At 42.0% G+C, this 72,089-nt stretch overlaps 1 protein-coding gene across 1 annotated transcript; it reads right to left on the bottom strand.

The window, feature by feature from the left end:
* Positions 1-20,499: 20,499 nt before the first annotated feature.
* LHFPL1 (LHFPL tetraspan subfamily member 1) lies at positions 20,500-57,676 on the bottom strand. The gene is made up of 3 exons (XM_028092288.2): positions 57,226-57,676; positions 47,997-48,095; positions 20,500-20,681 (listed from the first exon to the last, which is right to left on the bottom strand). Exons 1-3 carry the CDS (start codon positions 57,674-57,676, stop codon positions 20,500-20,502), a joined length of 732 nt encoding a protein of 243 aa, XP_027948089.2.
* Positions 57,677-72,089: the final 14,413 nt, after the last annotated feature.

Below are 72,089 nucleotides of genomic sequence, written 5' to 3'. Positions count from 1 at the left end.
CAAAGCAGGGAAGAATGTCCAATGGAAAAAAGACAGTCTCTTCAACAAATGGTGTTGGGAAAATTGGACAGCCACATGCAGAAGAATGAAACTGGACCATTTCCTTACACCACACACAAAAATAGACTCAAAATGGGTGAAAGACCTAAATGTGAGACAGGAATCCATCAAATCCTAAAGGAGATCACAGGCAGGAACCTCTTCGACCTCAGCTGCAGCAACTTCTTCCTAGAAACATCGCCAAAGGCAAGGGAAACAAGGGCAAAAATGAACTATTGGGACTTCATCATTATCTTTTGCACAGCAAAAGAAACAGTCAGCAAAACCAGAAGACAACTGACAGAATGGGAGAAGATATTTGCAAATGACACATCAGATAAAGGGGTAGTATCCAAAATCTATAAAGAACCTCTTAAACTCAACACCCAAAGAACAAATGATCCAATCAAGAAATGGGCAGAAGACATGAACAGACATTTTTCCAAAGAAGACATCCAAATGGCCAACAGACACATGAGAAAGTGCTCAACATCACTCGGCATCAGGGAAATCCAAATCAGAACCTCAGTGAGATACCACCTCACACCAGTCAGAGTGGCTAAAATTAACAAGTCAGGAAACGACAGATGTTGGCGGGGATGCAGAGAAAGGGGAACCCTCCTGTACTGTTGGTGGGATTGCAAGCTGGTGCAGCCACTCTGGAAAACAGTATGGAGGTTCCTCAAAGAGTTGAAAATAAAGCTACCATATGATCCAGCAATTGCATTACTGGGTATTTACCCCAAAGATACAAGTGTAGGGATCCGAAGGGGTATGTGCACCCCGATGTTTATAGCAGCAATGTCCACAATAGCCAAACTATGGAAAGAGCCAAGATGTCCATCGACAGATGAGTGGATAAAAAAGAAGTGTGGATTAAATGGATAAAAAAAAGGATGGATAAAAAAAGAAGTGTACACACACACACACACACACACACACACACACACACACACACACAATGGAATACTATGCAGCCATCAAAAAGAATGAAATCTTGCCTTTTGCAACGACGTGGATGGAACTGGAGGGTATTATGCTGAGCAAAATAAGTCAATCAGAGAATGACATGTATCATATGATCTCACTGATATGAGGAGTTCTTAATCTCAGGAAACAAACTGAGGGTTGCTGGAGTGGTGGGGGGTGGGAGGGATGGGGTGGCTGGGTGATAAACATTGGGGAGGGTATGTGCTATGGTGAGCGCTGTGAAGTGTGCAAGACTGTTGAATCACAGATCTGTACCTCTGAAGCAAATAATACATTATATGTTAAAAGAAAAAGAAGACGAAGATAGCAGGAAGGGTAAAATGAAGGCGGGAAATCGGAGGGGGAGACGAACCATGAGAGACGATGGACTCTGAGAAACAAACTGAGGGTTCTAGAGGGGAGGGGGGCGGGAGGATGGGTTAGCCTGGTGATGGGTATTAAAGAGGGCACGTTCTGCATGGAGCACTGGGTGTTATATGCAAACAATGAATCATGGAATACTACATCAAAAACTCATGATGTAATGTATGGTGATTAACATAACATAATAAAAGAAGAACTAATGTGAATGTAATGTTTACAAAACAGACATTTAATACAAAGGAATTACTTAATAATCTAATAGGAAATCTGAGATTTAATAAATCACAGTCTAAAGAGATACAGAGAAATTTCATTATTCAAAATTCATATAGTGATTTCCTCAAGTAGAGGAAAGAAGTGAACCAATTGTCCTGAGAGGGAACATGTATTACTTGGTTTGTTTTGAAACTCATGAATGCTTCCCCAAGACATAGAATTTAAGTTGAATGAAAAGTACCGTGGACCTGGAAAAGGATTTTTTTCTCTCAGTGAAGGTAAAATTACCCTGTAAGAAGGTGAGCTGAAACCCTGAAATTTCCATACCCCACCCTGCCAGCAAAGGAAAACAGCAGAAGTAATTTCACATATATGATTCTGGAACTGGTATCCACTGAGTTAATCCTTTCCAGGCTCCTCAGTTTCTTCCCTTCCTTTACCTGGATTAATGCAGTAACTTCTTACTCAGACTTGGGGACTCTCATCATTTCCGTGTGTGTGTTCTCTAGGTCACAGCATATCGGCTCCTAAATTCTTCTGGCAGACTATAAAGACCACCATCATCTGACTCCAACTTGCTGCTTTGTAAATGCCACCCCTCCCAACACTCGCGTGTCCATGTGTGCGTGTGCGCGCACACACACACACACACACACACACACACACGCCCTCTTCTACTTACATAGGCTTCTCCACTACCACTCCCCTTCTTCCATGCTGGTGCCAACTGCTATGCTCATTTCCACTCCTGTGCTTTTGCTTACGCTGTAGCCTCAATCTGGAGCACTTTCCACTCTTTCCGTAAACTGAAATCTTGCATTTATTTTAAGACCTAGCTTAAAGCCAAACTTTCCTGTGAAATCCAGCTCATTGTGATATTTTCTTTCCTCACGGTTCCCTGGTTCTCTCATGTATATTTAATGCATACATTTTATTGTCCATCTTAAACTCTGTCTTCTCCATGATAAAGCTTTCTACTCCTTTGAAACCCTTCAGAATGCATATGGGGGTGGGCAAACCATAGATACTTAATGAAGCCTTGCTGAGGGAATCTTAACATTCTTGACTCTTTCCCATAGGATATAGTGAAGGAGGGCTGAGAGACATAGCTCTGCTACTCCCATCCCCCTCAACACCAGTATAATCAGAGTGGTTTTCCTTCTATCTATTTAGAGTAAGATTATATTTGCAAGAAAGTGTTATGATTTTTTAAAGTATGAAAGCCATCAATATGGACCATTAATTCAACACTTAATAAATACTTATAATGTGGCCAGCACTGGGCTAAACGTTCCTATGGGAAGCTAGAAAAGGGTTAGAGTTATAAAGAATTCTACACACCAAGGATTTGAAAGTGTAGAGACAATGGGGAAGGGTTTTCTGGAACTCAGAGTAACTATTCCCCTAGTGTGTGACCCACTGAAGATGCAGGTGTTGGCTCTCCTTTGCTGTTCTCTGAGGGAGGGGCACAAAGAGGAAGGCATCCCTTCCCTAATGCATTTTGCCAGCCCCTCTCTCATTGCCCAGTCCTTTGCCAGTCTTGTCACATCAGAATGATAGAGACCTTAGTTTCTCAGAACTCTAAATCAGACCAGACATATTATGGTTTGGGGTTGATTGTTTTTTGTTTTAAGTACCAGGCTCCCCTGTGGGCACTGGCATCTGCATCTGCTTACATAGCAGGCTGCCTACCTGAAATCTTCCTCCTGACCCTCTAGGTCTACTGGGAGACTGAGCTGGCATCAGGAAACCTCTTCTCCCATAATTCATTTCTGCAATACTGAATGCTAAGCACCTGAAGCAAAGTGTCCTGCTGCTACCACCACCAGGCAAAACTGAATCATGTGCAGACACCAACGCCCCAGGCTGCTGGCTAAGAATAAGATAAGCTCAAAATAACCATCACTATCCCCAGTGGACCTTGTTGCCTGCCAGCCCTCTCTTTACCAGTGCCTATGATTGGCTGAAGAACCAGGTAGACAACTACTTCTCGAGCCCTAAAATAACACTGACAACAGAAATAAATCTCCTGCCTGGGTTAGAGGCTCATCAAAGCCAAAGGAAGAGATGTTCAGTCATTCTGCCACTTACTCAGATGTACTCAGAATTTCTAGTATGGGCTTCAGGGGCTTCTTGACCTCCTCAGTTCAGGTGGGTTAGTGTGTGTATTTGCATAGTGGAAGTTGGGAGCAGGTTAGGAGAAGGAACTAGACTTAGCATCAGGGGAGAACCAGGAAGTCGGTGTCTGTGAGCTCAAAATTCCATTCTTGTACCCAGGCCCCTGGTCTCTATGAGCAGATCTGTGTTGAAGCTATCTGAATGGACAGTTATAGCCAAGATATGCCTAGTAAATGAAAAGCAAAGGGAGCTAAAGATGGGAACTCCTCTCTGACAATGAGAAATCAGACTACTCCACACACCTCCTCCAGAGCTGGGGACACCTTTTCTAAGAGTGAACACAAAGCAGGAGGAGAAGGCACTAGTGTTTCCTAAACTGAGACTCACCTGTTGAGCAATCTGATAGCCAAGAGATTCAGGAGCCCCTACTCATCACTCTCATGGTTCACCTCAACTTTGACCTCAGAAGAGGCATTTTCCTCTCACCTAGCACTTAATGGTGGTACCATAGGATGAATTATGTTCTTGACTCTATCCAGCCAAAAGGCAGAAGGTGCTGATTCTTTAGGGACTAGAAGTCTTATCAAGAGCAAGAAGTGGGTTCATAAGACTGCAGACCTTAATGATCTGAAATGACCTGTAATATCAAAACTGGGGACTCTTAATAGGAACAGGAAGCAAAGCAGTGGAGCATTAGTGTTTTGAAAAATATGCCAAGGTTATTATGAGCCTCACCTTGAGCTTTATATCCATGCATTAGCAAGTTATTCTTATTAATTTCCTAATTCACTGAAGAGACAAAAATGCCCCAGATAAGTAACGTGGCCTACAAAAGGTCATCTAGCTGAAAATGATGCCAGAACCTGCCTGTATTCTCCAGTGCTGATACACCCACCACTGTTAGCCCATGTAAACCTTTCAGGATGAGAGTAAGTGACTTTAGGGCAATCCTCATCCAGCATTGAGAACCAGAGCTTGAGGCTTAAGAACAATCTTCCTTCACATGTGTGTTAATCTGCTAGGGTTACCATCACAAAATACCACAAACTAGGTGGCTTAAACAATAAAAATTTATTTTTTTATACTTCTGGAGGCTGGAAGTCCAAGATCAAGGTGTCAGCAGAATTGGTTTCTTCTGATGCCTCTCTCTTTAGCAGGCAGATGACCACCATCTTTTCATGTCCTTACATGGCCTTTTCCTCTATGCACACACCTCCTGGTGTCTCTTCTTGTTATTATAAGGTCACTAGTCCTTTTGGGTTCGCTCCCCACCCTTATGACCTCATTTATCCTTAATTACATCTCTAAAGGCCCTTCTCCAAGTATAGTCACATTGGGAGTCAAGGCTTCAACAGATGAATTTTAGGGGGACACAATTCGGTTCCTAACAATATGAAAACTCTGTGACAACTGGGCATAAGAATGTTCATCTGTACCTCATCCTGCATCCATGAAATTATATTTCAATCATCCTTCCTAACCACATGCTGCAAAGAAACTTTCTCTGCACCTTGGAAACCATGACTGTTGCTTTTACTAAGTCACATTACTTCCACTCTTCCCCTCTAGCCCCATAACATCCTGTCCCCTCAGTTTTTCTGCATGATCCTGGGACTGCCTGTCTTTTTCATATATGGGTTCTCTGCTCTATGGCAACCTTATTAAGTTCTTAAGGGCAGGGACCAAATCCTCTGTTTCCTTTGAAGACCTAGAACAGACAGCAAATATCTGGGCACACAGTGGGCACTTGTACTACAACCACTTTGTACCCTGTTTAGTGACATGACATGAAATGACAGTAAATGTCATTGCACTCCAGAAATGTTGACTGTGTGACTGCCGAGGGACAGGAACAGGGTCACCTCATCCTCCTTTCTGCCCCCTATTTTAGTCTTTTCCAAACACCATGGAAAAGGTCTTGCTCTCCACTTCTGTTAGACTGTTCTATTTTCTACCCTTACACTCTAGGCAGTGAGAAACTCAAATAAGAATAAAGGGCATTTATCTCACTCTGAGAGGCTGAGGTTTTTTCTGCCACTTCTCTGAGGCTCTCACTCTCCCAGCCAAACAGCTCAATAGGAAGAAAATGAAATTAGAAATTGGGCCCAAGGGAAGGGAAGAAAGGAGGAAGAAAAGGAAGAGTTGGAGGCGGGAGGGAAAGTAAGCCAACATTACAGTCGCCACTGCTGCCCTCCCTGCTGAGAACAGGAGGGGAACTTCATTTTGCAAAGCACCTGTAAATATAGGCTTTCTCTGGACAAAGACTCTAATGAGAACCAAAGGAGGAGTGAGCCCGTTTCCATTCTCATGATCATGTTAAAAGTGCAACTTCATCATCTGGCTCATCAGCCCAAGAACCAGGGCAGCAAGTGCCTAGTGGTTTATTTTTATCCCTGATATCATCTCCCTGGTCCCAGAGGAAGCCCAGCCTGGCTTATTTAAGACCACACGATGTTGCTGTTAAGCTCGTGTGTGCCTGAGGGACCCTTCCTATCTGTTGTACAGGAAGAGAGAACCTAAGCTGAACCCCTTGGCTCTCTCGCCCTTGTTTTCCAACCAGCAATTTAATAGTAGCAGTGAGCCAAAGAAGCAGCTCAATGACACTCCAAGTGCAATGAACACATTGAGCAATTGCACCTGGCCCAGTGAGCTTACTTGTCACCAGCTAACAGTTCTGGAGTATGCACTGGATGGAAGACTGCATTACGGATAGTGTGCCTTTTCCATAGAGATGACATGATCCACACTTCAGGAGTCCCACAGTCCTGGGACAAGATGAATTCAGTAATATATTAGTTTTTTATTGCTGCCTAATGAATTACTATGAACTTTTGTGGCTTAAAATAACACCCATTTATTAGTTCATAGTTCTGTAGGCCAAAAGTACAGCATGATGTGACTGGAATCTCTGTTTAGGGTCTTACAAGCCTGAAAATAAGTTGTCAGCTGAGCTGCATTCACATCTGAAAGCCTAGGACTCTCTTCCAAGCTCATGTGGTTATGGCAGAATTCAACTTCTTGCAGTTATAGGACTAAGGTCTGGGGACCTCTTCTTGCTGACTATCATCAGGCACACACTCTGCTCCCAGTGGCCACTTGTATTCTTTCTGACATGGTCCCCTCCATATTTTAATCTGCAATAGGACTTCACATCGTTCTCATGCTTTGAATCTGACTTCCCCGTCTGCCTTTTCTTTCTGCCACCAGCCAGAAAAAGTTTTCTGTCTTGAAGAGCTCATACGGCTAGATTATGCCCACTGAGATAATCTCCCTCTCTAAAGGTCAACTGTGCCATATAGCATAATATAATCATAGCAGTGATCATCATATCAGGGGGCACAACCTGGTCAGGAAGGGGGGATGTATTTTAGAATTCCTCCTACAACAGCAATAAAAGGACACTTGTATATGTGTGTGTACCCGCATATACTCTTTACCCCTCCTTCTTCCCCATGCACAGGTTTGCAGAGCTGTGAGTCTATAAATCAGTACACATCCAAGAGCTAGCAATACTCAGACTTTTCCCCAACCTCTCCTTTTCTTGTCATGATTCTGGAAACAAAACAGAAGCTACTATTCCCATCATTTCAGGTACCTGTGTAATCTTTGGGTTTCTACCACAAAGAGTGACTGAATTTACAGTTGTGGTAGAACACCACTTTGAGAAAGAATTGTCCCTCATGGCTGGCCAGAAGAATGGAAACCAATTTTTGTTGGTTTTATAAAAGTGCTCAATAGTGTATAGCAGTGAAGGGTAGCCATTTACATTTCATAACGGAAACTTAAATGTCTTTGAGTTGCTGATTTTTAAAATACTTAAATTTATCTGAATGTTCATGATTGTTTTATCATTTAGAAATAAAATGGGTTTCTGACTGCTGTCACATCTGATAGTCTAAAATATAAATTAAGAGAGAAGATAGTGCATGAGTGAAGACACGAAAGCAGGATACATTTCAGTTAGTGGTGCAGCTGGGAATCAGGTTCAGTAGAGGTTAATGTCCATGCATTGCTATGATTTACAGAAGGAAAGAGATATGCATTATTCTTCAGAACCCAATAGGGATGAAAAATAGATATGATTATATCTGAACGGTAGTATGCCGGCCATACAAATAATAAAAGTCCTTGAAACTTAAGATGTATGAAGATTCTAGCTTTTTTCTTTCTAAAAGCAACCAGGGAAAGATAAATTATAGAGGATGGTCCCCATATAAACCTCCACTCTGTATCTGAGTTTGCTCCATACCTATAATATAGATATATGCCATTTATATTCATATGGATTCCTTTGAGCTTCCCAGCTACCCTGTACACAGAATGGCTATGCAAAAAAGGGAGAAGAAAAACCGTTCCCTCTCCCAATTTGCTAATTGAAAACAACCTTAGTCTGGCAATAGTTTAGAGTAAGAAAAGACTATTTTTTTGTTAATGAGTTAATGTCCTACACTACCCCTGACTGAGACCTAAAAGTATGGTGTGGAGATGTGCTGGTCCTGGCTGCTAGAGCAGGAGTGTGAAAGAGTCACATCTGATAGTGGAGATGTGTCAGGCGAGCGTGATAACCACTACACTTCAGAAACTAATAGTGGGGGATGTGTAGTGTCAGAGGGAAAGCTTGCATAACAATGAGAAAGGTCATTTTTCCTAGGTTGTATGCCAAAGAGTTTGGAGTTTGGTTCTGGATCCTGGAATGCTACTGAGTCAGAATTTTGTATAAATAATGAGAGCATGTCTGACCTAGAAGAAGAGATGAAGTGTATAAAGTTCAGTCAAAAAGGACTTTGCATTTTGGGGGAGTGAGGGAGCTGAGACCGAGATGTGGCATTATATTAGGGGTATAGAAATATAAGGAATTTTAATGAACCAACAAAAACTTTAAAAACACAATTTATATTTCAATCTATAATAATTGGAGAGAGGCACCACAAAAATTGAGGGAGGGACTGGGACTCCAGGAGCAAGGCTCTCAGAGAAGAAGAAACCCCTAGAACACAAGCAGGGAGAAATAGCTTGCAACAGCAACTACAAGGCTGCTTTTTTGAGGTCACCCTGACCACTCATTTATCATTGGCAAATCTTATGGTATTTTTTTCAGATACGGAAGACAGCTCAGAGTGGTTAAAAGACTCACCCAAAGTCATATAGTTAATTAGTAGCAGGAGCCAGGGCTAGATTCCATGTGTCTTGACCCTTTTGGCAGCTTTCATTTTTAGGCTCCTGACCTTGAGTATGTCATTGTACGATGTTATTGAGCATGACAAGGATTGAGGAAACAGAAATTAGAAAATAGGGAAAGACACCCCTTTGTGACATTTATCATAAGCACTAAATAAGGATAATCAGTGACCAAAATCATTGGTGATTTATTGAGCTAGTTAAGTAATGGATGCAATCTAAAGATTCTTTTTTTTAAAGATTTTATTTATTTATTTGAGAGAGAGAGAATGGGAAAGAGAGAGAGCATGAGGGGGGGCGAGGATCAGAAGGAGAAGCAGACTCCCTGCTGAGCAGGGAGCCCAATGTGGGACTCGATCCTGGGACTCCAGGATCATGACCTGAGCTGAAAGCAGTCGCTTAACTGACTGAGACACCCAGGCACCTGCAATCTAAAGATTCTTAAATACACACACACACACACACACACACACACACACTGGTAATAATGTGAAGTGATGGATATGTTAATTAACTTGATAGTGGTAATAATTTCATAATGTATATGTATATTAAATCACCACATTGTACACCTTAAAATGTTGTATTATCTAAATATATACAATACTTGTTTGTCAATCAAATCTCAATAAAACTGGAAACAAAGATTCATAAAAACATGGATATTTATTGGTACAGATGTATGAATTTTACAAAGAATTAATCTTGCTGAATTGATGAAATAAAACAGTTTGCTGTACAGAACTGACAATCTTAGAGGAGGCTTTTGCAGGCTGAAGACAGGTATGTTCACTTGTGTTACTTCTTGGTGAACATGGTATTGCAATCTAGCTGACTGCACATTTTAAATGACCAAGAGTGCATCTAGTTTCTAGAAGCAAAAAATGTGGACTCAGAAGGTTGTGAGATGTTAGCCATTCTGAGAGCTTAAGGAAGGGGCATAAGGAGGAGAAAAAAAGCACCAAAGGCTTGGCCACTATAGCTTGATCATATAATTATCTAAGTGTTAACCTACTTTCCTAAACTCCCTTGCAGTCAGGTTGGGGCCATGTAGCTAATTCTGACCAATGGACTAAACAGAAGTCATGTGTACCACTTTTAGGCCCAAGGGATTAAGAGCTAGTGTTTCTTCTCCATCTTTCTCTTCTCCTCTTATGATCTCAGAAGCTATATGTTGAGATGGTGATGTCACAAAATGGGTGGAACCTGAATCCTGAGTCACTGTTTGGAGGAAAATCCCCACCAACTTGCATTAGACCTGGTGAAATAAACTTTTGCTGTGTTGAGATACTGGAATTTTTGTCTTCTGAGGCAATTAGTGATTACTAGTCCTAATGCAATCCTGCCCTCATAAGAATATCCAAATCAGTCAGTCTTTTGCGTGATTTCCATATTTCTCCCACACATGTCACTAAATACATTTTTACTTGTATGAGAAGTATAAAGCTTTTGGTCATTTAAAATTGTATTAATTCTACAGAAATTTGTTTTGTGACACTTTGTTGGAAGGGACCTATTCCATAAAACTATGTAGCTAAAGCTTAGATATTTTCTAGGATTCCCATCAAGAATACTAGGTAATGGTACGAGGAATACATTCAGAAGGCAACCATAAATGTTCTAGAACTGTATTATGGTGATGGTTGCAGAACTCTATAAATGTAATAAGAATCGATGAATTGTATAATTAAAACAGGTGAATTTTGTGATGTTTAAATTATACTTTAATAAGGTTGTTTAAAAAAAGAGGTCAAATAAGTATAGGTATTTGCACAAACCATTGCAAGTATTTGCATACCCATTATAATCATTCCAGAATTCACTTCAAAGAGTCCGAAGCACATGTCCAAGAAATAAGATATGAGCAAAACAGTGTAGCCTTATAATCAGAAGAGCTAAGGATAATATTCACAGGCCCAGGAAGAAGTCAGGCCAATAGCACCTGTTTAGTGAGTTTGGGGTTGGTTTCTCTTGGCAGGTCTACAACAGTTAAAGAGATGATAGGACATAAAACAGCTAGCAGTGGTCTTCAGAACATGGAACACTTGGAAACCCTAATAGAAGAAACATGTCTCACAGATTTCCAACCTCTCACCCACATTATAAGTAACCGACCGTAGAGAGTTGGTTCCTGCTGAGAAAGAGAATGATGAACTAGAAGCAGTTTTGAACAAGACCATCCCTAAAATGGAGGAGCAAGTAACCCAAGGTTGCCTTTGGAATTTGTCCCTTTGCTTCTTTTCCCAAGCTTGTACTCAAGGCCCTCATGTTCCCCATCTTCCCAGGAATGGAGGAAAACAAGATATCACATAAAGCTAATGATGCAAAACTGTTGGCAGCATATTTCCAATGAAGTTTATAAGAGGCAGCTGGAATGGACAAGACATAAACCAAAAGAGTAGTTCTATATGGTGAAATTTAAGATATAAATGGCAGGCTGGTGTAGAAGATATTATTTTATTAAAGGAAGCTTCCAAATACTCTTGAACTTATACCACACAAGCAAGTGCCTATTTTGTAGTAGAGGTGGTGGTGGTGGTGGTGGTGGTGGTGGTGGTGGTGGTGGTGGTGGTAGTGATAGGAAAACAGCTAATATTTACTGAACATTTACTATGTGTCATGTCCTGTGTTTAGTGTTTAATGTCTTTATATCACTTAATACCCTCAAACAACCTATAAAGTGAGTATTACTGTCCCCAGTCTAGAGATGAGGAAACTATGACATGGAGTGGTTAACAACTTAGGATTGTACAGCTAAGAAGAAGTGGAACCTACACCTTGAGTGCTACATACATTATTGAGATAGTTCAACAGAGAAACTGCAGATTCAGAATAGAACAAGACAGAAGACTGACATAACCAAGTACCTAGATGATAGGCTCAACACTGTGCTCACAGACCTGCGCTCCTTTAACCCTCAATGTAAGTTCGCAAGGCAAGTAGTATTGTCCCTACTTATGGATGTGTAAACAACTCTATTTTTTCAACAAGTGTTTATTGAGCTCCTATTGTGTGCTAGGCAATATACTGGATGCTTGGGTCACAGCAGTCAACAAGTAAGAAAAGTTAGTTGCTTTTGTGGAATTTACATTTTAGTGGGAGGTAGAGGGGAACAATTAACTAACACAGGCTACGAGGGAAAATGAAGGAGAATATAGGAAAATAAGGATTCCTTGTTCGCTTCCTGAAAAATAACCACTCTTTTAAATTTAGTGCTTATTATTCCTGTTTTTATTACACATACACACATATTACATATATACATAGACTTGGTGATATGTATATGTGCATATGTGTTTATATAATGTATGTGTGTGTATATATATATGTTATGCTATATATATATATGTATGTATATACATAAACAACATTATACGTTTCAGTTTTTGCTGTATATCAAATCTAGTATCATACAACAACAAACTTGCTTCTCTTGCTCCCCTGGTCTGTTGTACCAGCTGGGGCGGCTTTTCTCTGTGCATTTGCACTCTGGAGGCTGATATTGAAGGGGTAGTCTCAGGGTACATGATGTGTTCTCACAAGATGGAGAGAGAGAGAGCAAACTCTCTGGTATCTCTTCTTATAAGGGCACTAATCCTATCATGAGTGCCCTACCCTCATTACCTCATCAAAACCTAATTACTTCCCAAAGGTCCACCTCCAAATACAGTCACATTCTCAGTTAGAGCTTCAGCATATGAATCTGGGGGAGGGGGGACACAGTTCAGTCTATAGCAATCCTCTATTCCTCTATAGCAATTCCTCTATTCTGTTCCATCAGTCTATTTGTTGATCCCTGTGTCAATATTATACTTATCAATCACTATAGCTTTGCATGAAGTCTTGATATCTGAATCCAAATGTGAAAATCAACAAGTAAAGTTACACTAAAAAAAAACAAAACAAAAAACAGATGGAATATTTATTGGAACTGCATGGAATTTACAGATTCATTTAGAAAGAACTGACACACTGAGATATCAAGTTTTTTTTAATTCATGAAACATATTTATCTCTCCTTTTAGTCTTTTCCTGTGCCCTTCAGTAATGTTTTGTAACTTCCTCTGCATCTTTTGTTAGATTTAGTCTTAACTACATTATATTTTTGGTTGCTGTTGTGGACTGAAATATTTTTCATTGACTTTTTACTGACTTAAATTAGAATGTTTCTAAAAATTCATTATTTGGTATGATTTTTGTTGAAGGCTTGATATCTGTTATCAGGTTAGGATATCCTCCTTTTAGTCCCAGTTTGCTAATATCTTTTTATCATTAATGTCTTAGGATGGTACCAGTAAATATAGGAGAAATGAACAGATAGGGAATGTTGTTTGTAGGTATAACTGATAGAACTTGCACCTGGATTGGAGGTAGGCACCAAGGGAAGAAAAGGGCTCAGAGATTACTTCCAAATTTTTGGCAGGAGCAATGGTTAGAGAAGGGATAAAGAAAACTAGGAATTTTCTTTTGCATAGGTTAGATTTGAGCAACCTAATCATGTTTAAGTCATCATCATATAGATAAGACCATCTGGGGAGATTCTGCATCTTGAAAGGAGCAACGTGCCCTAGAGCATTTACAAAGTAAGAGATAGAACAGAGGCAGGAGAGCCAAAAAAGGATGAGAAGGGCCACCAAAGGAGGTGGGGTGGGGGGGGTAACCAAATAAGTATGGTGCCACTTACTAAGATGGTGATAATTACAAAAAGCAGGTTTAAGGAGGAAGATTTGGATCTTGGTTGTGCATATGTATAATTTGCAAAGCCTATTAGACATCCAAGTAGATATGTGGAGTATGTAGTTGGACTTATGAGCCTGGAATTCATGGGAGAAGTTTGGCCTAGAAGATACTAATTGGGGAGCTGTCAATATTTAAGTCAGTTGTTTTCAACCATGGCTGCACATTACAATCACATAGTGGCTTACAAAATTTATGCATGCACAGGCCCTACCCTAGACCACTTAAATTAGAACCTCTGAAAGTGGGCCGGGGCAATAGCAAAGGTTTAACTTTCCACCTGACTCCAGTTTGCAATCAGAGCTGAGGACCACTGGTATAGATCAGAGCCTTTCAAATTTTAATGCACCCGGGAATCTAGTTAAAATGCAGATTATGATTCAGTGGGTCTGGGGTGGGGCCCGAGATTCTAAATTTCTTAGGCACTCCTATGTTTTTGAACGGTAACTCACACTCTGAGTAGCAAGGGTAGGGATATTTAAAGCCATGAGATAGATGAACTCATCAAGGGAGTGGGTGTAGACAGAGAAAAGGTGCAAGAACAGTTACTGTTTTTCTCTCTCAATGGTTGGGTAATTGGTACAAGCACAGACCAGGAAGATTACTAAATTTAAGCAGGATTAAGGCTTTGTGGGACAAATATATGAAAGGCGCAAAAGAATGGAACATTTATTCAAGAGGTGGTTACATTAATGAACTAGGACTCTAGATTGGGTAAGTAAGATGGGATCAAAGAGTTGATAGAGTGGAGATATTAAGAACATAAACTGAAAGGATAAGAGGTGTTGGTCAGGAATGGGAGGCTTAAAATCAAGATTTCGGTGCTGGTGACTTTCTTGCTGATTTCAAGAGTGGGAGCCGCAGAGATTAAGTAAAAGAAAATATACTTGGAGGTAAGGAAGCCAAAGAACTTGGAGGCCAAGAAGTTGACACAGAAGTTCACATGAACGTTGAAATTTCCGAAAGGATGGCAGACAAGAAGTAAGCCACGTGCTGAAGTACTCATTGAATGAAGTACCAAATGAAAATGGGATGGGATAGTCTAGTGGCCCCCAGAGACTGTGACTCAGTTAAACTGGGGTGGGACCTAGGCATCAAACTTTTTTCAAAGTTTCTCAGAGGATTCTAATGTGAGCCAGAATTACAAATCACTGTGTTAGAATAATCAGTGTGAAGTGAAAGGTATGGAGCTGCTGAATGGTACATCCCTACCATAGCTCCTGGGAATGTGAAGGCCAAAGCAAATAGGAGATGCTGTCTTAGAAAGTTCGGTAAACAAAGAGAAGTTAAGTAATTTGCCCAAGGAGACACAGCTTGGAAATGTTTGGGCTGGGATTCAAACCTCCATCTGCCTGACTCCAAAGCCTAGACAGTCTTCATTCTACCATGTTGTCTAGGGGTCAGTATTTTAGCTCAGAAGGTACAAAGAGATGTTTTGGAAAGAAGTGCAAAATTGCAAAATTCCCCAAATGAGATTCTTTTTTTAAGATTTTATCTATTTATTTGACGGGGTGGGGGAGGGAGCGATATTGAGCACAAGCAGGGGGAGCGGCAGGCAGAGGGAGAAAGAGAAGCAGACTCCCCATTGAGCAGGAAGCCAGACGTGGGGCTTGATCCCAGGACTCTGGGATCATGATTTAAGGCGAAGGCAGACGTTTAACTGACTGAGGCACCCAGGCACCCCCACCAAATGAGATTCTAATAGGCCACAGTGGGAAGGGGCAAATATTCCCAACATTCCAATATTTACCTCTTTATCTGTCCCCTTTATTCCCCTTGACCTTCCTACCAGCTTTGTTTCCTTTTCTGTAGTTGCCACCATCTCTCCAGTCAGTGGAGGCACTACATGAAAAGGAGCCAACATTGTGAGCTGCCCTCGTGGATGCCAGCTGGCCTCAATGCCCCCCTTTCCCAAGTACTGTTCTCTGGGGCCTCCTTCCTAGAGAGGGAGGAAGGAACAAGATACAGTGCTGCAGTCAAAACCAAGCATTTTGTCTCCCCCTACTTCTGCCTCCTGACATATCAGCAGCGCTGTATAATGAAAATCTAAATCATTTGTGTGCACACATAGCAACTGTTTATTTTGCTGTTAGCTTTGAGGGCTCAGTGGGGGTTTGATGCATTCAGAGAAGAGATCAACCCTGGGAGAGCCTAATCTCATAAGTAGACAAAATGAAAATTGAAGCTGAAAAGACACATCTCTACATCTGAAAGAGAGGCCAGTAATAAGTATCTCAAGCTCAGGAAATGCTTTTAAACCAAGGTCATGGAGCGGAGATGACTCCTTGAAAGGGTCCTGCTTCCTGTCTGCTAAGAAAGCTTTACTGGGCCCGGTAAGAGATTGATTGTGCGTTCTAGAAATAGCACACCTTTCCCCTCAAACCACCAAGTGGGATGCCTTCCATCTTTTACAAAATGCATTCACTAATTTTCTTGGAACTGCCCCTCCCCCGCCCCCGCCGCCAACAGGCTGCCTTGGGACCAAATACCACCCTGAAGTTTCTCCACATTACTACCTCTACCAAAAGTGAAAGCCAGACTGAAGAAAGTGTCTTTGTCACACTTGAAGGGGCCAGGCTCTCCCTCTCAGTGCACCTTGTTTGACAGTTTATGAAGCCTGTGCCTCTCAGCAGCTGCCCCACCCCCTCCTCTTCCTAGGGTTTCCCCTCATCCAGCAAAACCCCCATATTGCCACTAATTCTTGCAGAAACCGGAAACCTCTTACCCAGAGGTCAGAGCCTTTCCATCTTCGTTTCCTTTCCATCTTGGCAAGGCAGGGTATCAGTGCCTGGCAGTCACGAGTAGCTGCAAGGGAACGGAAGCAGCTACTCCCTTGGGACCAGGGATAATGAGGGACAACATTAGGGAGAGGACATCGTCTAAGACACACCTGAGTGACTTAACACTTGCAGTATACCAAGGGCCACCCCAGGTGTAGAAACTATAACCTTATAGACAAGAAGGCATGTGAATTGGGCAGTTACTGCCAATCTGTCATTCTTTCCTGAAAGAATGTCCTGCTAAATGAGCTCTTATGAAATACCCAGCGGATTGTGAGCTTGTCCAGGTGAATAGCCTCCATCCTGTCACCCCTCCAAGAAGATCTATGTGTTTCCAGGAGTCGTAAAGGACCCATGGTTCGTCACTCCATCTGTGTACACAGGTGGGGAGCATGTCAGCCAGCCAGGCATGGGACAAACCACTGTCTCTAAGGTCCTCACTTGACTCATTTGACCCTCCACTTGAACCATGGGCTCTACTTCCTCTCTGTTCAACAGCAGCCAGAGGAGGCGGGCTTAGCTTTCAAGAGACTACTCCAGGCCATGGAGGGGGGCGGTGCGGGAAACAGGCTAGTCAGACATCTACGCAAAAACATGGCTTAACAGCAAAGAAACCAGACACAGGCAGAAAGGAATTTAAATTCAAATTGAACAAGGGGCTGGACCCCTCTTTTCGTATAAGCCCCTGAAGGCCTGGTTTCCTCACAGGAAAAAAAAAAAAAAATCCTTTTAAATCCTATCTCCTTTCCCTGGAAAAAGAGAGGAAACATTCCAACTAACTAGTACCTTATACAAGGTGACAGTCATTTAAAATGGTTCTTAAAATGGAATTAACTCCTTCCTGCTCAGTCCCCTCTTTAGAGTGTAACTACTTCCCAGTGTGTTCAGGTGTCTGGGCCACGTTGGGCAGCAAATTAAGGCTTCCTGGAGAGCAATGTGTAAGGGAATGACAGTGTCAAGGGCCAAGTACACTCACTGAGCTGTTATTTTCCGTTTGCCCCTCACACCCCCCAAGGTTATTTCTCTGCCCTTCTCTGCCATGCTCTGTGCCAAAGCTCACCTCCGTGGACTGTAGCAACAGGCTTCCTTACCAGCTGGCATCTGGCTGGGTCTGGGTAATGGTGGACACTGGCAGGAGATCAGAGTGGCAAGAGAGTGAGATATGCAGATTTTCTGCCCCTGTCTCCCTCCCGGCTGTGTTGCATTTAAGCAGAGTCCACATTGTGCTACCTAAAGCCATAGCTCTTTAGGCAGCTCCCCCGCTTGCACCCGTATAGCTCTTGCTGGGTTCCAATAACACACTTTCTTCCCCTTGCCCTTTCAGGCTTATAGGTGATAACAGCTCCCCGTTGTTCATAGTATCTGTTTGTCTCACCAGCACTGGCAGGTTCCTTTAATCCTACACATACCACCATAAATGGTCCCTGCATTAAGCTCATCTCAGCTAAGTATACCTTACTGAATGTGCCATCTGTTTCTTGCCAAGACCTTGGCTTAAAGATTCATACCACTCACACAAATTCCATCCCACAGAATTTCAGGAGGTTCCCTATCCTGAGAAGAGAGATCACCTGATCTGTCTTTTCTAAGGAGAGTAGTCTGCCTTTTCTCAAATGCTTGACATACTCTCCATATCTTGGGGTTTCCTAAATTAAAGTTGCATTATTATTTCTACATAATAAAAACGAGGCTTGAGCTGGTTCCATTTTTGTTTTAACTGTTCTTAGTCATCTTTCTTACAATTGCAAACCCAAGTACACTTCTTCCCTTCCAATGAGATGTGTTCAACTTGCCTTACCTTAAACACGTAATCCAGTTCCACGAGGAAGATAATTCTTGACATGAATTCAGTCATCAGTTCCTCACTATGTTATTCCTCTTGTATTCCCCATCTTGGTAATAAGAACCACCCATATCCTAAAGTGGTCATCCCCAAACTTTCACTCACCCTCAACTACACATGTCCATTAGACTAAGTACTGTGGGACCTAACCTAATTCCTAAATAGCTTCTTTCAAATTCATCCATCTGCTCGAGCCCCACAGTTACTACCTTAGTCAGGACTGGATCGTTTTACACTTGGTTTACTGAAATATCTCTCATTTCTCCCTATTCTCTTTCATTCTCCTCACTGTTGTCAAACTGATTTTTGAAAAAACGCAAATATGTTCATGTCACTTCCCTTTCAGTGGTGATCCTTTAGGATAAAATCCAAACTCTTTATCCTGGTGTAGAAAGCCTCATGGAATCTGGGTAGTATCTCCCTTTTCAGCTTCATTTTTACCACCTCCCTTTTTACAACCCTATTCATTGCTTTCATGACGGTGCCATATTCTTTCATGTCTTCATGCTCCTGCTCCTTCTTCTAGTACACTCTTGCCTTTGCTGACTAATTGCCCCTACTCAGTTCTCAGACTTATCTTAGGCATCATCTTTTCTATGAAGTTTTCTCATGCATCCCTTTACCCCAAGTTGGTTTAATAGCCTCTCTGCGTGATCCTTTAGGCCCCTCTTCTTCACTTACTAGCACTTAACACACTGGCAATTATTTATCTACATGTCTGTCAATGCCCACCACTCTCTCTTTGAGGGTAAGCATTTCTTCTTCCTTTTATCCATAGCAGTTAGCACAGAATGTGGCATATAGTAGGATACCCAAGGGATGTGTCCTGAATGAGTGACTAGACGAATGAATGAGCTCATGCAGTGTATGCTTGAATTCACTTACCTACATAAGGTCAATATCAGGACCCTGACCCTTCTTGAAATGGCATGTAACTAATGAGGCCAGTTTTGGCCATTTCTCCCCTTCTAGGTAGGGCTGTACCCAAACCACTCTGGAGTGATTAAGAATAGAAACAGATGAGCTGGCCTTTTGAGTCACAGGCTCTCCCTAATCCCTAAAGCGATAGTTATGGAACAATAGAGCTGGCCTGAATTAATTGGGGTGGGGGAGACAAATTCTGTCCCCGGGAGACACCAAGTTCTTCTATACCATCCATCAGACTTGAGCACAGATGGGATGGAGGCCAGCCCTAAAAATACATCAGCCCTAGGTGACACCAAAGCTGTGTTCTCTCATGTCTAATTCTCCCCAGATGGAGGGGAAAGCATTTGATGAGCAGTCTTTGAAACAGGCAGAGAAACTTGTATCACGCTAGGAATGGCTATAGGGGCAAAAGACCACTGTGAATTTCCTAGTCAATAAAAATGAACTCTACTAGAAATTTTAATAAGGAGCCAGCAGAAACAACCTTGTCATCATCATTGTGAATTCATGTTTATTGAATGTACAAGAAATGCTAGTCTCTGCTCAGAACTTTGGATGAACACCATTTCTGTATCTATAAGGGACTAGGGAATACTTGCCACTATTTTGATGCCAGTCACCCCAGCCAAAACACAAAATGAACTCTTACGACTATTCTAAGGCATAATAAGGAAGGGGTCTTAGACTATATGCAGTCATCCTTGATTAATATTTTCCCCATTGGGAGTCACCCTCCCCACAAGCTTCCACACAACTGGAAAGGAAGAGAAGCAGGAGAAAATAGGAAGAGTCAAGGTATAGTCCCGAGAAAGTCACAAAATTTTGAGCAATGGCACTCCATAGATGTTTGGAGATGGCAATAAATACCAGGGGGAGGGCCATATGCATGGAGTGGTAGGAACCAGCCCTGTCCGTCTCCTGGTCCTTCCTTGCACATGTGCTCTTACACAACATTTAAGTGATGGACAGGAGCTGTAGATCTCTGAAGATCTGCTTGATTGTGAAGTTACGTTTCAGGTGAGGTCTTCTCCTTACTTTGCACAAAGGAACACTTTGGGACTTGAGGGCTAGTGGGTACTCACCAGCTGGGTAAATGTTTGAGAGAATCATTGCTCTTGATGAATTTTGTAAATAGCCACTGACCCAATGGCTTAAGGGAAAGTGAAAATGAATGACTGGTGATTTAAAAAGCATGCAAACATGAGGCTACACTAGTAGCAGGCGGGTAGCAAGTGGCCTAGTCTTAGTGCCTCTTTTCAAGGCCCTCTTCCCTTCTCTTTCCCACCCTCTCCAATCTTCTGCCAAAACTCAAGGTTTGAGGCAGTGGTCAAGCTCCATGGTGTAAGAATTGGTGTTCCTCATGATGCTCTCCGCCAACATGACAGGCTTGGGGTTTCTTCCAGCAAAGCAAGAGAGCCAGGTGCAGATCAACATGGCTGCAGCTGCTCCACCTCCAGCACAGTAATAGGCCCAGCCAAGCCGACAGGTACCTGTAGAAATAGGGACAGAGACATGAGGGTTGGTTTGTCTTCTCACACGTTCTCCTTGGGGTGTTACGCAACATGTAATGTGATACATTACAATCATATTAATGTAATGTGATTACAGTAATCACAGTTAATGTAAATGTGTGAGTGCAACTGGGCTTCCTGTTTCCTCCTTTCCTCTTTTGCTGATGGCTGGTATTTGCTTTAGCAAGAAGTTATAGAATTTTATTCTGTTACAGTAGGAACCTGGGGGTGGTGTGGGTGGTAGCGGTGGTGATGCTGCTAATGAAACTGATGACAAGAACAACTTGATCAAGTGTCAAGAACTATGCTAAACTCCTTACACATACATCCCATTGATCATTACAATAACTATGTGAGATATGCACTCTTATTATCCCTGTTTTATATAAGATGAGGTAACTGAGGCACAGGTTAAATTAATTGTGAAAAATCACACAGCTAGACAGCAATAGAGTCAGGATATAAACCCTGGCTAATCTTGACTCGAAAGCTCTACCTTTTTCTCCACACAGATGTGCTGCCATGCATGGACTATTTCCAAAGAACTGTATTCTGCATCATCAGGAGATTTGACAGGCACAAAAACAAATAAAAATCCCTTGCCCCTTGCTACATGCCTTTATCTTAACCTACCCTTTCAGTATCCAGGGAAGAAATATGCACTGGAATCAAGGCCAAGCTTGTAAGGCGGCAGTTTCAATTTAAAGGGTAATAGGAAAGGTCACCTGCTCAAAAACATCCACTCCACCACCTGCCTTTCTATCAGAGGTAGATTCTGTCCTTTGAAGTATTTATGTTTTCTCGGAGAATTTTCCCTCAGAAAATGTCAATGCCCAAAGAAAGGAGAGCTATTAATTTTTAAGGGAACAGAGTAACAACTAATTGTTAAAATCAAGTGCCTAAGCAAACAAGACTCCAGAAATTGGAGTAGATGTCAGTGGTAGAAAATTGTAGAGAGGCCCCAAGAAAAGAGGTAGGCAGTGACCTTCACCTACCTCACAGTCTTGCAGAAAGCTAGTCTTGACTATAGTTGGTCAGCTGGAGATGTCAAGACTGATCTTGATAATTTACTTTTTAATAACCAATTGTCTTTGTTCACATGGTGCTCAGTGAACCTTAATTTTCCTTCTTTTAGCTGACTATTTGGCATGTCATATAAAGAGTGTAACATGGCCCCAATTTAGGCTGCTTTGCTCCTCCATTCAGGCCAACCTAATTTATCCCAAATTTCTCACCTCAGAAATAGTGTTCCTACCACCACCAAATTATTATTCATACTGTTTCTCCTGCCAGAAACAGCTTCTTCCCTCTTATTCACCAATTCATATCTTCCTCAGAACACTATCCAGAACTTCCAGGAAGCTTTTCCAGATTAATCCCAGTAGGCTCAAGTCATCTCAACCAAGTAGCCCTCCAGGAGTTTGTCTATATATCCCTTACATGAGTGTACCTGTTGGACAAAATTTTGGGAGGAAAATTTGCATATGACATATTTTTATTTGCCCTTTACCCCCTTCCAGACTGTTGGCTCAACAGTGCAGATGTATTTGTTTTTTTCTTGATAATACCTCCCATGCTCTATCAACAGTGGGTGCTCACTATGCATGTTTTAGCCTAACAATACTCCAAATATGGGTATACTTGCATTTTTAATCTTCAACATACAAATCTATGGCTTAAATTTTTTGTTAAAGTTATAAAAGCAGCTGCAGTATTATTCTATTTGTTTCTGGAATGTGCTACAGTCCTTCCCACCGTAAGGCCTATGCATATTCTGTTGCTTAAAATGCTTACTGCATATGCACATGTATACAAATATTTCCCACCACTCTCTTTGCCTAGTCAATATTCAGTCATTCTTCGAAGCTCAGCCCAATCATTAATTCCTTAGCGAAGCCTTCTCTGACCTCCGTAATTCAAATTCCTTCATCAAAGGCCCTTATTAGCACTGTGTATATTTCCTTCTATACTTAAATGAAAGAGTGAATCCCTTATCCCCTGCCATGACAATGTCAAATTTTAGTTCTTCAGCAGAGATAGTACTTTACCAATAGATGGAGGCAGTCATATAACTACTCGAAATCCCATGGCCCCACCAAAAATTATACTGAGAGCCAGACTACAGTAGATATGGAAACAATGCAATCCTTAGATGGAGTGAATTTGAAAGAGAAAATAATTCAACTGTCTATAAAGTGGCCTCAACATGAAAAATAATGGCGGGACTCTAAAAGAGTAAACTGAAGAATACCATATTGAGGCAAGCAGCCAATAAATTTGTAACCTCCCCCCAACTTGTCACACCTCCTTTTAGACATACACACATACTCACTAAAAGTAGGAGGTTTTATATAATGCTTTGGGTTTCACAAGGTGAAAACTCTAGAGATGGGCAAACCTTCAACTTCTGCCATCCTTAGGAGGAAGGTTGAAGGTTTTATTGTACTCAGTTCACAGACAGGAATGTGAGGCTTAGTTGATAGCCCTAGGAACTCTTTCAGAAGCAGAGAGGTAGAGGCAGGGATCTAGACCATCTCTTTACTCTCAGTCTGGTACTCTGTCCTCTCTACTGGTTTCCTCATCCTCCCAAAAGTCATTTTTTTTTTTCTCTCTTACAGGACCCTTGACCTATAAGCCCTAAAGAGGGGGCTCCTAAGTTAATTTGTAATAGATTCACCTGAGCTACTCCCGTAGCCCCTCTAACCAAAATCTCCTGTGCTCACATGGTAGAGTAGACAAGAGCCAGCTCTGGGGTAGACCCACTGTCAGGCAACTTCCTCCTCTCTGGCATGCTCCCAATCTAGTCTAGACAAGGCATCAGAAGTCTTATTCTATTTCTTCAGTTGCTTGTCAGGTCACCTCCCCCCCCCCCGCCATTAGAGTAGCAGGGATATTTTTATTAGATACATGCACCCTGGGACTAGGGAAAGACTTGTTTCTGTAAATGAAAGGAATAAATGCATAGCATGGCATTACCCCAAAGCCCTAGGCAGGAAGAAAGCTGACAGACTGGGCAGCTCCAGAGTGAAGAGCTGGTTAGAAGGGCTTCAATAAACTTTATCGAAGTCATGTCAAAACCAGGTATCACAGGGTTAGGAGCCAGCACCAAAGTGCTCCCATGGCCACACCAAATGCAATCAGAGTTTCCTCTCACAGAGACTCCTATTAGGCCACTGAACAGCACCTAAGCTCCAGGCTGCTGCCATACGGGGAGCCAAGGAGAAATAGAGGAAACATATCTTTTATCCAACCCTTTCCCCACAATCCTACCTGTTATTTGCTTGAGGGAATAGAGAGGTTGCATCAGTAGCATTGCAAAAGGGGAGAAAAAAAGCAAACCTTTCAAGAACTACATCTTCAAGTTGAGAGCTGCTGTCAGTATTCACCTACTCCACAGAAAGCTTGGACACTGGTCTGATGGCCTACAGAGGAATTTGTGTTTTCTATGGAAGGGTGCAAAATAGGGAACAGTAACCACCCTTTATCTCCAATCACGTTTTAGTGAAGTCCCATAGACCATCACCAATCCTTAAATCTTACTCCCTAAAGCACTGTTGATTCTTCTATTCATCTAACAAATATTTATTAAGTACCTTCCATGTGCCACACATTTTGAATATACCATCTCATTTGATTCTCACAACAGCCATGATTATTTTCATAATAATCATATTTTCAGCTGAGAAAACAGAGTCTCAGAAAGAAAAATTACTCTGTCAACGTACAAGTGTCAGAGTTTAGATGTGAGTGCCAAGACTGAAAGTCCATGGTCACCTATTTCAACCATGCCAGGAGAGTGGAGCCAAGGATACAAGTTACTATGGTCCAAGACTTATGGAAAAGTGTGCCTTCAACTAATCACTTCAGCTTTCTGGGTCTCGGTTTCCTTTTCTTTGAGTGAAGGGAATTTTGCTGGACAGATTTTTTTTTTAAGATTTTATTTATTTACTTGAGAGAGAGCAAGAAAGAAAGAGAGAGAACACAGAGGGAGAGGGAGAAGCAGACTCCACACTGAGTGGGGAGCCCAATGCGGGGCTCGATCCCAGGACCCTGAGATCATGACCTGAGCCAAAGGCAGATGCTTAACTGACCTAGCCACCCAGGTGCCCCATTGCTGGACATATTTTTAAAAGCCCCTTCCAACTCAAAATTTCTATTCTACTATGAACATGATAAATGCTTTAAGAGACATATAATGGAAATACTACAGGAACATCTAGGAAAAGAATTATTTGTATCTGGGAGAATTCAGGATCACGTAGTGTTTTACAGAGAAGATAGCATTTCAACTTGACTTTAGCAGTGGGAAGTGGGCATTCTAGGCAGTCGGAGTGGTTGGTGTGAGCAAAGTTATGTAAGTGATAAATTTGACCACATGTTTCAGAAACAGTACTCCATTCAGAGTTGCTTCAGATAAAGAGCTATAGTTGGCAAATAATAAGCTGAATATAGACCAGGAGGACCCATGAAATCTGGCATCTTTCCCACAAGCAATGGGGAACAATGGAAATTTTCTGACTAGAGGATGACATGATAGAAGAAGGTTTCTCAGCCTTGGCACTATAGATATTTTGGGCCAAAAAAAAAAATCTTTGGTGTATGGGGGTGAGGTGAGGTGGAGTGGGAGGGTTGTCTTGTGTATTGTAGCACCCTGGCTCCTACCTACTAGATGTCTGCAACTCATCCACCCTCCACTCCGAGTTGTGGAAACTGAAAATATCAACAGACATTGTCAAGCATCCCTGGGAGTGGGGGTGGAGTGGATTGCTTCCCATTAAGAATGATTGAGTTAGAGGTATAGTTTGGGAAGATTAACTTAAAATCCCTATATAAAAGGGATTGGAGGCAGTTGTATACTGTAGTAAGAGACCAGTTAACCAGAGGGCAAGGATGCTGGTACACATCCAACAATACATAAAACAGCCTCCCTCAACAACAACAAAAAAATGATCTGGCCAAAAATGTCAGTATTTTTAAGGTTAAGCAACCCTCATCTAGGCAAACACGATATATTTACACTTTGAATTACCTCCAAAATGAATCTTGATAACTGAACAATTAGGCCAACAGAATGGAATCTTTTTCCTTAAGAACAGCTGTGCATGCTTTCCTATTGACCTGGGAAGATGACTCGAACTGGGGCATGGTCAGCTTTGAGCATTCTAGTATGTTAGCCCAGGGGAAGCTGGGGAAGGTCAAGGAAAGATATCTCACAAGGTATGCAGGAGGAAGCACTGATTCCCTGGGAGTCAGGAGACAGGAGTCTTTGAAGAAATCTCTTAACCCCACAGGACTTCAGTTCTCTCACCTTTAAAATCAGAGAAAGTAGTTAAGTACCCATCTGAAGACAGAGCAGTAAAGACCAGATGAGTTCTTGAGGTCCCTTTCAGAAATAACCAGGCTCACTGCTGCTTCACCTTTCAGATTAACTGCACCAATTCTGAGCCTCCATGCTAGAATTGTTCTCGTGTCCTCAGAAAATAATGCAGTGAGCTGACATCACAGCTGGGGATTGTCTTTACATGCATGCATAGGTATCTGTGAAGAGAAAGACTGGGTGGTAGGATAGGAGGAGAAAAGAAGTCCTAACTGCAAATTAGCTTTATGCAAAAGTTTCTAGAGGAGCCCTAAGAGAAGCCTGTTCTTTTTTGTGCTCTTCTGTATAATTTCTAACACTCTATCTGTGAGTCATTCTAGTCCAGTGTTGAATTTGCTATGACAAGATCCCTCATAAAAGTTATTAAATCATCACTCAGCAGTGGGCCTGACATTTAAATCAAGACATGTTGCTTTTATTCCAAGTTGCAAATCAAATTGGTTTGGAGTTTGACTCTATTTTCTTTGATTCAGCATTAAGTCAGATTATTGCATCTCTGCTGTTTAGAGAACAAATTGTCACTGGCTGCTACTTAAACTGAACCCCCTCCATAGAGCCCAAGTCCTATGTCCTTAGGGACATGGTATCTGGCCTACTGTAAATGGATCATTATGAACTACTGGGAGGAGTAAGCCACAGGCTGATGCTTTTGGTGGGGTCTAGTATTGGTGTGGGCATCAGGATTGGGAATCAGAGTAGGAAAGAGTCTAACAGAGAGGCTCTCTTTGCAGAGGGCATGCTCAGAATGCCAGCTTAGAAGCCAACACTGCTAGGATGCCTAGGTGGCTCAGTTGGTTAAGCAACTGCCTTTGGCTCAGGTCATGATCCTGGAGTCCCAGGATCGGGCTCCCTGCTCAGCAGGGAGTCTGCTTCTCCCTCTGACCTTCTTCCCTCTCATGCTCTCTCTCTACCATTCTCTCTGTCTCTCAATAAATAAATAAAAATCTTAAAAAAAAAAGGAGCCAACACTGCTAGAGAACTAATTCAAAGAAAGGAGTCCTGCTTGGAGAAAGAGGGAGAAGGCATAAAGAGAGTAAACCCACTTTGGAAGACAGTTTGACCATTTCTTATAAGACTAAAGATACTTATACCATATGATCCAGCAATCATGCTCTTTAGTATTTACCCAAAGGAGTTGAAAACTTATGTCCACACAAAAACCTGCACAACGATGTTTATAGCAACTTTATTCATAATTGCTAAAACTTGGAATCAACCAATATATCCTTCAATAGGTGAATGGATAAATTAACTGTGGGCACAAGACAATGGAATATTATTAAACACTAAAAAGAAGTGAGCTATCAAGCCACAAAAGACAAGAAGGAAACTTACATATGTATTACTAAGTGAAAAGCCAATCTGAAAAGGCTATATCTATGTATCATCATCTATCTATATATTCCAACTATATGACATCTGAAAACAGAAAAACCTATGGAGATTGTAAAAGGATCAATGGTTGCCATGAGTTGGTAGGTTTTGGGAGGGATGAATAGGCAGGGCATGGAGGGTTGGTAGAGCAGTGAAAATACTCTGCAGGATAGTATAATGGTGGATACATGTCAATATATATGTGTGCAAATGTATAGAAGGTGCAGCGCCAAGAGTGAACCATAATGGAAACTATGGACTTTAGGTGACTATGGTGTGTCAATATAGGTTCATCAATTGTGACAAGTGTACCACACTCTGGTGAAGGATGTTGATAGTGGGAGAGGCTATGCATGTGTGGGGACAGGGAGCATATGGAAAATCTCTGCACCTTCCCCTCAATTTTGCTATGAATCTTAAATTTCTTTTTTAAAGTCTTCATTTAAAAAGAGTGAGGTAAGTCTGTCTTTTGGGTTTCTCAAGTCTTCCCTTTTAGAAAAATCATCTGATGGAAATCTAGGGTCCCGAAAGTTTGGAGGAAGAGACAGGGAAGCAAAGACATAGCAAGTACATAATGACCACTAACAGTTCCAACACTGACTAGCACTAGATGCAATGAAATGGAATCTTCAGATATATGAAGTTTTGATTTGACACAAATTTTTGCAAAAATCTAGTTCTGGGATCTAATACTCCAGGAAAAGGCATGCTTGTGACCCAGGATCAGAGGTAAGGAGCCCTGGACTTGTGGTAAGAAAGAGGCTAATGGAGGGGTTAAGAACTGTGAAGTAGCTTGGAGTTTTGGGGTAGGATAACAAGGGATAAAGCTGTTTAACAATGTAAACAGCTCCAGGGTGTGGACTGGGGACTGTATTCCTACAAAGATGACATCCAAATTCTAGGAACTCATGGAGTCAGGATTTGGGGAGGTGGTTCAGGTAGAATGCAAGGGAACGATATTGACACCTGTTTTATCATCTAATATACTCCAATAACCAGGGAACTTGAGAGACACTGCTCTAGCCTTAAAGACAAAATAAAGGAAAAGGTGACCCCAAGGATGGAGGAGGACCTGCAATGGGAACCAACATATTGCCCTCAACCTCACCTTCGAGAGCAGACAGAACAGATATGCAGAGATGTCTGTCTAGGAGCCACCTGGGGGAGCGGGGGCGGGGGGAGAGTCCTTCACAGCCTTCATCATATCAGACCAGGCTGCCTGCACTGGCCCTGAGAGCAATCACCTCAGTTACAGAGAGATACGTAAGTTCCTTTGGAATTCTCTGGAGGGAAAGGGGAAGAACTAGAGAGAGAGCAAAGAAAAGAAAGAGTCTAAAGGAGAGTCAATGGTGGAAGAGGAAGAGAAGAGAGGCAGGGAGAGTTTGTTTAGAAAACAGTATAAGATTAGAACACTAGAAAACCTGGCACATAGGGACTGAGTGGATAAGCTGAGGGCTTCAACAGACCTATTCCTAATAAAGGTGGGGGCTTTGCAGAGCAGACCCAGCTCAGGAAGATCAGCTGCTCCTCCCATCACTGTAGCAACATCTGAGCTTATGAAACCAGGGCGGCAACCCACCTCCCAAACTGCTGTTTGGTGTGTGTGATGGGGGGAAGGATAGGGTTGATATTTGCTTATTCAACATATTTTTGCCACGGGGACTTGCATTTTGTGTTAAGCAGGCAGCAACGGTTTGGAAGAAGCTGGTGGTCCCATCTGTTCAGAGAGATACTGCTAACCATAGGGTCTCCATAGGTATAGCAGCATAAAAACATTTTCATTGCAGCCAAGCTAAATGAGGAGAAACCTTCTCTGCTAGGTTCAGCCCAGGTGAGTAATTGTAAAAAATAAAGCAAAGCCATGAATTTAAGGGCAATTGCCAAACACCCTATCCATCCCCCACCCCACTATAGCCCCAGTAAAAAGATAGCCAAAGCCATGAGAAGAGCTTTCTTCTCACTCTCCAGGCTGGGCATGAGTCTCAGCAGGAACCCAGACTGGAGGTCCAGAACCTATTGAAGATTCCAGAAGCCTGTTAGGCTCCCTTGCCAGAGAAAAAGGCAAAACAAAAAATCCTTTGAAAACTTCAGCTATTCAGGTAAACATGTTTTTGTTAGTAGCCACTATTTCTAGCCACTTGCTAGAAAGTGAGGGTAGCACTCAGTAAAGAGTCAAATCCTCATGGTGAGAGAGATGACCTGATAGGGTTGTTTTTTTTTTTCTCTCTCTTATACTTCTGCCAAAAAAATTGAGTCCTTCCATTGAAATCTTCCCCGGCCCTATTAAGCATTTGCTTCTGACCCATCCCTGTATATGCTGCCAACCAGTCTTTCCTATTTATGTTATTTCCTGCATAGCTATCCTGAGTTTTAGCTACTCTGATGATCTTTTTCTTCAATGGGGGATAAAGGGGAGGAATTAAGTCTCAGGTCAACTTAAATTGTGCTTCTGGGTCTTTCTCAAGATTGCCCCCCCTTCCCTGAATAAACCTTCTTGTCACTCTGTGTTGTTCTTCATATAGCCCATCAAACTACACTTGAAGTGGCATTTCAGAAGAGCTTTGGGAATTGCTATAGACTGAATGTTTGTGTCCCCCAAAACTCATATGTTAAATCCTAATGCCCAATGTGATGGTATTTGGAGGTAGAGCCTTTGGGAGGTGATTAAGTCATGAGGGCGGAGCCTTAATAAATGGGATTGGTACCCTTATAGAAGAGACCCCAATGATCTCCCTTGCCCCCTTCTGCCATGTAAGGATACAGCGAGGAGACTGCCACATATAAATCAGGAAGAAAGAATTCACCAGATGCTTAATCTGCTGGCACCCTGATCTTGGACTTCTTAGCCTCCAGAACTGTGAGAAAAATATTTCTGTTGTTTATAAGCCATCTGGTCTTTAGCATCTCTCACAGCAGTGCAAATGAACTAAGACAGGTACTCTCCCCAAAGGACTAGTCAAAAACCAAGTACTGGACCTGCTTGACTCCGCATGAGCTCTGTAAGATACTTGGCCTCTAAGAAATTGGCCCCTCTCCTCTAGCATCTGCTCAATAGATTTCTGATTGCATCCACTTGAACTTTTTCAGCTAATAAAGTCACTGTGGTAAGCTCTTTAAATATGTTGTTCTCGCATAGGTAAGATCAACAAACTAGATTGAGTGAAAGGGAGCCAGAGGCAGAAGTGGAACAAGTTAACAGACTATTAGTGTGACAAGTGCTACGACATAGAGCAATACAACGATATAGATGAGGGACAGCAAGTGCAGTTCAAAGTGGGCAGGGAGTTTTCAAGAAAAAGTAGGGAGTTACCTAGCTGAGGAAGGGGAGAAGGGTATTCCTAACTATGGGAAGAACACATGCAAGGTTGCAAAGGTTTGAAAGAACATGGTATTTCAGGGTGGCTGAGCAGGAGGAGGAGCTTGAGTGTTGATGGAAGTGATGGCCAAGGTCCCTATAGGCCATGCTTAAGGAATCTTTATCCTGCAGGCAATGGGGAACTATTGTTAAAGAATGGGAATAACATCAGATTTGCATTTTTGAAATATCATTTTAGCCACAGAATGTGAGACAGATCAAGAGAGTGGTGTGCAGTATCTTTAGGAATATGGAGAGAGTCACGGATTGTTTTCTATAATACAGATGAAAATTGATACTAAGAGAAAGAAGATAGGTTCTGGAGTTCTCATGTGCCTTAGCAGTATTTATTCCTTCTGATGTTATCATTATGGTTTGGGATTGATATTATTATGGTTGTATTTGATAGACATCTATATATGTATATGTATATATATGTATATATATAATGTCTCCTCAAAGCTTCTTGAAGACTATGTACGGTGTCTCATTCAGTATCTCATATACAGTAAGTGTCTATCATATGCTTACTGAGTGACTGTTATATACTTTTCTTTCTGACTGGACTAATTGGCTTTATTGGGGAAAGCCAGGGTTACAATGGATTTAAGAGCTGGCATTGAGGCCCTTCTTCTTGCCAAAGGTGGGCACAACATTGAAAAAGTGCCGGTTGTACTGCATCCACCACTTAGCTGGGCAGGTCTTCTTCTGTTTCTCCTGTTTGGCCACCTTGGGAGTCTGCCCTCTTACTTTCCCAACACGGGCCAGGGAACCATGGACTTCACCTCCAAGCGTGCGGCCGGCTACTTCCAGGGCGATCAGAGCCGGACTGACCCAGAGTAGCCTCATCCTCTAGGGGTGTGCCTGCCAGGATCAAGACTTGATTTTCTGGGGCGATGCCCTCCAGCAAGACTGAACGGCAGCCAATGCAGCCTCTACCGAAAGATGGAGTCCAGAAAGAGGAAGGAGCCATGGCACACACATCCTCACCACCTGCAGTGTGCCACATCACTGCTCTACTGTTATATACTTTTGACAGGATCTTCAAATACTTATGAATGCTAGAATGCCTGACCGAGAAAGCCTACAAAGCTCAGGACTCAGAAGCACGTGCACCCTCATTCCGGCTGTTGACATAGCCCCATAACTGCAAGGCTAGGTTTGAACATCAGTTCTTTCTATCCATGCTCCACTGGCCAATAGATATAGAACTTAAAGGCTCTCCTTGGGCCCAGTATCTCTGGGTAACAACCAATGCCCCAATAATACCACCCAATATGTGTATAGCACTTTACAATTTATAAGGCACTTTTTCTATCCATTATTTCATTTAATCCTCTTGTGTTTGTTTTATTCATTCATCAAGTCCCAGCTAGAGGCAGGAATGTCTTTATAGAGAAAGCCATTGAGCAGACAGATAAGTATTTAATCAAGTTTGCCACTTAGCCAGAGAGTAGAGACCGGGCCAGGCCCATGTGTGCTCAAGGAACTCATGTGGTGCCTGAACAGGGTCCTAAATGAGGATGACAGAGAATAGTGTTTGTAACCATGACCTGTCATTTACAAACTGAACCTGTGGGCAAGTCATTTAACATTTCTGAGTTTCAGCTCTCCCATGGGCACAGTGGAAGTGACACCACAGAGCAGCTGTGAAGGTCAAATGATATGATACATATAAAGCCCTCAGAATGGCACCTAGAATGATCAATTCTTCTGGGCCCCTTCTCTCAGCCTAACATTTTTCAACTGGTCCACTAGTTTCCACAAATGTCTGGAGAAAGCTTTAATGTACATATTTCTAGGCCCTGCTCCAGATCTATAGAATTGTGATCTCTGGGGAGAGGGCCCAGATGATTACAATGCACAGTCCAGTAGGGAACCACCTGAATGAGACCATATTATTAGCTCAAACTCGTCCAACTTTTAGATGAAAAGTCAAACTTGATTTAAGAACCTACAGTGGGGCAGGGGGAGCCTGGGTGGCTCAGTTGTTTAAATGACCAGCTGTTGGTTTCAGCTCAGGTCGTGATCTCAGGGTCCTGAGATCTAGCCGGCATTGGACTCTGCACTCAGCACAGAGTCTGCTTAGGACTCTCTGTCCCTCTGCCCCTGCCTTCTATGCTCTCTCTCTCTCAAATAAATAAATAAATCTTAAAAAAAAAAAACCCAACAACCTACAATATGCTTGATGCAATGCTATGGGATTTCTCTTGAAAGACATATTTGTATGCATTTCCTCCCAACTCACCTGGGTGGGACTTGGTAAAGATGGTTTGAAAAAGTCATGCAACACAGCGGATGGACACATATGTCCACCCCTAATATGTAACTCTAACTTTGCCAGAGAATTGCCCCGAGAATGTGCAAGAACTGTCCCCGGTTTTCCCTCTGGTTCCTGCTTATATAATAAGTGAAAATAAATCTCACTTATTAAATAACCTGGGTCAGTCTAACCTATAAGAATAACAATAATAATAATGGCAGTTCTTGTTGACATTTATTGAGTTCAGGCCCTGTACTAAGTTTTAGGTACGTCACTTCATTCCATCCTCACAAGAGCCCCATGAAATGGGCACTACAGTACTAACACCTCTATTTAAAACTGGTTTCTGTTTTTAAACAAAGGCTTAGGATACTGTATCATTCCAGAGTAGCCAGGGAAAGACACTAAAAGTGAGGGGAACAAAGAAGACTGTTACTGAGGTTTATAGAAGGAAATTTGAGTGGAGGAAACGGAAGCAAGGAGATAAAGCATGAATCAGATTCTTTGACCTGAGGACCAGAGGCGGGACTGAGAAAGCAGCAAACAGAATGAATTCACCTGACTTTACCGCCATCTCGTGGTGGTCTGATGATCAGACAACCAGTTCACAATTCTGCCTTCACTGTTTCAGTCAGGGAGCCTGCTAGACCCTCTGCAAGGCGCTAAGCAGGGAAATAAGGCCAAGTAAAACAGAGAACCCGCCCTTTGAGGTCTTTTTCTAAGTCCTCTGGAGTCACCAGGCTGGAAGTCTAGGGATCGACTATTGCAGGATAAACACCCTTTTTTTCATGCAGGCTATTTTCAGGAAAGGCAGAAATGTTTATACGCACCATCATTTTTTTTTTCTATTCAAAATGAAAATAGCTTAGCATCCCATGGGATGTATCGAGTCTCATTACTTGATGTTCTTCACTATTCTTAAAAGAAGATGGTCAGTGAGAAAACTGGCACTGAAGTTTAGTCGCTAAAATTATAGGGAGGAGAAATCTAACAGTAGATATGCTTTCTCATCTTCTACCCCTTACACTTTAGGGCATTGTTTTCATAAAGCACATTTACATGCACTTTGTAATTTCATGGCCAAAACAATCCCTAAAGGTAGATAAAATAATCCTCACTGTAGTCTCCGGGAGCTAGGTTTAAAGAAGTGAAATGCCCGTGAGAAATCTTTAAAAAGCCAAAGTGGTCCAAAACAGAGAGTAAAAGGGTGGTTACCAGGGGCTGGACTGGGGGGGGGGGGGAGATAGGACAGATGTTGTTTAAAGGTACAAACTTGCAACAAGTAGGCAATAAGCCTTAGAGGTCTAATGCACAGTATAGTGAATATAGATAGTAACATTGTATTATAATCGTCAAACTTGCTAAGAGACTAGAACTTAATTATTCTAACCTCTACAAAGAAATAATGATGTAATAAGATAGAGGTGCTAAATATCACTACAATGGCAATCATATTACCATATAGAAATCTATCATTATAACATGTTGTATACCTTAAATTTACACAATGTTATAGGTCAAATATATTTCAATAAAAAGCACAAAATTATAAGGGGCTGAAATAACTTGGCTCCATATGGTGACACAGTAAGATGGCAACAGCCACCTTGCAATTTGTTCATTCCACTCAGTGCAACCTTTAGAGAGTGCAAAGTATGTACCAGGCACCAGGGATATGCTGTTGAATTACATTGCTCCCTGACTCACTGTTTCCTGCCTGATCCAGCTTAGTTAGCCCAGCTTCTCCGGGTGGAAACTCCTCTTTGTGTGAAGCAGGAGGGCAACTGAAAAACCTTAAGCAACACCTGAGTCATGAGTTTTCCAGAAGGACAGGCTCCACAGAGCATTCTATCTGTTGCTGCCCAATGAATGAGGTGCTTTTCCCAATCCCCTGGGTCAATCCTTGGCCCTCAATCCCATGGGTGAGTGATACTAAAAGGTTCCTCTCCTTTAGGATGGCTGCCTTAAGTAGACTGGTTTATCCTTCTGGTTTTTTTTTTTTTTTTTTAATTTTTGTTTATTTACTTGAGAAAGAGAGAAAGAGAGAGAGATTGCACATGAGTGGGACGGGGAGGGGCAGAGGAAAATGGAAAAGCAGACTCCTCGCTGAGCAGGGAGTCCTATGACCTTGGGCTAATTCCCAGGACCCTGAGATCATGACCTGAGCTGAAGGCAGACGCTTAACCATCTGAGCCACCCAGGCGCCCCTATCCTTCTGTTTTTTTAAGAACACAATAGATAAATATGAAATTTGATCAAAGGCCTCACCACAAAGGTAGGTCACAGCAGGGATCTAGGTAGGTGCCTGGGGCCTCTGGTTGCTCATCAGTCTAATTCAATGTTCTCTCTATTAAAACAGGGAAACCAAGGCTCAGGGTGGGGAAGTGACATGCCCAAGCAAATTTCGGAAAATTAAAACACAGCTGTCCTGATACCCAGGCCAGAACGGTTTCCACCACACTCTGCTGCCCCTCTATGGATATGAGAATGTATTAAGCTGCCTCATTGTGCTCTGGTGAGCACAAGAAAACAGACTGTCCACAAAGAAGGAAACTGATAGAGAGGAAAGGTAACAGGAAATGCCTGGAAACTAAACCCATAAAGTCCAAACCCCGAGTCACCATAAAAGGCTTTGAACTGGCAAGAATGAGAGGAAATGATGAGAGAGCAAAGGAAATGGGGCCTCTGAGAGAGGAAACACAGGGAGCACACACAAGGCCTTTGGGGAGCCCCTGTGGCAGGCCTTTGTCAAGTGGAGCGGGTCTCTCCCTCCTTCCCAGTAGCCAAGCCTGGGGCATCCTCCCTAAGGAGGCTCTTGAGAACTGGGCCGACCACCTACTAACACATGTTACATTTAGTGCAGCCTATTGCGCTAAATGCTGTGTACGCATCTATTACCTCACTTAATCTTCTCAATAACTTATGGGGAAAACTACTTTTATCAATCCCCATTAGTGGAGACACAGTGAGGTTAAATAGCATGCCCCCAAATGCACAACCAGTAAGAGGCAAGGCTCAGATTTGAATGCAGATCTTTCTACTATTAACCTGTGTTTTTGAGCTATATATCATGCTATTTATATCATGCTATAAAAAATGGCTCCTTGCTGTCATAGGTCCTTTTTCTGAAAACTACTGAAAAGTACTGGGAACATTTCCATTTCAACAATTGGTATTATTATAATGATGATGATACCAGACAACACCTATTGACTGGTAACTGTATACCAAACCCTGTACTAGGTGTTTTGCATGTGTGATCTCATTTAATCCTTACAACGACCCCAGGAGGTAGCAATAAGCTCCCACATGCTGAAAAACTGGCCCAAGGTCACAGAGCTAAGGATGCTGCTGTGCTAAAGCCCACTCTTACCACTAGGCAATCTTCCCTTGGGTTTCTTCCCTGGCTCCCACTGTTGTTGATGCCAATTAGAGGCTTGATGAAGGACAACAAGAGGAGGAGTGAAATGCATTAATTTAATATTGGACTGAGGATTCATTTGTGTGGGATCAAGTTGTTGAAATCTCTATGTGATGGCCAGAGTTTAATTAACAACCATCAAAACACCTTTCTCAGCTTAAATCTTTCATTTACTTAATCGAATTAAGGTGTGGGAAAGTTTGCACTTAACAGGGCTGTTGCTAAGCGCCTTTGTCTGATTTTCCCCTTCTTACTGAATGAGTGATTCATTCAACAAACAGGTATGGGATTGCCATTGAGCGGCACCTACAATATACCTGAGAGTCAGGAATCTAGTCCCAAGTCCCTTGTTGTGGGCCTTGAAAAAGTCACCTGCCCCTATTGGGTCTCACTAACTATAAATAAGCCCACTGATTAATCTGCGAGGTCCCTCATTTTGTAGGTTTCAGTGCAAGCTCCTGACTAGTGCTTAGGGTTTTTTTTTCCCTGTTTTAAATATTTGATTGTTATTTTCTTATTTATTTTTTATTGAGCTATAATTAACATATAATGTTATATTCATTTCAGGTGTACAACATAATGTTTCAATATTTGCACATATTGTGAAATAATCATCACAGTAAGTCTAGTTAACATCCATCACCATACATAGTTACAATATTTTTCTAATGATAACTTTAAAAATCTACTCTTAGCAACTTTCAAATATATAATACAGTATTATTAACTATAGTCACCATGCTGTACATTAGATCCTCAAGACTTACTAATTTTATAATTGGAAATTTGAACCTTTTGACCCTCTTCACCCATTTCACCCACCCCCACCCCTTGCCTCTGGCAATAACCAATTAGTTCTCTGTATCCATGACTTTGGTTGGTGGGTTGGTTGGTTGGTTGGTTTGGTTGGCTTTATAGATCATACAGTATTTGTCTTTATCTGACTTATTTCACAGAGCAGAATGCCCTCAAAGTCCATCCATGTTGTTGCAAATGTCGAGATTTCCTTCTTTTTTTATCCTTGAATAATATTTCATTGTATAAATATTCCACATTTTCTTTATCCATTCATCCATCAATGGATACATAGTTTGCTTCCATATCTTGGTTACTGTAAATAATGCTGCAATCAACAGGGGAGTGAATATATCTTTTGGAGATAGTGTTTTCATTGCCTTCAGATAAATACCAAGAAATGAAATTCCTGGATCATATAGTTTTTAATTTTTTGAAGAACTTCCACACTGTTTTCCACAGTGGCTGTACCAATTTACACTCCCACCAACAATGCACAAGAGTTCCCTTTTTTCCACATCCTCACCAACACTTGTTATTTTTTGTCTTTGTGATAGTAGCCATTCTAACAAGTGTGAGGGTATATCTCATTGTGATTTTGATGTGCATTTCCCTGGTGATTAGTGGTGTTGAGCACCTTTTCATGTACCTGTTGGCCGTCTGTATGTCTTCCTTGAAAAAATGCCTATTTAGATCCTCTGCCCATTTTTTAAATTGGATTGTTTGGGGGGGATTGCTATTGAGTTGTATATGTTCTTTATACACTTTGGAGATTAACCCCTTATCAGATATATGATTTGCATATATTTTTTCCTATTTGGTAGGTTGCCTTTGCATTTTGTTGATGGTTTCCTTTGCTATGCAGAAGCTTTTTAGTTTTACATAGACCCACTTGTTTATTTTTGATTGTGTTGCCTTTGCTTTTCGTGTCAAATCCAAAAAATGATTGGCAAGACCAATGTAAAGGAGCTTACTTCCATACTTCCTATGTTTTCTTCTAGGAGGTTTTTGGTTTCAGGTCTTATGTTTAAGTCTTTAATCCATTTTGAGTAAATTTTTGTGTATGGTGTAAGATAGTGGCCCAGCTTCATTCTTTTGCATAGGATTGTTCAGTTTTCCAAACATCATTTATTGAAGAGAATTTTCCTTATTTTGTTTTAAAGATTTTATTTATTTTTGAGAGAGAGAGAGAGATCGAGCAGAGGAGCAGAGGGAGAGGAAGAAGCAGACTCCTGCTGAGCAGGGAGCCCAATGCGGGGCTCGATCCCAGGACCCTGAGATCATGACCTGAGCTGAAGGCAGATGCTTAACTGACTGAGCCACCCAGGTGCCCCTTGAAGAGAATTCCCTTTTCCCATTGTGTAGTCTCAGTTCCTTTGTCATAAATTAATTGACATATTTGTGTGGGTTTATTTCTGAGCTCTCTAGTCCATTCCGTTAATCTGTGTGTCTGCTTTTATGTCAATACCATACTGTTTTGACTACTATAGACTTGTATTATAGCTTGAAATCAGAAAACATGATACCTCCAGCTTTGTTCTTCTTTCTCAAGACTGTTTTGGCTATTCGGGGGTCTCTTATGGTTTCATACAAGTTAATTTCTTCTTCTTTTTTTTTTTTAAAGATTTTATTTATTTATTTGAGAGAGCAAGAATGAGAGAGAGAGAGAGAGCACATGAGAGGGGGGAGGGTCAGAGGGAGAAGCAGACTCCCTGCTGAGCAGGGAGCCCGATGCGGGACTCGATCCCGGGCCTCCAGGATCATGACCTGAGCCGAAGGCAGTCGCTTAACCAACTGAGCCACCCAGGCGCCCATAATTTCTTCTTTAAATGGCAAAAAAGAAGAAAGGGAGCCAATTCCTTAAACTGCTCAATTGATGACTCTGGCGGGTGAGAGCCAGGTAAGGTATGTTTCCAGGGTGTTAGAACAGGCACTGAGGGAGGATAGGGACAACAGGGCACCTGGAAGATAGACTGGGAGACGTGAGAGAAGATCCTAGAAACAGAAAAGGCAGTGGGAGGAAGGTGGTCATGTAACCCAACCAACACGAGTTCACTCCTTAGTAAGTCAGAAACTACACTAGGTTGAGTTGTTGCACAAAGTAAACTTTATTTGGGCGCCTGGGTGGCTCAGTCGTTAAGCGTCTGCCTTCGGCTCAGGTCATGATCCCAGGGTCCTGGGATCGAGTCCCACATCAGGCTCCCTGCTCAGCAGGAAGCCTGCTTCTCCCTCTCTCACTCCCCCTGCTTGTGTTCCTGCTCTCGCTGTCTCTCTCTGTCCAATAAATAAATAAAAATCTTAAAAAAAAAAAAAGTAAACTTTATTTGCAGCAAATAAGGAGGTCACGGGCAATAGCTTCCAAAGCCATGCGTCCCCAAGCAAGGTTGGATGGGTTCCTTTTATTTAGGGTGAGGATGAATATTTAGATAGGGAAGTCTTGTCATTGTATGTAGAGGCAGGCATAAGGTCACAATGTGCCTTAAAGAACCATGCCTATACATACCGTTGTATGTTATATAAATGAGGCTGAGCCTCCAGCTTGGGTGGAGATTTTAGCATTATAATAAAGGTAGTCATCGGTCGTTCTAGAGGTCATTTCATGGTCCATCTGTGCAGACTTGAGTCGGGGCTTAAGTTAAAACTTGTCTGGATAGTCTGGGCAGGCTGCAGGTCTTGTCAGGGCAGTCACTACTGCTTGAGGGGCAGTTTCACTTTCCATTTGCCTGAGTTAAGAGAAGCTGGAAAGAAGAGCTTAAGGAAAAATGTGGGACAAAGGTCAGTGAGTACAAGCAGGTGGGCAGTGAAGGCAAGGTCTTGGGGTCTAGCTGGTGATAGTCAAACTTTTGGGGTGCCAGAGTTTGGGGATTCCTTATACAACTGTGTTTTTGTCTGGAGAGCCTTGTCTTCTCCAATGCCCTCTGATCTTCTATTTTCCCTTTTTTGCCCCACCCAATCTCTTTCTTTCAAGAAGAGAGACTAAAGTAAGTAGGACTGTAAGGAGTAGATATGCTAGAAGACCAGAGAGTGGCCCTAGGAAGATTGTATATGATCTTAGAGCATATGAAACAAAAGCTTTTGTATATCTTTCTCCTATGATCAAGTTTAGCAAGACGATGTAGGTGTCTTTATTAATGCAAGTCAAATCTAGAGGCACTTTAAAATTTCCTACACACGTCCATTCCACTTACAACCTCTTCCAGAATCCCATCAGTTTCAGCTGCCACCTTCTGTATTTGTACCCTGATTATACTAAAAGATCAACAGGGGACTTAGGCTGAGGGTGGAAGTGAAGGAGACAAGATGCAATACTAGGTACTTTCCACGATGTTTCAGACATTTGTTTTTGAAAACAATAGAGCTAAAGCATATTTTGAGAAATTCTCAAATGACTCAAGGCATACCCTCACCAGTGGAGAGGGGAAAAAAATCATTGTAGTCACACACAGAACAGTGAATTAGGAGATAAGCTCCATTCACGGTTCTGCCTTTCACTTGCTGTATGGCCTTACACAAATTACTTTACCTATTCCTATCTCCGGGTTTCCTCATTATAAAATGGGCATATTACCATCTGCTGTCCATGCACTTTTGAAAATCAGATTAGATAATATTCATGAGAACATCTTGCAAATGTGATCCATTGATAGGAGGTACAGTCCTTACCTTAGAATTAAGTGCTACTGTGTACTTTTATAAGCTAGCTTGAAAACAGCTATGTCCCATTTAGCTTCTCGAAATTTTCAGTGGGGCTTCTTTGGGTGATAGGCCATTGGGTATGAAGGAATTCCCTAGTAGTTTTGTGGGTCTAAGAGGATTTTGAAAATCACAGTGAAGCTAAAATACATGTATTTGGAAACCAGCTGAAATGAAGTCTCCATTCAAGGGTCCTCTTCATTGTACCTTCATATTCTCAAGGACTTTGCTTTTCTGCATCAATCTGTCTCACTACAGAATCATTATCATCATGACTCAAGTATTTGGCCAATTTAGAAAAAGCCTCTCTTAATCCTACATTCTCCTCCAGCTACTGCTCAGTTTCTCTGCTTTCCCTTGTAGCAAAACTTTTTGAAAGAATTGCTTATACATGCTGCTTTCATTTGCTTCACCTCAAAATTACTCCAGTATCTATAACTGCAAAACTGCTCCTCTAGGTCACCTTTGTCTGGCAGACTCCAGTGGTCACTTCTCTATCCTCATCTAGCAACTTAAATCAGTATTAAACACAATTGCCTGGTTGTGACCCTGAATTCTTATTTTTCTTTTATATGTCTCTCTGGGTATTCTTTCTGAGTCTCCTTTGTAGTCTCTTTCTTCTCTGTAGAGGAGCATAGCAGTTTAAGAACACAGATTCTCAAGCCGTGCTTTCCAATATGGTAGCCACTAGTCACATTGTAGCTATTACATTTAAATTAATAAAATTAAATAAATTAAATTTAATTAATTAACAAGATTAAATATTTATTAAATTAAATTAAGCATTCAGTCCCATCAACCTAACATTTCAATTGTTCAACAATGGCATGTGGCTAAAGGCTAACACATTGGATAGCAAGACACAGAACATTTCCATCATTGCAGGAACTTCTATTGGATGGTGCTAGCTAGAACCAGACATCTAGAATTCAAATCCCAGCTCTGCCGATTTATCAGCTGAGTGACCTTAGGCAAGTTACTTAATCTCACAGAAAACAATATCCCTGCCTTCATAGAGTTTATGCTATCCCTATACTGGGAAAATATGGCATGCCTAAAATGTAGCAGGGAGATCTATAAACATTGATAGCTCTCCAAGAGATATTGGTAAGTGAAAAGTGCAAGGTTCAGAATGGTATAGTTATAGATACATAATATGATCTTGGTTGAACAAAATATATACTCATATTTTTATATTTATTAGAAATTCTGGAGAGATACAAAAAAACTTAATGGTCCCTTTGGGGAATGGAGTCGGGGTTAGGAGAAAGACTTTGACTTTGCATTTTATACATTTATGTACTGTTTTATCACATACATAAATTACTTTTGATTAAAAATAATAATCTTAAATTTATATGTATATGATTTGGCATTCAATAATGGTTGTATAACAAACTAACCCCAGGGCATAGTAGCTTAAAACAACATCCATTTTATTATATCTCATGAATCTATTGGTCAAAATTTGGTCAGGGCTCAGCTGAGCGCTATCTCCACTGCAATTGGCTTTAACTAGAGTCATTCAGTGGTATTCAGATGGCTTGAATGGAAGACCTAGGACTGCTTTACTCACACGTCTGGTGCCTTGGAAGGAATGGCTGGAAGTTTGGACTCAGGTGGGCCTCTGTTTCTAAGCATCTCTGGGACTTTCCATTTGGTCCCTCCAGCATAGTAGTCAAATATTTCATATGATGGCTCAGAGATCCAAGAAACCAACATGGAAATTATAAGTTCTTTAGAGGCTCGGCCCAGAATGAGCTTTATGTCACTATGCCACACTCCATTGGTTAAAGCAGTTATAGGCCAACCCAGATTTAGGGGATAAGTGGTAGAGATAAACCCAGGCTTGCTATGGGAAGAGCATCAAAGAATTTGTGGCCATCTTTAATCCAACACAGACATCAAGATTGCTGCCTTAATGCAAGTTATATCTTTGATGATTCAGGTTAGGACTCAAAATCATAACTGTGGATGGTTCAGGATAACTTGAATGGAAACTCGGGTAAAGAAGAGCTAAAGACGCGAGTATGACTCCTTCTACTGGAAAATGAAGGAGGCCATTCAGAGTCTCAGAGTAGAATTTCTCTTTTACTTACTCTCAGAATCACTTTGGCAGACTAATAATGCCTGCTTCCATTGTCCTCCATATTCCCTTCATCTCTCTCAAGTAAGTCAGGGTAAGAAGCTTTGTTCCTTGGTTAGGGCTCATGTCTTTCTTGACTTTGTGAAACTTCCTATCCAAAATACGGAGTGCATAGTAGAGTATAGAGCCTACAGCAGAATCAAAGTAATGCCACTGATTGATAATCTACCCTCCAGCACATTCTGCTCTATCTTTTAAAGGCCACCATCCACTTTAAGTCAAATGCTGCGCTAGGTACTTTAATATATCTTTTATTATTTCATTGTAACAACACTGGGACAGGTTTTTTAAATGGAAAAGATTTATGTTTTATTATTATAATTATTAAATTTTGTTCTTCAAAATACGCAAGCAGGAGAGTAGAAAAACCACTGGGTAAAGTGTGAAAATTCTCATTTGGAGAAGATTTTTTGGGACAGGTATTATTATTATCCCCCATTTTACAGAGAAGGAAGGTGAGACACAGATGTTAAGTGACTTTACCCCCATAACAAATACATAGGTGGCAGAGCCTGGATAGCAACTGAGATCTTTGACTCAAAAGCCTATAATCTTTCAATCTACCATCTGCCTCTCAAGGAAAAAGAAACAAAAGTCTGTATACTGGATACCAAGGGTACTTTTCTCCTATTTCATTCATCCATCCACACAATATCTAATGTGTGCCGAGGGTGCTTCCACACTACCAGAATCTCCAGAGTATTAAAGAAAGGTCTAAAGAGAAAGGCAGTACTTTTAGCATTGGTATTTCCAAACCTTGGTAGTCACAACATATCATAAAATATATTTTTTAATTCTACTACATGTTTTGCTGCTGCTCCTGGCACCTCTATATTACAAGGGAACAGCTGCTAATACAGTTGGCACTGTCATGTATGTTTGGGCAGCTGACCAGAAGAGGATCAAGGATGGCACAGGTTGTCTCTTCTCTTCAGCATTAGTCATAAAAGTGCTAATACGGAGGCCTGTATTGAAGAATATGGCAGGAAATGTGGCTCATGGATGACAGACACTTAGGCAGTTGGAAGAATTTGAAAGAGTGATTCAAAAAAGGAACTGGGAGGGCTTGACTCGAGCAGGATTCAGCAATCCCTTCATCCCTAAGGATTCACAGAACAACACTATTCAGTGCACTGAGGAGAGGGGAGCCAGAGCCCTTGGGAAGACATATGGTGCAGGAGAGAAAGGTAAATAAAGGAGGAGAATGGAATGGAGAAAGAAACAATAAAAAATATTGCGTGAAAAGAAAGAGAAAAATAATGATCCTGTGGTAAACACGAGTGATGGCCATCAACTTGAAACAAAGACAACCGCACACAAAATTGCCCATTTGTGAACTAGCCCCTTGGGTGTGGTGATTAGTGCAGAAAACTGCCAGATGACTATGTACAAGTCATGTCTCCAATTTTTTACTTTGGCATTTTTTTTTTTATTAATCAAAATAGCAACTCATTCTATGAGGCCAATGTTACCTTCATACCAAAATCCAACAAACACATCACAAGAAAGAAGTCTATAGATGAATATTCCTAGTGAATATAGATGCAAAAATCCTCAATAAAATGCTAACAAACCAAACCAAGCAAAATATAAAATGGATTATACACCATGGCTAACTATGGTTTATATGCATAGGTTGGTTTAACATACGAAGAGCAATCAATAAAATGCATGTGATCATCTCAGTAGTTGAAGAAAAAGTATTTGACAAAATCCATCACCCTTTCATGATGAATGCACTTAACACATTAGAAATAGATAAAAGGGAACTTTCTCAACCTAATGAAAGCCACATATAAAAAAAACCAAACAAACAAAACCATGGTTAGCATCAATACTTAACGGTGAAAAACTGGATGCTTTACTCCTAAGATCAGGGATAAGGTAAGGATGTTTGCCCTCACCAGTTCTATTCAACATTGTTGTGGAGGTTCTAGCCAGGGCAATGAGATAATGAAAAGAAATAAAAGATATCTAGATTGGAAATGAAGAAGTAAAACTCTCTATTCTCAGATGACATGACCTTGTATATAGAAAATCTTAAGAAATCTACCTAAAAATATCATTAGAATTAATAAAGGAGTTCAGCAAGCTTGCAGGATACGAGGTCAATATAGAAAAATCATTTGTATTTCTATACACTAACAATGAACAATCAAAACATAAAATTAAGAAAACAATTCCATTTATAATATTGTCAAAAACAATACAGGGGCCTAGGTGGCTCAGTCGTTTAAGCATCTGACTCTTGATTTCGGCTCAGGTCATGATCTCATGGGTTGTGGGATCAAGCCCCACATTGGGCTCCGTGCTCAGTGGGGAGTCGGCTTGAAGATTCTCTCCCTCTGCCCCTCCTCCACTCTCTCTCTCGTAAATATATAAATCTTAAAAAAACAATACTTAGGAATATATTTCACAAAAGAAGTGTGAGACTTGTATACTGAAAACTACAAAATATCATTGAAAGAAATTAAAAATGATCTAACTCAGTGGAATGTCATCTTGTGTTCTTGGATTGGAAAACTTAATATTGTGAAAGTAGCAATACTTTCCAAACTTATGTACAGATTCAACACAATCTCTATCAAAATCCCAGTTGGCTTTCATGCAGAAATTGACAAGTTGAACCTAAAATTTACATGGAAATGCAAGAGATCCAGAATAGCTAAACAATCTTCATGACCTTGGGTTTGGCAATATATTCTTAGATATGACACCAAAGGCACAAGAAACAAAAGCAAAATAGACAAAATTGGATTTCATCAAAATGAAATAAGTACGTGCTTCAAAGGATACCATCAAGAAAGTAAAATATGACCCACAGGATGGGAAAAAACTACATGCAAATCATAGGTCTGAAAAGGGTCTAGTATCCAGAATACATAAAGAATTCTTACAACTCAACAACAATAACAAAAAAGGCAAATAATCCAGTTAAAAATAGATAAAGAATTTGAATAAATATTTCTCCAAGGAAGATATAGGAAGGGTATGTCCACTAAGTAGATGAAAAGAATCTCAACATCATCAGTTATCAGAGAAATGCAAATTAAAATCACATTGAGATACCACTTCATACCTCGGGGATGGCTATTTTAAAAAATGAAAAATAACTATTGGTAAAGATGTTGGGAAATTGGAACCTTTACACATTGCTGGTTGAAATGTAAAATGATGCAGTCACTTTGGAAGACAGCCTGGCAGTTCCTCAAAAGGCTTAAACATAGATTCACATTTGACCTAGCAACCCTGCTTCTAGAAATACACCCAAGAGAAATGAAAATACATGTCCATACAAGAGTGTGTACACAAATATTCATAGCAGTATTATTCATAATAGCCTAAAAGTGGAAAAACCCAAGTATGCATCAACTGGTGAGTAGATAAACAAAATATGTTATAGCCATAAAATGGAATATTATTCAGCCATGAAAAGCAGAAGTACTGATGCATGCTACAAATGGATGAACTTTGAAAACAATATGCTAAGTAAAAGAAGCAGACATAAAAACCACATATTATTTGATTCCATTTATGTGAAATTTCTAGAATAGGCAAATCTATATTGACAGTGGTTGCTGGGACCTGGATGCAGAGGGGAATAGGGAGTGACTGCTTATGGGTAAGGGGTTTCTTTTGGAATATTCGGAATTGCATAGTAGTGATGATTGCACAGCTTTGTGAATCTACTGAAAACCACTAATTGTACACTTTAAAAGGGCAGCTTTTATGGTATGTGAATTTATATCAATAAAGCTGTTATTTTAAAAAGGAGAATTATATGTCTCACAGCCAAATAGGAGAGATGTGCTAAATCTTCAATTTTCTCTATCCTGACTGGCTGGACCAGTGGCCTGCTTCCTTTTTCTTCAGAACCTTCCCCCAAATATTTACTCATTCCTTCACCTATGGCAGAAGGTGCCAGTCAGCTATGCCCTGAGCCAGTGACACTGGACATTCTAGGGTCCATATTTGTCACATCTTCTATATAGCCCTTCCCTCATGTTATATTTGTATAGTGAACAACTCCTTTCTCTAAACATGAGTCAAGTGAGACTCAAAAAAACAGTCTGAGGCAACAGAGAGAAAGGGAAGTATTGGGGCATAAGCTATAGGGAACAGGTGGCCTCATTGTTCCAAAATCCTCTCCTACAATTGAGAATACTCAAGGAAACCTAGACATTTCCCCTTCTACTCCCTTCCATCATAGTATGTTGGGAAAATATTTTGAAGTCTTTCAGTCGGAGACTAATCTATTCCCAGTTCACACCAGTGAACTTAAGCCATTCTCAGTGAGGATTGGCAACCATAGGAGAGTCCAGAGCTACTTCTGTCACCCATTCTAATATTTGACAGCTCTTGCCATTAACATACCAGTAACCATGTAACAATGCCAGTAACAATTCCCCATATTTAATCTAGGTTCCTAATGTGTGGTGTAAACCAAATGACCTCTTGTTACATCCTTGGTAGAGAGTGAGAAAAGATACTGTCGATTTATAGTTGAAAAACAGTGCCTTGGAAAGAAATAGTAATAGGAACTAGGAGTTTTTTGGAGAAGGACCGATCATCAGTCTCTAAGCATTTGAAATCCCCCTGTAGATAGGGTTTCCCCAAACTGGTCACAGGACTCTGGGTAAAAGTGTGTAAAGGATGTGGAGAGACATAATGTAAAAAGAGGAGTTTAAGTCCTTCGTGAGTTAGCAAGGCCAAATGAATCTGGACAAGCGACCACTTCCCACAAGCCAACATAATGACAGAGACTCAGACAAGCACCACTAGCAAGCAGAGTCCCCTCCAAGAGGTAAAGCACTTCGAAAACTAGATTCCCCAAAAAAACACCCCTGCCATCCTGCCCAGGCCACCTTACCTAACCGAAATTGATTGGAGACATTCCCACATGTTTGCATTATCTCCGGGCTATTCCATCCTAAGGGGTATAATGCACAGCCTGAGCTTATCAGCAGCCCTGGAAAGAAAAGCATACACATAGGTAGAAAAAAAAATAACAGGTCTTCTGTCACCTAAAATTTCTCTCTGGATTAGCTTGGCTCAACTTCTGCCTCTTCTGTTCAGAGTTTACCTTTCCCCTTCCCCTTTAAACCCTAAATGTCTATGACACTACCAACTCAACAGGATTTCTTTGCCATGCCATAGGCAGTGAGTTGAGGTAGATAGTAGAGGTAACAACTTAGAAAGAAAGGGCAGTGTTAGGAATTGAGACAGGCCAGTGTACTTTTTACAGCCCAAATGTTTTTGACAATGACTTACAACACTAAGTTGGCCTCCCCAGTCAGACTCCTTTTCTACCTTGGTCTGATTTTCAAAGAATAATAATGTAGAGACTGCTACTCTTTCCTAAAATTCAGCCTTTTCTAAGAGTCAAATAGGTCCCTGTTAGTTGAAGGTAGGTCATGATTTCTCTCACGTGGACTCAGCTGCCAGACTGAGATCTAGAGAAAGCATATACGTTGGATAGGCTTCTCCTGTTGAGGACGGCACCACACTCCCTCTTCCAGAAATACTTTCTTATTCTGAGAAACCATTCCAGTTTTATGATAAGAATTTCTCCTTTATTTGGCTTCCAATACCTTCCACTGTGCCCCTTGTCTTCATGTCCATTTTATTTAGGTTATTTGGTCATTACAAAGTAATTGTGGGACCTTAGTGATAACCTTACTCTTCCAACAAGAGGTACAAATCTGGGTCTGCTTGCTGACACTGCACATAACACAGAACCTCCACAGAGCAGGTGTTTGATCAATGATGAAGGAATGACATAGTTAGAGGTTCCAGAGCTCCAGGGCTCAGCTGGACAGTGAAAGGCAGACTGCTCCAGGGACTACTGGCCTCACCTACACCTCTCTTTCCCCACTGAGGAAGATTCCAGATACACTCTGAGAAGCTAATAAGCCCAGTTTGTCTTAAGATGAATCCTTTTGGAAGAGATCACAAAGTACTCTAAGCTTGTCTGCAACATGGCAACCAGCTTTTCTCAATATTCAGTGAGTCCAGAGAAAAAGATGAGGGCCTTAAGAAATAGCCAGAAAGGTTTAAATAGGGGTGCCTGGGTGGCTCAGTTGGTTAAGTGTCTGCCTTCAGCTCAGGTCATGATGGTGGGGTCCTGCGATCAAGCCTGCTTCTCTCTCTCCCTCTGCCCCCTCCCCCGCTTGTGCTCTCTTCCTCTCTCTCTCAAATAAATAAATAAAAATCTTTTTTAAAAAAGAAAGGTTTAAATAGGAAAACAGTGATAACTTTCTGACAGTGAGAGAGGGTTTAGAAACTAAAAGAATGACCAATTAAGGCTAGAAATTCCCTTCAGTGGAATGCTTAAAATTAGAAGGCATTCTTATCTGTCTCATAGTCTTAAAGGAAATGAAACTGGTCACTCAAAGACTTTTCTAGGCTCTGGAATTTATCCAGTGGCAATGGAACAACACTCTTATTTGTTTAGGGGTTCCTCTGTTTTGTTTGTTTGTTTGTACCACAGATAAACTGAAATCCTACGAGATGAGGAAGTATGAGCCAGAATATGGAGCCCAGAGTATGCACAATGGGTTAAGGACAAAATTGGAAATGAAATCCTAGCCTTTTCCTGCTTCTAGTATATATATCCTTTGAGGGAAGAGTTACTAAAAAGTGAGCTTTTCCACACAAACTAAGAAGAAAAGAACATAAGTTCATAAAAGAACAGCAGTTCTGCTTTCAAACCTCCACATTCAGAACCCTGGGACTGGCATGAACTCTGATTTCTCAAGCAGGTATCAGTGCTGGCCAAGTGTGTGTCTCAGCATGGCAGGGGGAACCTTCTCCTCTCCTCAGCCCTCTCTCGTTCCTCAAACCTTACCATGTTGAGGAGCTCAGGTCAGGAATCACCTCCTCCAGGAAGCCTTTCTCACTATCCCCAAGGTCACACCCCCAGGCTAAGTTACATATTCCTCCTCTGTGCTCCCACAGCACCCTGTGCTTATTCCTGTGATTAAAATATCCTGTGGTAATATATGCTTCACAACTGATTGAGGTCAGCTTCCCTCACTAAAGTGGGTGTTCCTGGAAGGGAGGAACCCCTGGTACCTGGTACATAATAAGTGCCCAATAAATGCATCTGTTTCAGAGTATACTCTGGGTACTTGACAGACAGCTTCCTTTGCCCATGCTACCCAATGGGGAAGCCTTCTGAAGGGATCTTCATAGCAGGGATGGGAGATCATCCTAGACACCTGATACAGCCATAGAATCTTAGAGAGGGAAAGGCCTCTGGAGATTATCTACTCCAATCCATCCCCATTACAGATGTGGATATGGAGACTCAGAGAGGGAAAGCTATTTACCTATGGTCACATAGCCAGTTACTGGCAACACTTTTCCCACTAATCAGAGCAATCATCAACCCCTTAGAAGCTCTGCTGTTCTAGAGACAGGTATCCAGAAATGACCACCTTTTGATAACATCTCTAGCAAGTATTAGGAATCTTATAGGCATTAGATCCAGAGAGACAGCACAACACAATGGCTTCAGAGAACAATACTGTATTATATATTTGAAAGTTGATCTTAAATGTTCTCACCACACACACACAAAAAACCAGAATGATGTGAGGTGATGGATGTGTTATCTAACCTTATTATGGTTAACATTTCACAATATATATGTGTATCCAATCATCACATTGTACACCTCAAACTCACACAGTGTTATATGTCAATTATATTTTAATAATAAGGGAAAAAAGAGAGAAAGTGTTCTGTAGTCAGTCTAGATCTAAGTTCAAATTCCAGCTCTGCCACCTGGAGTCTGTGTGACTTTAGGCAAGTCACTTAATCTCTCTGTGCTTCAGTTACCTTGCCTTTAAAATGAGAATAATAGTACTCCATCCTATAGGGTTGTTTCAAGAAATAATGCTTATAGAGTGCCTAGCATATAGAAAGTATTCAACAAAAAAATTATTTTTATTAAACAACAGCCTCTCCCTATGACTCCTCTCTCATTTTCCCCCTATATTCTCCATGCTAATTTCTTCCTCACCTCTTTGTTCTTATAAAAAATACAGCTGAAAAGTCAAATTGTTCAACAGGGCTCGATTCAAATCTTCCTGGTTGGAGTTGTTATCTTGCAATTTTTTGTAGGCACCAAGCCAGAGCCTAGAAATCTCGGCCATGCATGTGTTCTGCCCCAGCGCCTGCGGCCGCACGCTCTACCCAACCAGCCCTCCCGCTCCTCCCATCCCTCATCCTCCCTCCTGCCTTTTAGACAGATGAGCACAGTAGGCTGTACACATGCTTCATGGAGATGTTTGACTTGTAACTGACAGCTGATCCCATCACATTTGCTCATAGCTGGAGAAAGATGTGTCCTGGGAGACTTATTTTAAACATGAAGTCATAGGGTAATTTATCCTCAATTATATTTGTTTCCAACAGTTCTCATCAATTTAGGATTTTGAAGACGACCTTCAAATAGAAATGCAGAAGTCATTTGCCAGTGTCAGGTCTTGCCACCTTCTGGAAGAGTTGGGGCTTATTAATAAATGTAGATTCTTGGGATATTGGATTCATTAACTGTGGCCTAGGAATATGCATTCCCCCTTCTCTAGTCGCTATAGCTAACTCCTGGTTTTATTACCCCTCCAACCACATATGTCCCTTGGTTCAGCTGGGTACTTTCTTATTCTCATCTGCCTCTAGAAAGGGGAACAAAAAGCTCTTTAGAATATGTTACTCTCCTTACTTACCTACTACACAGTGACCAGTGGGGCTGCCATCTTGTTTCCCTTCCTCAGCTTTTCTTTCCACAAGAATCCCCTAATGCAAAATGTACCAAATGTCCTCCCCAAACATGGTTGCTATGGTTTGAATTCACTTCACTGACCAAGCAGAGGGCTGGGGTTAAACACTTTACTCTGTTTCAGCCCTTGTGGCAGGCAACCTCAACTCCCATACAAACCCTCAGACTCACCTTCTTGGACAGAACTTGGAACCCTCCTTACAGCTACTTCCCAGCTACAGTCAACTTTCCCCTGATGCCAGAATTACTACTTCCCTATATCCCAACAGTTGTATAGCCTCCTCCTAACTGCACATTCTCCATTAGGCAGATGCCAAATCTTTGTCTCTGGGCAGAGAAAGCCCCCTCCCTGGGTGTTAACCAACCCCCTTTGCTTCCTCCACAGCCATTCACAAGTACAAATATTGAGTGTGCAATCATTTTATTACACACCCAATCCAATCCCCAAATATCTGTCCAAATATGGTTATTAGGTAGTTTGAATTTACTACCTGAGCAGAAGTCTAGTATGGGTTAATTTGTTATTTGCTCATTTATTGCTCTTAGAACAACTTCAACTCAAGCACAGTAGAAAATTTATAAGCCTGCCCTCCAGCTATAATCTCAGCTTTCCCTTCTCAGGGAGCTCCCCACTCAACTGTCCCATTCATTTGACCCCATATTCTCTCTCGGAGTTAAAAGACAATTTACTTCGGTGAGAGACATTTAAAATAGATCAGGGGAGACTTCACACAGAGGCTGCATTTGACATGAACTTTGAGAAATAGGCAGATGTTTACAGACAGAGATGGAAAAGAAGGGAATTCTAGAAAAAAGCAACACTATGAATGAAACTGAGCAGAGGTTCTCAAATTTTAGCGTGTACTGGAATCATGCTGGAGAATGATAAAAACAAATCAAAGACAGTAGTTACCTTTCCTATAGGAACAAGGGCATATGATCATGATATGAAGGACACTGTAACTCTATTGGTAATATTCTATTTCTTAAGCTGAGTGGTGCATACATCTGAACTATTTTATACTATATTTAAAAAAAATAAATCAGTCTAAGAGGCTGTGTAAAATATAGAGTGGAGGGCATCAGTTCTGATTCAGTAGGCTTAGAATGGCCCTAACAAGCACCCCAGGTAATTCTTATACAAGTGGTTCATGGGCCACTCTGAAAAACATTGTGATAGCATTTTATCTTCAAGGGGAAAAGGAAAAATCAATAGCACCAGTGCATAAAGCCCAGGGGTGAGAGTCAGGAGCCTTGACCCATATTCTCTGCTCTGCTCCAATTTGCTACATAAGTGTTAACTTCTTTAAATACTATTTTCCCAAACAGAAAGCCACTTTTATCCTTGTTCAGCATGGTAAGGATAAATTAAATGATGCCAGTGAAACTCTGAAGGATTTTCCAGGAAATGCATGGTTTCCAGAGAAGATAATGGTTTTTAGAAAAGTAGCTCTCTTTCCTTGATTCAGGTTCTCAGGGATCTGCCTCCAGTGGCAATTTTCATTGAGCTTGAAGCATGTAGCATTAGGACCTTACATGGAAAAAAAAAAAAAAAACACTGGTGCCTGTCTGGGTATGTTGAATTATATCTCCTTAAAGGACAAAAAAATGTCCAGGGTGATGGTTCTCACTTGAGTTAGGGAAAGGGAACACAGCATACACATCAGAGTCACTGGGGAGATTTTTCAAAACACCAGATTTCCACCTGTTGCTATGTATATCAGAATGGGAAAGAGGATGGGAGAGATGGGGAGTCCACATTTTTTAAGTGCTCCAGGTGATCCTGATACATTCCCTGCTCTAGAAAGATTCTTGGCCTCCCTCAAGTAACCCGATCCAAGATCTTACACTTTTTCCTGCCAAGAAGTTCCTTATATTTACTTCTCAACTATTTCTTCTTTGTTTAGCTCTCACTGAAGATAGAGAACAATTCACAAGCATCTTGCATATGTATACACAGGGGAATGTGAATAATGACCTTGTTCTCAGGGACTGGGGGCCAGCTGGTTGGAAACCTCAGGATCCCCAGGGTTGAAATAATCTCCTGGCCAGATGTTTCCTTCACCGGTTGGAGCAGGGCATGAAGGTCCCAGTGGAAGGCTCTCTGGACCCTAGGCTTGTCCAGCTGGATCAGTTGCAGGTGGAGCAAATGGGACCCAAGGGCCCCATCAGGTCACCTTGCTAAGTCTGACTCAGGCCAGCAGCTCTTTATTCCTTCCTGTCTCTCCCACTTCCCACCGTTCATCTCTGTGGGCAGCTGCCAAACTGGGGAACAAGAGTCAAGAGGGGGAGGGGTTGTTCTTAATGGATACTCCATCTCTTCAGTGGTTTGGGGTCTGGCAGAGATAAACCAGACCTAAAACAAATTGGCTCCACCCTCTGATGTATTTCAGTTAATGCACTAGCTGCCGAGAAGCCAGGCCTGGAGCAACAAAATCAATTCCCCTCAGCTGAACAACAAGCTTAAACTTAACCCCCACACCTCTTTCTCTTGTGTCTTTTATCCATGCTGCTAAACATGCTGTTCAGGTTGGGCTTCCTGACACTGGCAAAGTGTATCTCTAAGAGGTCAGATCCAAGGTCTCTGAAGACCCTTGGGTAATGGTCATGTGCCAAAGGGCTCCTAGAAAATATGATACATCCAAGCAGTCTTCACCATTCTCTCACATCTGATGTAACCTTGACAGGCACCAGTTCCTAAAAAGGTGGTAGGAATGACCCTTATTTGGCTGGTGTTACAGATGGGGAAGCTGTTGAAATTTAGCAACCTATCCAATATCTTTCACATATCCAGGGATAAACTTTGTACTACCATGCCTTGGGTCTTGACTCCTTCCATGCCTACTGTCAAATGGTGTTTTATTCTTGAACTTTTAAAATCCCTCCTCTAAGTATAAATACTGTGACCCTGTTCCTATGAGCATGGGTCAGTGGGGAATCATTCTATATGGGGAATCATATGAGATGAAAAGGGTACTGATGTTTTGACTTCCTCTGTATGACACCCGCCACTCAGCCAAAGTTCTTCCCCACTCAGTCTATGAGGGTCTAAAGCTCCATGATCTACTCACATATCTCAAGAATTTCTTTTGAATTTCTCGACCTAGGAAGTAGGATCAACTAAAATGTATCACATGGAGAACCACAAGGGTTTCTTAAAGTCTCAGTCAAGCCCAAGCAAGCTGGGAACAGGAGCCACTGTTAATGGCTGGAGTCTGATGGAAGCTGTTGCTACTGGCCTTCTGATTCCTACCCATTAGCCCCTCCTCACTCCCTGCTGGCAACTCTTAGAAATTCAAGTGAAGCTAAGTTGCCACTCTCAAATCAGAAGAGAAAAGGACTCAGGGTGCTAACTCCCCTGAATGGAAGGCTGGTAAAAAAGGATAGAATGTGAATGAACCCAGCTCTCACATGTCCAACTTATCCCAACATACACTAAATATTGCCTTAGCTGTGCATTCATTCCTTTATAGTTACTGAACACCTGCTCTGTGCCAGGCAATGAACTGGGACCTGAGACTATAAATATGGGTTGAAAAGGCCACCTCTTTCTTCTGCCAGCTAAGTGTCATTTCCTGAAATAATGTGTCCATAAAAGTGCTGAGCTATCTATAGCATGCCCAAGATTTCAGGTGAAAAGTGAGCCTGTGTAAGGTTCATTTGTGATATCCATAGAGCCCCCAAAGGGAGACAAAGTCATTGGCTTAGACGAGCCTTAGTAATTGGTTCTGTACCATGGTTCTCAAGGGGGAAGAAAGAAGCTAATCAAATGACTTTCCAATGTGGCCAGGAAACCATTAGTAGCTAAAGAGTGGAAAAATTCAGAGATAAGGGAGGCTAGAATGTTCATTCATATTTAAAACTTTTACACTGAGTCTGAGGAAAGAGGGGACCAGAAACTATCACCTTAACTGGCAAAACCAAAAGAATCAGCGCTTTTTAATAAGCAGGTCAGGAAACCATGATACCTTAGCTCAGGGTTTCTTGACCTTGGCCCTATTGACATTTTGTGCTGGATACTTCTTTGTCATTGGAAGTGGGAAGCTGTCTTGTTCTTGTTCCTTCACCTTTACCCACTGGATGTCAATAGCATACTTCTCAAGTTGTGATAATCAAAAGTGTCTCAAAGAGATTACCAAATGTCCAGGGTGGGGTGGGAATCAGCCCCTGTTGAGAACCGCTGTCTTTGTTCACCACTACCACCTCACTCTATGGCCACCTGAATAGTCATTAGAGAGAAGAAAGAAAATTAGGATCTGCACTATCTTGCCAGTGAACAAATTCAAGGAAGGAAGGAAGATGAGCACCAGGAAAGGTCACTGTCATTTGCCCATGACCACAGGGCAACTCAGGGCAAGAGCCAGAAGTGGGATCCAAGTTTCCTGTCTCTGGTCACCCACACTGTACTGCTAATGGAGATGATAATGATAATGAATTGAGTAATGATTCTAAAACTTCACGAGCAACAACCACCACTTCAGCAATAGGTTCTACCAGCACTTTTTCCCAGTGTGCCATCTAGGTATAAAATATAATTCACATATTCACCCACAGATTTGCCTGTCTAAACTTGCTTTTTCTTCTCATAAAGTTCCAATTAAACTGCCCCCGTTGCCTTCCTGCAGTCTGCCATTTTTGCATTTGGCCCTTTCCTGGCCCTTCTATGCATCACCAGCCTCCCAGGTGTTCTGCACTAAATTTAGAGGGAGACTGAATGAGGGAAAAATAAGTAGGGTGGGTCAGGGCCCTAAGAAATGGGGATAGACTGCTAAGGGCTACCAGACAGGACTAGCCTTAGATAAAGGCCAAATAAGCAGTCACCTACAGTCTGTCTGGTACCTAGCATTTCCCTTTTAGAGGTGTATTTCTTTGGTGAGGGTTGTACATCAAAGTTGTTAGTGATGAGGACTTGTGCCTATATGTTTATCAGATCACTGTCCTCTGAGATAACTACCAGAGATCAAGGCTCTTAGAGATCAAGTGTATTTAGAGTATACGTTGCTGTCCCTAGAAAGTGGACCTGGATAATATCATTAAATGAGCACTGTTCAGGCAGAAGAAGGTGATGAAAATGGAGGGCTAACAAACCAGATATCAACTTTGCTGCTAGCCAATTTTGCTGCAAATAAAGCCCTGGTACAGATGGCACTTTTGGGAAGACCTAGGCTGGGTGTTTCAAAGGAGTCTCCATTCGTAGCCTTTGGGTTGGATAAAGGGAAGGGGCTGAGAGTGGATTTCTCCATGAAGAAACACTTCCCACCCCCACCCCCACCACCAAGCTCCAAGACCTACCCAACCCCAGCAACAGTCTTACCTCCCACGAACTGTGCTGCTCCCATGCAACGTCCTGTCATTCTGGAGATGAGCTCCTCCATGCAGCAGCCCAGGACAGCAGCTAGTGCCACAAGGAGCAGCAGAGCACAGCCGGCACCTGTCACCACCGTGCACATCTGCCAGGCCAGGCTTGGAATGGCACTGAAGCTGGCATAGCGCCCACACTCTTCCACCATGATCAGACTGTGCCCCTCTCCCCGCACAGGGTAGTTGCACCTCCGGAATGTGCTGAATGACACAGGCTTCCCCAGCTGGGATCCAAAGAGCCAGTAGGGCAGGAAGTAACTGGTAGAACTGGCCACAGCAGTAACAAGAGACAGGAAGGCCCAGAGGGTCCCCACCAGTGTCAGGCTGCTCCTCATGGTCCCAGGTTTCTCTGTAGGAATGGGGAGATGAGTTGGGTCATAGCACCAAATGCAGAAAGTTAGCATGTAAGCTCCATTGGCCTGTTTTTCATCTGGCTGGCCAGTCCTAGGGCTCGTTTATGGACAACTTGGCCCTTGCCTTTAGATAAGATTATTCTACTGAGGCCCATTTAGGTCCTTCTGGGATTCTGCTTTCCAGCACTTTTCCCATCTTCCCTTCCTCCCACCTGATTCAGAGTTCTAGGGTCTCTAGGCTGCAGTGGAAGAACCACAGAACTGAATTAGTGACTGTTCTGCCAACTCAAATGCAGCCTAATCAGACAGCTTTCAATTCTTGACATCTAGCATGAAACAAGTGGCTGGAGCTGAAGCCGGAATGAAACCAAGGCGACCCAGAGAATCCTCAGCTTCCAGTGGGATGGCCTTGCTGGCCTGGGGGCCTGGAAGGAGATGATATCTCAAGAGGTTCAGAAACCAAGTCATTTTCAGAGAATGAAGAAAGAGGAAGGAAGAAGGAAGACAACTCAGGGGGCTGCCCCTTCTACAAGGGAGAAGAGGGAAGGAGAGCTCACTATGGAGTTACGGGATGTGCCCATGTGACCTATGTAAGATGTCCAATAGTGCCTCAGTATGAGCTGTTCACAGGGTTGAAATGTGTAGAATAAAACAAGGGGTGCCTGACTTACACCCCTTGCTTGTCACTGAGTGAGCACTCTTTAGTCACTTTTTCCCAAAAACAATATGGGAGGCAACTTTCCAACCAGTGAAGGTTGTTTAACTCTAGACAGGCTACTGAGAAAACCTGCCTCATCCTATGCTCAATATAGTCAGAAAAGATTCTCCTTTCTCTGAAATGGATCAGGTACCCCCTGCCTGGCAGTAGGAACGTGCATACATAGCTGTAAGGACATTTCAAGGTGCCTTCTGTAACAAGTAATCTCAGATTCAAGACACTGAGAGTTTTTTTCAGATCTAATCTCACCCCAGCTCACAAATGGCTTTCACAGACCCCTCTGTCAAAAATCAACCACTTCCCTCCCAACTCCATTAATCTGCCATTGCTTTCTGGCCTCAATTAGGGCAGAGACCACACTGCAGCTTGATGACCGCACTGTGAATGACTCCAGCAGGCAGATGGTGGAGTATATTTCAGAAACTTCTCCATGATTCATCGCCATTCCTTAAAGCTACAGGTGGTGGGAGAGGAGAGGGGTCCAGCAATGGGGGACCGAAAGTAAGGGGAGTACAGGCACTGGCTATATGGGGCTACCATACCGCCAATTTGGGACATTGTCAGGAACAAGCAGCAGTTGTACTCAGGGTCTCAGGGAGTAGGCCCAGCTGTGGGTCTTTTCACAAGCACCATTAATCAGTGCCTGGCACAGAGTAGACACTCCAACTCATGTTTGTCTAATGAAACCCATTTCATAGAAGCAGCCAATTTCCAGGCTGGCAGGGACCTTAATGAATCACCTAATTCAGCCTTTTTGTTTTACATATGGGGGAGCATGGCGCGGTAATGGGGGGAATCATTTCCCCCAAGTCACAGAATAAGTTAGCAAGCAGCAACACCGGAATAAGAAAGCCGATCTGCAGATTCCTGGGCCAGTACTTTTCTACCACATAGTACTAACACCCCTCCCCCCATCACTTTGCAGACTGGAATCCGAAGAGGAAGTGATTTTACCCAAGGGTAAAGGGCTAGTGAGGTACACTGGCCAGACCAGAGCCCAGTTATTTGATTCTTAGCATAACGCTGTTTTCAGTCCACCACAATTCCCCTCCTGAAACATATGTATTGTGTGCTATGTGTTTTGTGCAGGAAGGGAGAAGAGATCATAAATTGCAGGTGCTTACTTTGGAATGCTAGGGCTTGGGAAGAAAGTGCCCTTAGCTGGGCCCCTGGGAGTGAGGATTTATGCCTGAGGGGGGAGGGGGGAGACGAAGATGTGATGAGGGATGGAAAGCCAACGGGAGGAGAAGTGGAACTAGTTTTAAGTAATTGCTGTTAGGAAACAGGTACGCTTGGCTGCAATGAGGTAACGTCTCTGCTTGTGATATTAGAGTTCGTAAGATTATGAAAAGCGCAAAGCAGCTCTCTGCTACGGTCTCACTTCCTGGTGAAGAAGCCCAGGCAGGAGGATGAGAGGAAACCAGCTGACAAACGCTTAGGGCTGCATCATCATATTCCCTTCCAAAGCCATTATGTCATGACCTCTGCCCAACAACCTTCTCTGTTTGGTAAGAAAGGTGTCACCTCCAATTTACAAATGAGCACAGCGAGGGTCAGAAAGCTAAGTGACTCATCCAAGGTTGCACAGTAATTTATTGGCACAGCCATGACTTCTCACTTCTCATTCACCCACCACCTTCCCCGCCACCATGTTCTCCGTTATCACCCCAGTAGTATTACAGTTAAAAGCCTCCATGGTTTCCCAGCCAGGATTTCAAAAAATGTTTAAGAATGGAGAAAGACTTAGAGAGGCAGACTGGGAAGGTAAGAGGAAGGCCACTTTCTCTAAGCAGTGTGTAAACCAGCGGAACAAGAGCATTAGCTGTCTCAAGCTCAGCAGCTCTAGTCAGAACCAATCCCATAAGGGGCGCCTGGGTGGCTCAGTTGTTGGGCATCTGCCTTCGGCTCAGGTCCTGATTCCGGGGTCCTAGGATCGAACCCCGCATCGGGCTCCCTGCCCCGCAGGAAGCCTGCTTCTCCCTCTCCCACTCCCCCTGCTTGTGTCCCCTCTCTTGCTGTGTCTCTCTCTGTCAAATAAACAAATATAATCTTTAAAAAAAGAAAAGAACCAACCCCCTATGTTGCCCATAAACATCATCGCGTTGAGATCAAAATTCCCGGTATGACAACCAGTAGAAGGGCAGAGAATTTAAGGCAGAGAAAGAAACTGTATCAGTGAGTGGTACCTAGATTATACTAGAAATAAGAGGTGAGATTCTGACATAAGATTATCATCATCTGGGGGGGGGGTGCCTGGGTGGCTCATTCAGTTGAGTATCAGACTCTTGATTTTGGCTCAGGTCGTGATCTCAGGGTGGTGAGATCAAACCCCACACCCAGCTCCATGCTCAGTGCACAGTCTGCTGGAGATTCTCTCTCCAACCCCCGCCCCTCCCCCACTCACGTGTGTACATGTGTGCGTGCGCACTCTCTCTCTCTCTCTGTCAAAATAAAATGAGAGAAAGAGAGAGTGCGCAAGCATGCGACAGAGGAAGAGGGAGAGAGAATCTCAAGCAGACTCCATGCTGCGCGTGGAGCTGGATGCAGGACTCAATCTCTCGACCCCAAGATCAGGACCTCAGCTTAAACCAAGAGTCGGATGCTTAACTGACTGAGCCACTGAGGCGCCCCAGTAAATAAAATCTTTTATTTTTTTAAATTGTTAAAAAAAAGATTATCATCATCTTTGACAAATCAGGCTGTTTAAAAAACTACAATACTACCAACCACTGTCACCATAATTTTATTTTTAAAATGGAATTTTGAAGCCAAGGCAGAATCACAAAATCCAGTTTAAATTACATATGCTTAGCTTTAGGGAAACTCATTGGCTTTCAGAATTTAAATACTTTTAACTTCAGGAAAAACTCGTTGTCCTTATTTCACTGAGGACTAGGATGACCAATCAGGCCAGTTCTCTGGGGCTGAGGGATTTCCTGGATTGTGGGACTTACAGTGACAAAACTAGCAAAGTTAGTCACCCTCTTTAGGACTAGAGGTGTGGTGAGCCAGCACTGTCTGTGGACAGCAAGCTGAAAATCACTGCCACAGATAATTCTCTAATGTTCTCTCTCCAGGACTCAAACAATGTGAAGTTGAAAGTGAGTATGGCATTAAACAATGGAGAAATGAAGCCTATGTATTTTGAATGTAAACCTTTCTGAATCATAGATGTGACCTCATGCAGTCAAGGAAGAGAGCTCAGAGATCCAATTGCTCAATGTTTTCTGAGCATAGAATAAACCCCAACCCAGCTTCGCCTGTGGCTGGACAGGGAGGCACTGGCTTTGGTGTCTACGTAGGCACATTGCCACGTGTTCACATGTGCCAGACGGGGAAGTGCATTCAGGCAAATGCTTTTAGTTCCTGTATGGCCTGCAGTGGATGTCCCTCCATGACAGTCCTCCAAAGCAATCCAAGTTCATTTCCAGGAACTTGCCAAGTCTCTTTGCACGCACATAAATAAAAATCATGCACAGTGCTATACTTCCTTCTATCTTTGTCCTTCCTGCATATGTCATGTATGCAATGGCTCTGTTTCCCTGACCTGGAATTCTAGCCACACGGCTACACTGGATTTCAGAAACCAAGAACTCAACCCCAGCATACCTGCTAATTTGTCCAATAACAAGACATTGATAGGATTCTTACTGACACTCTCCCTTTAGTTGTCACATGGTCCCTCATCCCTTAGTTTCTCCATTTCCTAAATGGGTCACGTGCCTGTTTCTGAGAGTGGTTGTATAAGATGCAGTGAGTGTGGCCAGAAAGTTGTGACAACCAGGGTGGAAGCACAAAGTGTGTTCTGCATTTACTGTCCTTACTAAAGGCTAATGCTCACTAATCTTTAAGAGATATGGTCATGATTCTAATGCAGACTCATGGGTAGGAATCACTTCAACCTTTTGAGGCAGGAAACCCACCTAAGCCATACACATCAAATGGTTATCTAGATTACTTTTAAAGAACTCTAGAGAAGGGGACTCTCTGATTTTTCTCAGTAGCTTAACAACTCTCACTGTCAATAAATCATTCATTATGTCTCATTTGAAACCTTTTCTGCTGTAACATAAGGCCGATTTCTTTGGTCGCATCCTCAGAGGGAAAGGAGAAGAGCTTGGCTGGTCTTCCAGAGGAGAGCCCTTAATCAACTCAGATTGCTGGGAGCTTAGCTTTAGCCCCCTTCCCCCCAAAATGAGTACTCTACCTCTCTCTGTGGTGTCTCATTGCCAAGTCTTTAATTATTTGTTCTCACCTTTTCACTCTCCTGTGTACATACTCGTACATAAGCACTTAGTATCGATGAAACTGGAAAAATTGCTCTTATTTTTTTCTGGGTGGGAGGAAAAGAAACCAAATCCTTCCTTTACCTCACTTTCTCCCCAGTCCTCACAGACAAAGACTCAAATACTTTTGTCCCCACTTGAGCTTGTCATACAACTTTGTAGTTAAGGAAAGCACTACCTTACCAAAGGTAACAGGATCCAGGCAAAGCCCCCAGTGAGTTAATGACCAGATCACGAAGTGGTCAGAAAGGGCGTCTCTGACTTACAGCTGCTAAGGAAAACATGGCTGCAAGACTACTGGTTTCAGACTGGTCTGTGAGGAGCAGCTTTGTTGGCACTGGTGTTGGCAAAGGAATGTGAACAGGCCTTTCTCCTCATGGCCCCCAGATGGTGTGCGTTGCCTACCTGCCAACCCTGTTACAAATACATCATACTCAGTGTTGAAACTTTTGTAGGAAATGAGCAAGATACACAGGCATATGTTTCCAGTGGTAAATAGAGTGACGCTCCAGAGAAATGTCTTTGCCTAATGTGATTCCTTGTATCAAGTTGGGTATATAAGCAGCCTGAACATTCTAGATCTTTCTACTTCAGACACAGCCCCAAGCATTTCTCTCCTCATTTTCTGCCACCTGAGTCCCTCAGGAGTTATTCCTCCTCTGTATATCTCTGCAATGGGAGTTACTCCGAGTTCTCCTATACTCCTATAACCAACTGAGTCACTGACAACCATTTCTAAATAATCAAGTTAGCCATGCAGAGATAGCGAGAGCCCTTACAAAGAAACTCCATGTCAGGTCCTGGTCCCTTTCTCCAGAGTTTGAGGCTGGAAAGGTGGGAATTGGAAAATGATTTCCCTAAATTTCATATGAACTTCTCCCTTCCCTGCAAAAAAATGGTGCTCACTGAGCTCCCCATTTGTCTTCTGCTTTGAAAACTGAGGTGCCAGTTAGAGCTCTTCATCACAGTTCTTATTCTGGCTGGACAGATGCCACCACCTTCAGTGATCAGTTGGTCAGCTAGGAGTCCCAATCACCAGTTAGAAACCATTCCTACCAGCCTGCTCTGGCAAGACACTGTTAAGCCCTATCAACAGTGGGCTAACTGGGACTGCATCTCCCCACACCCTTAAGTTCATGGTCCCAGCCCTGCTGCTGTTGCCCAGTAGACCCTCCACCTGTGGCCTCAAAAGGGAATAGAATACCACCACAGCTGATCACCTCCATTCAGTGAACCTGGCCAGTATAGGAAGAAGGTGGGCTGGGTGCGTCACCAACAACTTCGGCAGACATGAGAGGCAGTGTGGCATATTAAGAGCATTTCTCAAAATGGTGGCCCCAACCCATCTGCATTAGAATCACCCTCAGTGCTTGTTTGAAATGCAGACTGAAGAAGTCCCTATACCCCCCTCCCCACTGGCACCACTATTCTACTCTGCTTAATAGCTCACTTTTGACCTAAGCCTTGTCTTTCAAATTCTTGAAACACTGAGAAGACTCCTTCTCAGAGCCACTGAATTACAATATGAGATTTGCATTTTTAAAAAATTCTCAATTGATTCTGTTGGAAACTAATGATTGAGAAATACCATTTTAGTGGAAAAGGGTCCAGATTTTGGAATCAGATCTGAGATAGGGTCCTGAGGTCTTCCTGTTACAGGTTATATGAACTTGAGAGGATCACTTAAAACCTCACAGTTTCAGTTTTATCTATAAAATGAAGATGATTAGGGGCACCTGGGTGGCTCAGTTGGTTAAGCGACTCCCTTCGGCTCAGGTCATGATCTCAGGACTCTGGGATCCGGCCCCACGTCGACTCCCTGCTCAGCGGGAAGCCTGCTTCTCCCTCTCCCTCTGCCTGCCGCTGCCCCTGCTTGTGTTCTCTCTCCCTCTCTCTCTCTCTCTCTCTGTCAAATAAATACAATCTTTAAAAAAAATGAAGATGATTCAACATAGTTCAAGTGACATGATATCTGTGGTAAACCTAACACCAGGATAGGTGCCCATTATTCACCCCTCTACTGGAAAAGATAACATTCCACCATAAGTAATAGAGAAGACTTGAAGTCTCTCAAGAAGTAGAACATCCCTCCTCTCCCCTCTCTCTCTCCTCCAGCCACTCTTCCAGTGACGTCTTATCTCTCGGCTTCTTTCTGTGTTCAGTTTCTCACCACAAAGTGGAACCACTGCGTCCCATGTTCTTTTCAAGATGGATTTATAGTCAAACTATTTCAGGTTTTTCTGTAAATCATCACGTTTGGCACATAGTAGGAACTTATAAATATTTACAGAGTGAATACAATCTTTTGTTTCCAGCTGGACTGAATGACTTCGACATCTGCATTTCAGTTTAACCCCATCACCTTGTTTCGGTCCCGTAGTCCCAATTTAGGCACTTCTAAGAGATCAACCCAGCACACCGGCAAACTGGATCCACTCTTCCTTCTATAGACAGGTCCAAGCAAAAGCCCTCCCTCCACTCCCAGAGACATGTACTTCCTCTCCTCAAGTTACCAACTCTCCTAGGAAAACCAGCTAACCATTAACCCTTAGGTCCTCAAGCCGTGTCAATATGAAATAGGAATCCAGCCAGGATTCCTCTTACCCTCTGTGCAAACAACAGGCTATGAGGAAGTAAAAGTGCACGAGGCCCTCTTTGGGAAGAAAACAGCTTCTCTGAGCTGTGAGATGAAAGTACAGGAAGCCTGAGAAAGGAAAGGGAGAAGAGGGGCTGAGCACGGGGAGAGCAAAAGCAGCTTCTTATCCAGCTGTTTCCAGTGCATTTGGCCCAAGTTGCAAATTTACCTTCTGACCACGAAAGCTGATTGACTTGTTCCCTCTCTTCAGACTCAGATCTGAGAAACAACTTCTCCTCACAGCTTGTCAGAAGGGGATGGGAATCCCAGCTGCTCTTTGCAGTGATGCCTGAAAACCTTGCTTTACCTTTGGGAGAGAGGGGCGGAGTCCAACCTAATGGGAATTAACTCCAAACACGCTGGAGCCTTCAAATCCAGCCTCAGACATGCAGGCACTTGAAGTAGCTTAGCTGGCACAGAGTTCCCCACCTCCATCCTCACAGCTGCCAAGTCAGCTGTGTGTGTGTGTGTGTGTGTGTGTGTGTGCACGCGCGTGTGCGTCGCTGCAACTGCGTATCTGTCTCAATTCCTCATCTGCTGCTCACATGTCTGCCAAGGAATAGAGGTTCTCCCTAACTTTCCTCAAAAGCCCTAAATAATCTCCACCACATATATTAGGTAGCAGACCTAAGTGGCTGGAAACGACAGAAAACACATGCCTGAATGAAGTAAGACAGAATAACCTTTTTCCCCCAAATTGATTTCCATTGTCTGATGCTCCAACAGCGTAATCTATGGCTCCAAGATGTAATGACTACATTTAAGAGACTTGAAATCACACATTGAAAAAGCTTAATAATGCCTCTTTAAAAATAACAGTACTACCAAAAGCCCGCGTCTAACTTATCCCAAAGCACCAAAAACTGCTTTTGTGCTTGGGAAGATAACTGAGAAGTCTGGAGATTAATGGAGTTCTGCCTGATGCTTTGCTCCAACCTGATGTCATCTCTCCCACCTGTGAATGTCCCTGGCACTCCATACTTATTTTGGGAAACTTATCACCTTCTATCTTGTGTTAGTTTTTCGCATATGTGTCTCATTTCCCCTCCCAGATGCCTTGTGAATAGGGAGCTTTGCTAAACAAAATGAGTTAGAAGGAGGAATGGTAACCAGCTTAACTTAATAGAGCATACTAGACTGGTCCAAAGTATCTTTACTTCTATAATATCCTATTTGCCTGCCTAGAATGCTATAGAAGTTATCAGGCCTATTTTCTACCATTCTGCGGCAATAATTTAAAAGAGGAGAGTAAACAAACTAGCAGTTTGACAGATTTATTGTACCCCAATTATTTAATGAAGTTAAAAGTTTTTCCTGCCTGCTGTGGATACAAGTGGGCATCCTGTCTTTTATCAGTGATATAACCTTGCTACTTTCCATCAGCAGTTTTCAATCATTTTTTTTCCTGTCCCAACACACTGATAAACCACATTCCCATCTGGAATACTATTACTAAGGCAGTTTCTAGGGGAGGGACAGATAACCTAGTAGGTGAAATGTCAGATTTTTGGCAGTGTGAGTTCTGAGATAAATTTTATAATCTCCCAGCTGGTGTCCCTTTAAGAATCACTGCTTCAGATATAAGGCTGTATAAAGGGAAGTGCTAGACCCTCTGTCATTAAAAATAAGTCAATATTAGCATATACATAATAACTGTGTATGATATGGCTGATTTTGACATAAGAAAAATAGTTGATTCCACTCTATGCACCAATAAATATTACCCTTTGCTTAATGGCTACACCTATCATTTGGAGAACTGATCATCATTTGCAACTCTAAGTAGAGATCATTTTTACTTAGCTCTTTTTTCCTTTTTCCCCTATGTTCCCAGTTCCCTTAAGTGGAATAATATGAAAACTTAAATGTATACTAAATAATGATCTAATTTATTGGGTAAAGTTTTGCTTCCTGTTCTTAGTTTAACGGTTAATAATTCTCTCAGGGAAAAAAAATCATTTGTATCTTGTGACTCTAGATAATTTTTCATTTAAAATGTGCTCTTCACAAAACCAGAGAGGGAGACAAACCATAAGAGACTCTTAATCATAGGAAACAAACTGAGGGTGGCTGGAGGGGAAGGGGGGTAGAGGGATGGGGTAACTGGGTGATGGACCTTAAGGAGGGCACATGATGTAATGAGCACTGCGTGTTATATAAGACTGATGAATCATTGACCTCTACCTCTGAAACCAATAATATGTTATATGTTAATTAATTGAATTTAAATTTTAAAAAGTACAAAAAAATAAAAATAAAAAATAAGTGAAATGTGCTCTTCAGCCCTACTTTCATAAGATCGTGGGGGAAGGATTGAGAAGGGAACACGTTGTAATTTATTTAGAGGCTAAGATGGTATATAGTATTTTTAATAATGTGAAAACGGGTATTGGTCAGGAACCCAGGGGACACCTAAATTTTGCCTTTGGTCAGTGTGGGATAAGAGATCCTGCAAAGACAAGATATGGTGATAGATGATTCTGATACATATCCTGCCCCCCTCCCTAGTTTGCAAACCATTGCTCTATGCAATAGAATTCCCAAGCAAAATCAATACCCCCACAACATTTTGCAGTCTAGACAAGGGGTCAGCAAACAAGAGACTGTGTTATGCACCAAATCTAATAGGCTGCCTGTTTCTGTATTTTATTGGCACACAGCCACAACTTATTCATTTATGTATCATCTATGGCTGTTTTCATGCTACAATTGCAGATTTGAGTTGTGACAAGGGTCTTATGGCCCACAAAGCCTAGAATGTTTACTATCTGGCTCCTTATAGGAAACAAAAAATGATGCTGACCCCTGGTTAAACCCACAATGATAAAGACATTATAGGACAAAGGGGTTGAAAAGGAAGGGGAGTGGAGTGAAATTTTTTTAAAAAATGCTGTTTGCTTTCATCTTTGTTAAGGTGCCAACCAACCCTCACCAGATTTTTAGAATCTGTGACGTTAACAACACATTAGAGATCAGTATAAGCCAAATATTCGGTAAGCTCATGAAAATGTATTTCTCTGTTAACTATCCTTTGAACCTGTATTTATGTTGTTTGCCAATATACCTTAACTTTTTTTTTTTTTTACTGACAACTTCATTGAGATCTAAGTCACATACCATAATAGTCAACCTTTCAAAGTGTGGAAATCAGGTTTTTTTAGTATATTCCCAAAACTGTGCAACCCATCACCACAATCTAATTTTAGAACATTTTCATTAACCCCAAGACAAACCTCATACTCATTAGTGTATACTTCAAGTTCTTTTTGCTCTTTTGTCAGAGCTGCTGCTTCTTTGGGGACTACTTGTTTTTTTTAAAACAAAGTTTCTTTTTACTATGGGGTGCATATTCTTTTCTAGTCTATAAGAAAGGGCCATTTATTTCTAGAGGCATTTCTAGAGCACCATTACCCTTGAACTTTGGAGAGTTTACATATAAGTGTTTGCAAATTTAAAGCCGCATAGACTCCATGGCCTGTCACCCATGCATGTTGAATATGAAAGGTACACCTTGCCTATGCTGTAGTTTCAGTTCTAGACTAAAAACCTAGAGATGAAACTTATATTTATTTTTCTATAAAAATCAGAACTGACGGGCGCCTGGGTGGCTCAGTTGGTTAAGCGACTGCCTTCGGCTCAGGTCATGATCCTGGAGTCCCAGGATCGAGTCCCACATTGGGCTCCCTGCTCGGCGGGGAGTCTGCTTCTCCCTCTGACCCTCTTCCCTCTCGTGCTCTCTATCTCTCATTCTCTCTCTCTCAAGTAAATAAATAAAATCTTTTAAAAAAAAAAATCAGAACTGACAACTATTTTGTTGAGTTTTTTTATTGTCCTCAGAAGATGAACCGGTAGTGTTAACTAATGATGTGGTGTGCTCATAAATATTTAATAACTGGATTTGGGTGGCAAGGGAGCAAGAGAGCCCTGATTTGTGGCATTTGCTTATTCCCATGGTGTAAATACTCCTACCATGGTCAATTGCAAGCTACCAACTTGAAGTCAATAAAAGTGGAGTTAGGAGGATGCAATATGAACCAAAATAGGATAGTTTGCATAGTTGTTTCATACATTACACATAGATGTCTACCCACTATACACTGTTAACTGGCACTAAAACATTCCAAAATTTTTTTGCTGTACCAACCTTTAAGCTTTTAGAATATAATTTGTACATTACACAGAAGTAAACCAAAGATAAATTGTTTGTGACTATAGAATGACTAGAATTTCATCCCTAGGGCAATGTCCTGAAAGATTCATTGCTGCCTGCTTTAACAACTTTTGAGAGAGGCTCTTTATTAAATATAACAGATGAAAAATAAGCCAGGTTGCAAATTCCCCCCTTTTTAACTTAAATTTACCATATTTTCAGTACACGTTCAGTGGAAGTTAAGCTACATTGCATTATATTAACAACTATGAGTATCTGTAAGCATATTTATATTGAATATGAATAAACTTTTGAAAAAAATAGAGAAAGTTTTCATTAACATGTTAAATAAAACTCTTGAAAAGTCTGATATACCAGATGAGGAGGATTCATCACCCACGCTGATTGTTGCCCTTTTGGAGAAAGGCAACCTGCCAACAATTACAAATTGCCAACATGCATCAGACACTGTGTTAGGTACAAGAAGCACAAGGGTTAAGAAGATAGACAGTGTCCTTACCCTTATGAAGTTTACATTCTAGTTCAGCCTAAGTCATAGCAACAGGAAGCCACTGCCGGGTTTAAAGCATCATCTGCTTCATATTTGAAAACTGTCCTCTTGTAAAATATAGAAATTTATAACATTGGTATTTCCAGGTCCCAGGTTATTCTCAAATCTTTCTTATTCTTTCAGAAATTATCTTCCATTTATAACCTCCAAACTTCACTTCTCATTTCCTTTTTGGCCCCTGCATTCAAGGTACCCTGGTGCTGAACTAATTATGAGATTGATTTGCCTAGGAACAGAAGATTCACTCTCTCATACTCCAGTTAATCAAGGTATGACTAGAATTCTATTCCTAGGGCAGTGTCCTAAATGATGGTCCAGACAGCTGAAAGAACAAATGGTCTCTTCCACAGTCTCTGAACAGTATCTCCTCCGTCATTCTTCCCCATTCCCCCTCTCCCACCACAAAGCCATCAGTGTCTTTTGAAGCCTTTCTAGCACTAACACCCCTGTCTTCTCAGCTAGCCAAACAATTTGGAGGAGTGACCACTGGTGGCCTATCTGATTTTCTAAACCACCCTGATTCATTTCCCAGAGGGTTATCTAACTGGGTTAGAAGAGTTTCCATGAAACAAGAGAAGCAGCATTCCAGAACCAAGAAATCCTTATTATCCTTGCTTCTGCTTCCTGAAACAAGTCACGGAGCTTTGTCAATTTAGGAACCTCATCCACAAAGACTAGTTTCTAGGCCTCCAGTTGGTTATCACAGCATTACCACATTTTACTGGCTTTGCTGAATTGTGAAGCCTGTCCAGCTGCTTCAAAAGACCTGGGCAACTACACTACAGAAGGACATTAAAAGAGCTGAAAGGGTGAGTGTGTCTCCTGCCATCTTGGTATTGGCTAAGAGGCTGAAGGAAAAGTGAGGATTACAGGATAACCAAAATATGCTCAGTAGGGCTCAGGAAATATACAACAGCATTTTCCACAGGAGCAATCTGATAGGGCCAGTGGCTGGCCAGTGGAGACAGTGCTATGAGCCAGACTACTTGCCCACAAAATCCCAGGAAGCAACAGCTGCAGGAAGCAAGGATCACACAATAGGAAAAGCCCTGCTCTATGAACCTCAGCTTTGTTCTCTGAGTATTTGGGTGCTGGGGTAAGGCAACCCCAGGGCACATTTGGGCATTTGCCTAATGACCTGCAGTATGCACCATGTTTTCTTGACGGCTGTGAATACAATTGGCAGCCAAAGAACTTTGTTCTCTCTCTTTCTGGGATGTAATTCTACTTTCTGGTGACACGGTAGGCCCATCAGTGATTCTAAAATGACTTCAATCTAGAAGACCTGCCCAGGAGGCTGTCATCATAGATATTTGCTGGGAATTGTGAGCAAATATAGCCTAATCTTTGCTAGCAGGACTTGCTTTTTACCAAGTAACTGTCCCTTAAATTTGAATAGTAAATTTGATCCTCACAACAGCCTTATGAAGTAAGCATTACCTCCATTTTCTGGGCAGAAACTAAGACTTAGAAAGGTTATATCACTTTCCCAAAGCCACAGAGCTCAGAGGTCTAGTAAGTGATGGATTCAGAAAAGGACTTGAAGACAGAAGACAGACAGGCTGGATGGGAAACAGAGGGGAGGGGCCAAAAGGAGTTTGAGGGAGAGGGAGAGATGTAGTATGACTCCTACATTTCTGCTTTGAGAATTGGGGTACATGGACATATCCTTCATTAACATAAGAATAAAGGTAGATTGCAGTGTGATCTCCCCACACCCCTTCTCTTTGATGATGGACAGTGAAGGGCAGTAAATAATTGTGTTCAACTTGGCTATCAGGTGAGAAGCATCTCTGGAACATCCTAGTGTATAGTACACACATAGTTATGGGTGTCTGGAGCCCAGAGGAAAATCCTGGGCTGAAAGTTCAAGTGTGAAAGGCATAAGCCCTAAGAGTAGATGATGTGACCAAGGTGCTTATCAAATATGTGGGTCAAGGACAGAAAAAAAAAAAAGCCCTGATAAACATCCACATTTAAAGGATAGGTAAAGAGGCAAGGATCTGTGAAGGAGACAAAGATTGCTCAGTCCTCCTCTTGCCTTCCTGTTTCCCACACACCACAGCCTCTCAAGAATAAGAGCTGGCTCAGGAAGAACTGGCTC

Source organism: Eumetopias jubatus, unplaced genomic scaffold (genome assembly GCF_037043125.1).
Source record: "Eumetopias jubatus isolate StellerSeaLion01/CBP00866 unplaced genomic scaffold, mEumJub1_p1.0 scaffold_11, whole genome shotgun sequence".
Classification (NCBI taxonomy): Eukaryota; Metazoa; Chordata; class Mammalia; order Carnivora; family Otariidae; genus Eumetopias; species Eumetopias jubatus.
Note: the sequence above shows the minus strand (reverse complement) of the source record. Positions and strands in the feature narration are given on the sequence as shown.

Excerpts from the sequence above, each read along its gene's own strand:
- LHFPL1 (XM_028092288.2), bottom strand. The coding sequence starts at position 57,676 with ATGCTAACTTTCTGCATTTGGTGCTATGACCCAACTCATCTCCCCATT. Across the intron at positions 48,096-57,225 it reads AGCAGCACAGTTCGTGGGAG|GGCTGCTGATAAGCTCAGGC; the intron begins GTAAGACTGTTG and ends TTTTCTTTCCAG. Across the intron at positions 20,682-47,996 it reads CTCCAATCAATTTCGGTTAG|GTACCTGTCGGCTTGGCTGG; the intron begins GTAAGGTGGCCT and ends CTATTTCTACAG.